General features: G+C 49.5%; 1 protein-coding gene across 1 annotated transcript; it reads right to left on the minus strand.

Annotated features, from left to right (window-relative positions):
* Positions 1–15,785: 15,785 nt before the first annotated feature.
* Positions 15,786–37,183, minus strand: SMPD1 (sphingomyelin phosphodiesterase 1). Its single transcript, XM_040339788.1, has 6 exons — positions 36,964–37,183; positions 25,930–26,693; positions 24,861–25,032; positions 19,808–19,884; positions 18,157–18,302; positions 15,786–16,560 (listed from the first exon to the last, which is right to left on the minus strand). The coding sequence occupies exons 1-6, from the start codon at positions 37,132–37,134 to the stop codon at positions 16,169–16,171; spliced, it is 1,722 nt and encodes a 573-aa protein (XP_040195722.1). The 5' UTR covers positions 37,135–37,183; the 3' UTR covers positions 15,786–16,168.
* Positions 37,184–72,089: the final 34,906 nt, after the last annotated feature.

The following is a 72,089-nucleotide window of genomic DNA, read 5'->3' on the forward strand; positions in this document are numbered from 1 at the left end:
TTTCCCGCACAGACAGCTTCTTCCCGCAGTTCCGCAAAAGGGTTAATTTTCCCGCACTGCAAGAGGAGGCAGCACGGAAGCAGGAGGAACCGGAGTGGTGTGTGGAGGACTGTGGCTGCTGAAGGGAAGAAAGCCGACAGCCGGGCTAATGACAGTCTGTGGCCCCGGCTGTTGGCACAGGTGAGAGGCACTCCCCCCCTCAACAACTGCAAAATCCCCCCCCGCTCAACAACTTCGATCCCCCCCAATTCTCGGCTCCAGGGGGCCCCTTCAACACTCAAGCCCAGGGGCCCCCACCACCCTAAGTCCTGCCCTGCACACAGAGCATGCTCTGGAAAAACAATTCTCATCCATGGAGGCCCCACCTCACAGGAGTGAAAAGATCGACCAGTGACGGCTTGGTGTCGGATACCACAGCAGACCTCCAAAGGTCTAGCGGAGTCCATGCATGGACGGGTTATGGTGGGTGGTCATCATGTTATGTCTGATGTGTGCACATGTCTCTCCCATTACAATGGAGGTCAAACATGACCGAGACAAAATAAACATGGCCGGGGGAAGTCCGTGTTCTCACATTCCCATTCCTAAAACCCTGAAAAACCTGTTATTGTGACACTTCACTCCCCTCCCCCTCTCCCCGGCAGTGTTAAAGTGTCTCCCAAATACTGTCCGGGTCACGTTCTTAAAGCGGGAGTTCACCCGAAAAACTATTTTTAACATTAGATTGAGGCTCACTTTGTCTAGGGGAATCGGGTGTTTTTTTTAAAATCAAAGCTGTACTTACCGTTTCAGAGATAGATCTTCTCCGCCGCTTCCGGGTATGGGCTGTGGGACTGGGCGTTCCTTCTTGATTGACAGTCTTCCGACGGTCGCATCTATCGCGTCACGATTTTCCGAAAGAAGCCGAACGTCGGTCCGGCTCTATACGGCGCCTGCGCACCGACGTTCGGCTACTTTCGGAAAATCGCGACGCGATGTATGCGACCGTCGGAAGCCTGTCAATCAAGTAGGAACGCCCAGTCCCGAAGATCATACCCGGAAGCGGCGGAGAAGATCTATCTCTGAAACGGTAAGTACAGCTTTGATTTAAAGAAAAACACCCGATTCTTGTAGGAGATACACCGTCGTATCTCTGAGTCTGAGGCGTCGTATCTTGGCGCCCGATTCAAAGAATCAGATACGCCAGAATTTGTATAAGATACGACCAGCGTAAATCTCCTACGCTGTTGTATCTTAACTGCATATTTACGCTGGCCGCTAGGGGCGTGTACGCTGATTTACGCCTAGAATATGTAAATTAGCTAGATATACGCAAATTCACGAACGTACGCCTGGCCGTCGCAGTACAGATACGCCGTTTACGTTCGGCTTTTTCCGGCGTAAAGTTACCCCTGCTATATGAGGCGCAGCCAATGTTAAGTATGGACGTCGGGCCAGCATTGAATTTTCTGTCGATTACGTAAGTCGTTCGCGAATAGGGCTGGGCGTCATTTACGATCACGTCTAAAGCATTGGCATTTTGCGGGTTAATTTGGAGCATGCGCACTGGGATACTTTCACGGACGGCGCATGCGCCGTTCGTAAAAAGCGTCATTTACGTGGGGTCACAATAAATTAACATAAAACACGCCCACATGTTCCACATTTGAATTAGGCGGGCTTACGCCGGCCTATTTACGCTACGCCGCCGCAACTTTGCTTTGTGAATACTGCACTTGCCTGTCAAAGTTGTGGAGGCGTAACGTAAATAGGATACGTTACGCCCGCTCACAAATACGCGCTCCCTGCCTGAATCTGGGCCTGTATGTCCTGGAAAAAAATCCTATCAGAAAATTCGTTCGTCTGTATTGAATTCCAGACGGGAAAAAAAAAACATGCATGCTCGGAAACTTTTTGACGCATGCTCTGAATCTTTGAACTTCATTTTTTTCGGCTCGCCGTAGTGTTGCACGTCACCGCGTTCTTGACGGTTGGAATTTGGTGTGACCGTGTGTATGCAAGCCAAGCTTGAGCGGAATTCCGTTGGAAAAAAACATCAAATTTTTTTCCAACGGGAATTCCGACCGTGTGTACGTGGCATTAGGGTGCACTTATGGAGAAAAGAAGAAACACCATGAAATTTAAGAAGCTGCAAATAGATGTCTTTCTAATCCAGGTCTCTAGGGGTCACCTCTAGTCCAGTGGCGGCTGGTGCTCAAATTTTTTTGGGGGGGCGCAAATACCAAAAATGAAAAAAAAAATCCATTGCAGCCACTGTGCCCATCAATTGCTGCCAGTGTGCCCATCAATTGCTGCCAGTGTGCCCATCAATTGCTGCCAGTGTGCCCATCAATTGCTGCCACTGTGCCCCATCAATTTCTGCCAATGTGCCCCACCAATTGCTGCCACTGTGCCCAACCAATTGCTGCCACTGTGCCCATCAAACGCAGCCACTGTACCCATAAATTGCTGCCACTGTGCCATAAAAAGCAGCTACTGTACCCATCAATTGCTGCCAGTGTGCCCCATCAATTGCCGCTACTGTGTCCATCAATTGCCGCTACTGTGTCCATCAATTGCCGCTACTGTGCCCATCAATTAGCGCTACTGTGCCCCATCAATTGTTGCCACTGTGCCCTTCGATTGCTGCTACCGTTCCCCATCAAATGCTGTTACCGTGCCCCAGCAACTCCCGCTATTGTGCCCCATCCAATGCTGCCCCAGTGTGCATCCCCCGCCCGGCACTTGCCTGTCTCGGGTCACGGCGCTGTCCTCCACGCTGTCCTTGATGTCTTCTCCCGTCCCCTTCCTGTCCTCTTCTATGATTGGACGCTTGATAGGATCCAATCACAGCACCTGTCGCTTCAGCCAATCAGGTGACAGGTAACCAGACCTAAGCACCCGATTGGCTGAGAGGCGGGCGAGTGTTGGGGAAGCGATTCATTCGCTTCCCTAACACAACACTGAGTAAACAGGGAACGCACAGCATTGCGCCCGCTGTTTACCAATTTGGAAGGCCTATTAGAGCCGACGGCTCTAATCAGGCGCTTCCAAAAAAACACCCCCACCGCTGTAATTCAGATGCCCACCACCCAACAAGGGGCCGGACACCTGAATAGGGGGCCGCCGTGGCGACAATAGATAGATTCATGCAATGCGTGAATCTATCTATTGGTGATAGACGGGTGCAGGAGAGAGGGGGCGGCGCTCCTGCGCCCTTTATGGACGCACCGCCACTGGCTCTAGTCTCTCCTTGACTTCCTGGGTTCGTAGTGCCCCGGCTCTCCAATGATATTTAACGGCTTTACAGTTTTTACAGCTCTTAATAGGAAGTAGTATATACCCACTTCCATACCGGGCACTTACGCACCTTCCCGCCCAAGCCAATTTTCAGCTTTCAGCACTGTCGCACTTTGAATGACAATTGCGCGGTCGTGCTACACTGTACCCAAACAAAATCGATGTCCTTTTTTCCCCAAAAATAGAGCTTTCTTTTGGTGGTATTTGATCACCTCTGCGATTTTTTATTTTTTTTGCGCAACAACTAAAAAAATAATTTTTTTTTTTTTTTTTAAATTAAAATTAAAAATTACGTTTTTATTTTTTTCTGTTAATTTTTTGGTAAATAAGTAAGTTTTCTCTTTCAATTACGGGCACTGATATGGCGGCACTGATGGGCACCGATGAAATGGCACTGATGGACATCGATGAGGTAGTACTGACGGGCACAGATGAGGTGGCACTGATTGGCGGCGCTGGTATGCGGCACTGATGGGCACTCATAGGTGGCACTGATGGGCACACATAGGCGGCACTGATGGGCACACATAGGCGGCACTGATGGGCACTCATGGGTGGCACTGGGCACTCATAGGCGGCACAGATGGGCACTCATGGGCGGCACTTATGGGTGGCACTGATGGATACTTATGGGTGGCACAGATGGGCACTGATAGGTGGGCACTGGGCATGGATGGGCACTGTGGGGTGGCACTGATGGACACTGTGGGGCAGCACTGATTTACCCATGTTGCCAATCAGTGCCCATTTGTGGGCACTGATTGGCATCTTTTTTATTTTTTAATGCTTTTTTTTCCCTAGACTTTTTTTTTTTTTTGCCCCCTTTTTTTTTGTTTGCCCTTCCCTGGTGGTCCAGTGTGGCGATCCGAGGGGGGGCTGCGCTGATAAACAATCAGCGCGAACCCCCCCCCCCCTGTCAGGAGAGCCTGCCGATCCGCTCTCCTCTACTCATGTCTGTCAGACGCGGGTGAGGAAGAGCCATCAACGGCTCTTCCTGTTTACATTGTGATCAGCCGTGATTGGACACGGCTGATCACATGGTAAAGAGTCTCCGCCGGAGGCTATTTACCGAGATCGGAGATGCAGGGTGTCAGACTGACACCCCGCATCACAGATCGCCGCGCGCGGCATGCAATCCTGCAGGACGTCTATGGACGTCCAGTCAGGATTTCAAAACCACTTCCCGGACTTCTATCGCCTATAGGCCGGGCGGGAAGTGGATACAATAGGATCTAGGGTTGCCAACCGTTAGTAAATTTATGAACAGTTTGTAAAAATCTGTGATTTTTACAACTGTCAGTAAATATTACTGGCGGATAGTTTGTCATGCTGTGTTGACTTTATTGGTGTAAACCAGGCAAATGACTTGTTATGAGCATTGTCAGTATTTCCATATTGGGCTAGATTCAGATAGATTTCGGCAGGCGTAGCATATCTCAGATACACTACGCCGCCGTAAGTTTGAGCCGCAGGTCCTGTATTCACAAAAAAGTTGCGCTGTAACTTACGGCGTCGCAGTGTAACTGGGCCGCCGTAAGCCCGCCTAATTCAAAATAGGCTGGTTGGGGGCGTGTTCTATGCAAAATACTAGTGACCCCACGTATTTGACGTTTCTAACGAACGGCGCATGCGCCGTCCGTGGACGTATCCCAGTGCGCATGCTCCAAATGACGTCGGCAAATCGTCAATGCTTTCGACGTGAACGTAAATTACGGCCAGCCCCATTCACGAACGAGTTTACGCAAACGACGTAAAATTTGAAAAATTTGACGCGGTTCCGACGTCCATACTTTACATTGGCTGCGCCATCTTTTTGGTGGTTTATCTTTACGCCGGAAAACGCCTTACGTAAACGGCGTATCTTTACTGCGACGGCCGGGCGTACGTTCGTGAATAGGCGTATCTAGCCCCTAGCGGCCACCAGCGGCCTGCGTAAATAAGCAGTTAAGATACGACTGCGTAGGAGACTTACGCCGGTCGTATCTTAGCAACATTTAAGTGTATCTCCGTTTGAGCATACGCTTAAAGTTGCGGCGCGGATTCGGACTTACGCCGGCGTATCTACTGATACGCCTGTCGTAAGTCTTTATGAATCTGGCCCATAGACTAAGTACGCCGGAGGGTCTGCTGATACTCCGGCGTACTTTCAAATTTGCCGCGTCGTATCTTTATTTGTAATTCACAAACAAAGATACGACGGCATTTGGCTAAGATCCGACAGGCGTATGCCTTCGGATCTTAGGATGCAATACTTTGGCCGCCACTGGGTGGAGTTTGCGTCGTTTTCCAGCGTCGGGTATGCAAATTAGCTTTTACGGCGATCCATGAAGGTATGCACGTTGGTTACGTCGTCGCTAGTCGTCTTTACGCATCGCAAAGTTACGGCTGCTATTGAGGTGGTGTAAAAGTATGGCCGTCGTTCCCGCGTCGAATTTAAATTATTTTTTGTTTGCGTAAGTCGTCCGGGAATACGAAAGTACGTTACGCACGTCGCCATTCAAAACATTACGTCGGGGCGACGTCATTTTGCGCAAAGCACGGCGGGAAATTTCAAAACGGAGCATGCGCAGTGCGTTCGGCGCGGGAACGCGCCTAATTTAAATGGTACACGCCCCATTTGAATTAGGCGGGCTTGCGCCGGATGGCTTTACGTTACACCACCGTAAGTTTACACGCAAGTGCTTGGTGAATCAGGCACTTGCGCTGAAAACTTGCGGCGGTGTAACGTAAAGACGATACGTTACGCCGCCGCAGATATCTGTGAATCTGGCCAATAGTGTTTATACTATAAATATTGATTGTCTTAGTTTGTCTGTCATTTTTCAGGATGTCAGTAAAAAAATGTGTTCTGTCAGTAAATTTTCCATGCTTTGCAAGTAAAAAAATCTGCGGGAGGTTGGCAACCCTGGGGTGGATTCAGGTAGGGGCGCACACTACTACGGAGGCGCAGCGTACCGTTTTTACGCTACGCCTCCGTAAAAACTTGAGCTACGCTTTATTCACGAAGCATTTGCGGGGGCGTTGCGTAAAAGTGGCCGGCATAAGCGCGCGTAATTTAAATGATCCCATAGGGGGCGTGGATCATTTAAATTAGGCGCGTTCCCACGCCAAACGTAGTGCGCATGCTCCGTCGGGAAACTTTCCCGACGTGCATTGCGGTAAATGACGTCGCAAGGACGTCATTTGCTTCGACAGGAACATAAATGGCGTCCAGCGCCATTCACGATCCACTTACGCAAACGACGCAAATTTCGAATAACGTGACGCGGGAACGACGTCCATATTTAGCATTGGCTGCGCCTCCTAATAGCAGGAGCAGCCTTACGACGGAAGCGTCGTACGCAAACGACGTAAAACTTGAACGCCAGGCGCACGTACGTTTGTGAATCAGCGTGAGTATGCAATTTGCATACTCTACCCTGACCACTATAGGAACGCCACCTAGCGGCCAGCGGCAGAATGCAGCCTACGATACGACGGCATAAGAGCCTTATGCCAGGCATATCTTAGGCTACAGTCGGCGTATCTAGCCCTATGTCTGTTAGTGAACGTAACAAATACAAATTTATCCGAAGTTACGAATTATCCGAAATAACGAATGCCCGTTTTAACAAAATTTTGCCCGAAAATTCTAAAACCCGAAAATAGAAAAATCTGAAATAACATCTAACTAATAGCAACTTAACCGGTGGCGGCTGGTGCTCAACATTTTTTTCTGGTGGGGGGGGGCGCAAACAAATGAAAAAAAAAAACATCAATTGCCGCCACTGTGCCATAAAATTGTCGCCGCTGTGCCATAAAATTGTCGCTACTGTGCCCATCAATTGTCACCACTGTGCCATGCCATTGTCACCACTGTGCCATGCCAAACGCAGCCACTGTTGACACTCCATGCGGGGGGAGGAGCCACCAGCACCGCCAGGGGACCCCAGAAGAGGAGGATCTGGCCCGCAACTGCACAGTGGAGGTAAGTATGACATGTTTGTTATTTTATTTTATTTTTTTCTTAAGGAGGGTTTACAACCCCTTTAACCACTTGAGACCCGTGCTGTAGACGAAAGACATCCATAGCGCGGCTCTCAACTGCCGGGTGGACGTCCTTTTATTTGCATTCCCTGCGTGCGCCGCTGGGGGCGCGCAGCGGGGAAAAACTGGGCCCGGCGCATCGCTGAGGTGCTGATGCGCGTGCCTGGTGGCCGCGATGTGTGCCGGGTACCCGCGATCGGCGGTGACAGCAGGGACGTGGAGCTATGTGTGTAATGATGGGGTGTAAACACAGAGCTCCACGTCCTGTCAGGGAGAGAGGAGACCGATCTGTGTCCCTTGTACATAGGGACACAGCATTGGTCACCTCCCCCAGTCAGTCCCCTTCCCCCACAGTAAGATTCACACCCAGGGAATACATTTAACCCCTTCCTCGCCCCCTAGTGTTAACCCCTTCCCTGCCAGTCACATTTACACAGTAATCAGTGCATTTTTATAGCAGGGATCGCCGTATGAATGTGAATGGTCCCAAAATAGTGTCAAAAGTGTCTGATATGTCCGCCGCAATGACGCAGGCCAGACAAAAAAAAATCGCAGATCGCCGCCATTACTAGTAAAAATTTTTTTTTAAAAAAACATAAATCTATCCCCTATTTTGTAGGCGCTATAACTTTTGCGCAAACCAATCAATAAACGCTTATTGCGATTTTTTTTTAACAAAAATATGTAAAAGAATACGTATCAGCCTAAACTAAGGATTTTTATTTATTTATTTTTTTTAAATTGGGATATTATTATAACAAAAAGTAAAAAATAATGTGTTTTTTTTTTTCATTTTTTTTTTGTCTATTTTTGTTCATAGCGCAAAAAAAAAAAAAAATCGCAGAGATGATCATATACCACCAAAAGAAAGCTCTATTTGTGGGGAAAAAATGATGAAAATATAATTTGGGTACAGAGTTGTATGATCGCGCAATTGTCATTCAAAATGCGTCAGCGCTGAAAGCTGAAAATTGGTCTGGGCACGAAGGGGGTTTAAGTGCCCAGTAATGAAGCACACCATGGATCTTCAAATAACATCCAAAGGTTTTCTTCAAAAGTGTTTGCATGACAGCGGAAAATTGCAATGTTTCGAGGCCATCCATGACCCCTTCATCAGGCATAAGTGCATACAAGTAGTTCAAGTGACCAAGTCCCTGGTGAGCGGGACGAAACATGTCAGGGGAGTGTGGCTGGAGCGGTGCTGGCTGAGGCCACATTCATCTACATATTAATGCTCTGGTTTGGTGAGTGGCACCTTTTCTAGATAAAGATAGAGGGTTACTCCGCGGTCATAAAGTTATGTTTTTTTGAATGTTGTTTATCTCTAATGGAGACTTACAACACCAACCTGTAGTCTTCTGACAATGTCCCCCAACCCAGTGGCGGTGCGTCCATAGTGGGTGCAGGAGCGCCGCCCCCTCTCTCTTCTGCACCGTCACTGAAGTCATTGCATTGCATGAATCTATGTATTGGTGCCGGCGCCCCTGCCGCACACTATTCAGATGGCTGGCCCCCTGGTGAGCGCCGGCCATCTGAATAACGGCAGTTGGTTGGTTTTTGGAAGTGTCTATCAGAGCCAGCGGCCTGTGGCCTGTAATCGGCTTCCAAATAGTTAACCAGGGGAAGCACAGGGTGTGTGTTCCCTGGTTAACACTGACACGCGTCTCAGCCAATCAGGTTCACCGGGTCTGGTTACCGGTGACCTGATTGGCTGAAGCGATATCGAGGGCGGGAGAAGACACCGAGGGATCGTGGAGGGAGGATGGCTGACCCGAGAAAGGTAAGTGCCGGGCGGGGGGCAATCTGGTGGTATTTGTGGGGGCAATCTGGCGGCATTTTACGGGACAAACTGGCGGCAATTGATGGACACAGTGGCGTCAATTAATGGCATGGCACAGTGGTGACAATTGATGGGCACAGTGGCGACAATTGATGGGCACAGTGGCGACAATTGATGGGCACAGTGGCGACAATTGATGGCACAGTGGCTGCGTTTGATGGCATGGCACAGTGGCTGTGTTTGATGGCATGGCACAGAGGCGACAATTGGTGGGCACAGTGGCGACAATTGATGGCACAGTGGCTGCGTTTGATGGCATGGCACAGTGGCGACAATTGATGGGCACAGTGGCGACAATTGATGGCACAGTGGCTGCGTTTGATGGCATGGCACAGTGGCTGCGTTTGATGGCATGGCACAGTGGCTGTGTTTGATGGCATGGCACAGTGGTGACAATTGATGGCACAGTGGCAACAATTGATGGACACAGTGGCTGCGTTTGATGGCACAGTGGCAACAATTGATGGCATGGCACAGTGGCGACAATTGATGGGCACAGTGGCTGCGTTTGATGGCACAGTGGCGGCAATTGGTGGGCACAGTGGCGACAATTGATGGCACAGTGGCTGCGTTTGATGGCATGGCACAGTGGCGACAGTTGATGGGCACAGTGGCGACAATTGATGGCACAGTGGCTGCGTTTGATGGCATGGCACAGTGGTGACAATTGATGGCACAGTGGCTGTGTTTAATGGCATGGCACAGTGGTGACAATTGATGGCACAGTGGCAACAATTGATGACATGGCACAGTGGCGACAATTGATGGGCACAGTGGCTGGCGTTTGATGGCACAGTGGCAACAATTGATGGCATGGCACAGTGGCGAGTCGACAATTGATGGGCACAGTGGCTGCGTTTGATGGCACAGTGGCGGCAATTGGTGGGCACAGTGGCGGCAATTGGTGGGCACAGTGAGGCTGCAATTGATGTGTTATTTTTTTTTCGTTTGTTTGCGCCCCCCAAAAGATTTTGAGTACCAGCCGCCAGTGCCCCAACCTGGCAAAAGTGCCACCTGAAAGAAAAGTAAATCTAAAAACACTGGTATAAAACTATCCTTGTAACCAGAGGAACTCCACACCTTACAAAGAACAGTCTTGACAGGTTTCTTGAGAACATTTTTGAATTTATTAGTGCACATCATTAGTATTCAGTCAAACAATCCAGAATCTCAGAATTCAGTGCTATATATTACGTTTTTTCATTAGACTCTCTATATAAATTATTACCAGATTCTTCTTCTGATTCTACGCCTTTAACTTCCGGAATCTCAGCAGAGAAGCACACAAATGATCACTGCAATAGGATTCATATTGCACAATTCCATTTGAATTTTGAAGGCTGATCATGGAAATCTGTGGTGGGGAGGATAGAATGTACTGCAGGGTGTTGTAGATAATTAATGGGCTGTGTATGAAGTGGCGGGGTGAGGAGGAGGAGATATTTGGGGTTTGGTGGAGGTTTAATGGGCTGTGTATGGTGTGGTGGGGTGAGGAGGAGGAGAATGGTGTGATGGAGTGAGGATTTAGTGTATGGTTTGGTAAAGTGGGGAGGAAATATTAGGGTAGGGTGTAGGATTGATGAGCGGTGTATGGTGTGATGGGTTGGGGAGAGAAGGAGATACTTTGGGCTTGATGGAGGATTGATGAGCTGTGTCTGGTGGGTTGGGGAAAAGAAGGAGATACTTTGGGCTTGATGGAGGATTGATGAGCTGTGTCTGGTGGGTTGGGGAAAAGAAGGAGATACTTTGGGCTTGATAGAGGATTGATGAGCTATGTATGGTATGGTGTAGTGGGTTGGAGAAGAGAAGGAGATACTTTGGATTTGGTGGAGGATTGATGAGCTGTGTTCAGTATGTTGTGGTGGGTTGGGGAAGGGAAGGAGATACTTTGGGCTTGGTGGAGGATTGATGAGCTGTGTTCAGTATGTTGTGGTGGGTTGGGGAAGGGAAGGAGATACTTTGGGCTTGGTGGAGGATTGATGAGCTGTGTATGGTATGGTGTAGTGGATTGGAGAAGAGATGGAGATACTTTGGGCTTGATGGAGGATTGATGAGCTGTGTATGGTGTGGTGTAGTGGGTTGGAGAAGAGATGGAGATACGTTGGGCTTGATAAAAGATTGACGAGCTGTGTATGGTGTGGTGTAGTGGGTTGGAGAAGAGATGGAGATACTTTGGGTTTGGTGGAGGATTGATGAGCTGTGTATGGTGTGGTGTAGTGGGTTGGGGAAGAGATTGAGATACCTTGGGCTTGGTGGTGGATTGATGAGCTATGTATGGTATGGTGTGGTGGGTTGGAGAAGAGATGGAGATACTTTGGGTTTGGTGGAGGATTGATGAGCTGTGTATGGTATGGTCTAGTGGGTTGGAGAAGAGATGGAGATACTTTGGGTTTGGTGTAGGATTGATGAGATATGTATGGTATGGTGTAGTGGTTTGGAGAAGAGATGGAGATACTTTGGGTTTGGTGGAGGATTGATGAGCGATGTATGGTATGGTGTAGTGGGTTGGAGAAGAGATGGAGATACTTTGGGTTTGGGGGAGGATTGATGAGCTATGTATGGTATGGTGTAGTGGGTTGGAGAAGAGATGGAGATACTTTGGGCTTGATGGAGGATTGATGAGCTATGTATGGTATGGTGTAGTGGATTGGAGAAGATTTAGAGATACTTTGGGTTTGGTGGAGGATTGATGAGCTATGTATGGTATGGTGTAGTGGGTTCCGAGAAGAGATGGAGATACTTTGGGTTTGGGGGAGGATTGATGAGCTATGTATGGTATGGTGTAGTGGATTGGAGAAGATTTAGAGATACTTTGGATTTGGTGGAGGATTGATGAGCTATGTATGGTATGGTGTAGTGGATTGGAGAAGAGATGGAGATACTTTGGGTTTGGTGGAGGATTGATGAGCTATGTATGGTATGGTGTAGTGGGTTGGAGAAGAGAAGGAGATACTTTGGATTTGGTGGAGGATTGATGAGCTGTGTTCAGTATGTTGTGGTGGGTTGGGGAAGGGAAGGAGATACTTTGGGCTTGGTGGAGGATTGATGAGCTGTGTTCAGTATGTTGTGGTGGGTTGGGGAAGGGAAGGAGATACTTTGGGCTTGGTGGAGGATTGATGAGCTGTGTATGGTATGGTGTAGTGGATTGGAGAAGAGATGGAGATACTTTGGGCTTGATGGAGGATTGATGAGCTGTGTATGGTGTGGTGTAGTGGGTTGGAGAAGAGATGGAGATACGTTGGGCTTGATAAAAGATTGATGAGCTGTGTATGGTGTGGTGTAGTGGGTTGGAGAAGAGATGGAGATACTTTGGGTTTGGTGGAGGATTGATGAGCTGTGTATGGTGTGGTGTAGTGGGTTGGGGAAGAGATTGAGATACCTTGGGCTTGGTGGTGGATTGATGAGCTATGTATGGTATGGTGTGGTGGGTTGGAGAAGAGATGGAGATACTTTGGGTTTGGTGGAGGATTGATGAGCTGTGTATGGTATGGTCTAGTGGGTTGGAGAAGAGATGGAGATACTTTGGGTTTGGTGTAGGATTGATGAGATATGTATGGTATGGTGTAGTGGTTTGGAGAAGAGATGGAGATACTTTGGGTTTGGTGGAGGATTGATGAGCGATGTATGGTATGGTGTAGTGGGTTGGAGAAGAGATGGAGATACTTTGGGTTTGGGGGAGGATTGATGAGCTATGTATGGTATGGTGTAGTGGGTTGGAGAAGAGATGGAGATACTTTGGGCTTGATGGAGGATTGATGAGCTATGTATGGTATGGTGTAGTGGATTGGAGAAGATTTAGAGATACTTTGGGTTTGGTGGAGGATTGATGAGCTATGTATGGTATGGTGTAGTGGGTTCCGAGAAGAGATGGAGATACTTTGGGTTTGGGGGAGGATTGATGAGCTATGTATGGTATGGTGTAGTGGATTGGAGAAGATTTAGAGATACTTTGGATTTGGTGGAGGATTGATGAGCTATGTATGGTATGGTGTAGTGGATTGGAGAAGAGATGGAGATACTTTGGGTTTGGTGGAGGATTGATGAGCTATGTATGGTATGGTGTAGTGGGTTCCGAGAAGAGATGGAGATACTTTGGGTTTGGGGGAGGATTGATGAGCGATGTATGGTATGGTGTAGTGGATTGGAGAAGAGATGGAGATACTTTGGGTTTGGGGGAGGATTGATGAGCTATGTATGGTATGGTGTAGTGGGTTGGAGAAGAGATGGAGATACTTTGGATTTGGTGGAGGATTGATGAGCTGTGTGTGGTATGGTGTAGTGGGTTGGAGAAGAGATGGAGATACTTTGGGTTTGGTGGAGGATTGATGAGCTGTGTATGGTATGGTGTAGTGGTTTGGAGAAGAGATGGAGATACTTTGGGTTTGGTGGAGGATTGATGAGCCATGTATGGTATGGTGTAGTGGGTTGGGGAAGAGAAGGAGATACTTTGGGCTTGATGGAGGATTGATGAGCTGTGTATGGTATGGTGTAGTGGGTTGGAGAAGAGATGGAGATACTTTGGGTTTGGGGGAGGATTGATGAGCTGTGTATGGTGGGGTGTAGTGGGTTGGAGAAGAGATGGAGATACTTTGGGCTTGGTGGAGGATTGATGAGCTATGTATGGTATGGTGTAGTGGATTGGAGAAGAGATGGAGATACTTTGGGTTCGGGGGAGTATTGATGAGCTATGTATGGTATGGTGTAGTGCGGGGATAAGCAATTAGCGGACCTCCAGCTGTTGCCAAACTACAAGTCCCATCATGCCTCTGCCTCTGGGTGTCATGCTTGATGCTGTCAGAGTCTCGCTATGCCTCATGGGACTTGTAGTTTGGCAACATCTGGAGGTCCGCTAATTGCTTATCCCTGGTGTAGTGGGTTGGGGAAGAGAAGGAGATACTTTGGGCTTGATGGAGGATTAATGAGCTGTGTACACTATGTTGTGGTGGGTTGGGGAAGAGAAGGAGATACTTTGGCCTTGATGGAGGATTGATGAGCTGTGTATGGTGTGGTGGGTTAAGGAGGAGAAGGTTTTTTGGCTTGGTGGAGGATTAAATGAGCTGTGCATGATGTGGTAGGGTGAGAAGGAAGAGATACCTTGGGTTTGATGACGGATTGGTGAGTGGTGTATGGTGTCATAGGAGGAGGAGATACTTTGGGCTTGGTGGAGGATTGATGATCTGAGTATGGAGTAGTGAGTTAGGAGGAAGACATCCTTTGAGTTTGAAAGAGGATTAATGAAATGTGTGGTATGATGAGGAGGAGAAAAAGGAGATACTTGGGCTTGGTGTAGGATGGATTAGCTGTGTATGATGTGGTGGGGTGAGGAGGTATTTTGGTTTTGGTGGAAAATTGATGAGCTGTGTATGGTGTGGTGGAGTGAGTAGGAGATACTTTGGGGTCTGTAAAGGATGGATGAGCTTTGTATGGTGTGGTGGGGTGAGGAGCGGGAGATATTTTGGGTTTGGTGGAAGATGGATGAGCTGTGTATGTTGTTGTGGGGTGAGAGGGAGAAAGAGGTGACGAGCAAAGTGCAGTTAGGTGAGGTGGAGATACTTTGGGGATATGTAAGATCGGTGAGTTGTATATGGTATGGTGGAGTGAGGGGGAGGAGATACCTTGGGTATAGTAGAAGATTGTTGAGTAATGTGGAGATACTTTGGGTGTGATGGACGTGTTGGTTTGAAGAGTTATGTATGCTATGGTAGAGTGAGAGGGAGAAGGAGGTGGAGATACTTTGGGTATAGTGGAATATTGGTGAGTAAAGTGCAGTTGGGTGAGATGGACATACTTTGGGTGAGATGGATATGGTATGGTGTAGTGGAGTGAGGAGGAGATACTTTGGGCTTGGTGAAGGATGGATGAGCTGTGTGGAATAATGATAGGGAGGATTGGGTGGAAATATGTTGGGTGGGGGGGAAGATTGGTGAATTGGGTGTGTTGGATTGGTGAGAATGGCATGGTGAAATAATGATAGGGAGGATTGGGTGGAAATATGTTGGGTGTGGTGGAAGATTGGTGAGCTGCGCATGGTATGGTGGGGAATTTAGAAAGCAACAAAACGAGAAGTTGGAGATGTGAGGGGTTATTAAGTTCAAGATTGTAACAGCATTAATAAGAGAGGGTGAAACGTTATGAGGTTCGGAAGCACGGGGTGAGATGAAAAAAGTACATGGTATGATCACAATGTTCAAAGATTAAAAATCCTAAAAAAACAAAAATCATACAATTTGTACAGTGAGCCCTTGTGTCTACACGTTTCACCGTTAGGCTACTTCAGGACACGATCAGTTGCGAAACTAGCTGCGTGCCGATTACCCTTCCGCTGTCTTTTTAAGTATTCCACATTTTGGAAACCTTTCCGGCTATTGAAATGTGTACATGAGGCTTAATCCACTCTAGGATAGTGAGATTCGCTCTCTTTCTTTGTTACCTCTTTGAACTCTGACCGTGTCCTGAAGAAGCCCAACGGTGAAACGCGTAGACACATGGGCTCACTGTACAAATCGTATCATTTTTTATGATTTTCATTCTTTGAACATTGTGATCATACCATGTACTTTTTTCAATAAATACTGTTTATTTTTGCTACTTCTACATTGTTTCCATGCCTCTAAGGTCCGGCCGAAGGTTACTCTACAAGTAACCCTTTTTTTTTTTTTTTTTTTATTGTCAGTTCAATAGAAAACCCCTGAGCTTGTAGATGGAACCACAGAAGGTGTCTGAATGCAGAAGTCACCAGGAAGGCGTTGACGTGTGAATAATCCACGCGTTTTGACCCATTGCTTTCTCAGAACTTCCCAGAGAGATAGGATGTTCTCCAACAATCTGGTCTACGTTGCCTTCATTGAAGTTCATCTCCAATGTCGACATTCCCGAGGAACCGCCACAGTTTTATAAATACTCGTTGCTTCTTAGCTTTTATATAATGCTTTTCAGGAGGTCTATAACCTTTCCTCCATGAGATGAGTTACATCTCCTCCAGGAGATGACTATAGATCAACAAGGTCCTCTGAAGTTGCAGCCTCAGCAAAGAGATTTCCGCTTCCAGTTGGGTTTCCCGTCAAGTCCCAGACCTTTGCACAGTTGGGGATCACTGGACCTTCCAGTACGAAGGATACAGATGACCGTCCTCTTACACATTGGCTCACATACCTCTTCCACGTGACCCTTGTGATGGAGGAACCAGAAGGTCTGGAAAAGCTTTTCATCCTGTAGGAATCTCTGTAGCAGGTTGTCCCAGTCCGATGGGTAGGCCGACTTCATCCCGTACGTGTTGAGGGCGCTGTACAAGAAAGTCCACCGTGGCTCCTCCTTTTGTTTGTTGGCTTCGGTCAGGTTGAGGATGTAGGTCTCGTGGTCTAATACAACGTGGGAGCTGTTGGGGTATTCACCATCAATCTGGTACACACGGTAACCTGAAAAGAGGACATTTGTGAGATCCACTACACATTTTGACCAGAAGTGTATTTAGGCTTTGTGCTGCCCTAGGCCTGACTAAACTCGGGCACCCACTAATTTAAATATGACCCACCCCTTCCTGTCAAGGCCCCACACCCCGCCATTTTTGCCAGACCGCCCTGAAATTTTTGAGTGGGGTCACTAGTTCTTAGGGCCTGGGGGGGGGGGGGGGGGCAATCAATTCCCTTAATTTGCATAGATTTCCTCTCACTTCCTGTTTGGCTTTGGGGGCAGGAAGTGAAATCTCTGCAATGGGACAGGGATGGTAAAAAATAAACCGACAGGGGCTCTAACCCTCCCTTACTCTATCCAAAAGAAAAAAAAAAAGTGTTCCTATAGTTCTACTTTAAGCACAAATTTCTTATAATTTTATGGCGAGGACTAAGAAGATATAACCATGCCCAGTGGAGGTGCGTCCATAGTGGGTGCAGGAGCTCCGCCCCCTCTCTCCTGCACCCATCAATCTCCAATAGATAGATTCATGCATTGCATGAATCTATCTATTGTCGCCGCTGCCGCCCACTATTGAGGTGTCCGGCCCCCTGTTGAGCGCCGGCCATCTGAAATAGCAGCGGTGGGCGTGTTTTGGAAGTGCCCCATTAGAGCTCTAATAGGTTTCCCGGAGTACAGCCTGTGGGCTCTAATCGGCTTCCAAATGGTTAAACAGCGGGCACACGGCTGTGTGTTCCCTGGCTAAACAGTGCTGCGTTAGGGAATCGCTTCCCTAACACTGACCCGCCTCTCAGCCAATCAGGTTCATCGGGTCTGGTTACTGGTCACCTGATTGGCTGAAGCGGCAGGCTTGGAAGGATGAGGAGGAGGAGCGGGCGGGAGAAGAGTCTTCCTCATCGAGGAAGAAATGGAGGATGCCACTCCCGCCACCCGCTGCCGTTTTGAGACAAGGTAAGGGCCGGGCAGAAGGCGGGCAACGTTTGGGGCACTGTGGCAGCACTTGAGGCACACTTGCAGCATTGGGCACACTGGCAGCATTGGGCACGTGGCACAATGGCAGCACTGGGCACACTGGCAGTATTTGGCACATGGCACACTGGCAGCATTTGGCACATGGCACACTGGCAGCATTGGGCACATGGCACACTGGCAGCATTGGGAACACTGGCAGCACATGGCACACTGGCAGCACTGGGCACAGTGGCAGCGTTTGGTGGGCACAGTGGCAGCGTTTGGTGTATTTTTTTCAAATTCTTTTCAGTTAATTTGCGCCCCCCCAAATTGTTTTTAGCACCAGCCGCCACTAACCATGCCAATGGTGCAGCAGAAAACATATACAGCAGCACAGTGAGGAAGGTTTGTGGTCCAGGATGATAGGACAGTCAAAATTAGAAGCAGCGCCCCCCCCCCCCCAAACAGGAAGCAGTACGGCCGCTTTATGGGGGCGCTAGACTAATTTGCTAGTGTGCGGTGAAATCAGAGGAAGCCGTTTTAGTCCAGGAGAGGGGCCGGGTACAATGGTGCAAGACTGAAGGTTAGGCCTGTCTGATGGCACACCCAATCGCCATGCTCAGTACAGGGTCACAGTGCCCAGTACTTACCTGGGTTCAGGTCAATGAAGGTGGTGACGCTGGGTGCGATGTAGGCCACAGAGAGTGGGCGGCTGAGGGTCTCTTCATCGTAAAATATCTCAAACTCATCCAGGTGGGTGTGTCCAAAGAACTGGGCAGCAATGGTGCTCTCGTATCTGCGGGGAGAGAGAAACAATGAGACAACGGAAAGGATTCTGGGAAGACCCGGACATGACCCCCCGTCAGATATGCCGAGTGTTTTCGGGGTTACAACAATGGATCTCTTTTCACATTAAAGGAAATCCTGAGCCCTGTACCAGTAGACCCAACTAAATTTTAAGGGCTGTGGTGTAGAAATAAGGGTGGGATGGTCATGGCTGGGGGTACAGAGATTAGGGGTGGATGGTCATTGCTGGGGGTACAAAGATTAGGGTGGGATGGTCATTGCTGGGGGGTACAGAGATTAGGGTGGGATGGTCATGGCTGGGGGTACAGAGATTAGGGTGGATGGTCATGGCTGGGGGTACAGAGATTAGGGTGGGAAGTTCATGGCTGGGGGTACAGATATTAGGGTGGATGGTCATGGCTGGGTGTACAGAGATTAGGGTGGATGGTCATGGCTGGGGGTACAGAGATTAGGGTGGATGGTCATGGCTGGGGGTACAGAGATTAGGGTGGGATGGTCATGGCTGGGGGTACAGAGATTAGGGTGGATGGTCATGGCTGGGTGTACAGAGATTAGGGTGGATGGTCATGGCTGGGGGGTACAGAGATTAGGGTGGATGGTCATGGCTGGGGGTACAGAGATTAGGGTGGATGGTCATGGCTGGGGGTACAGAGATTAGGGTGGCTGGTCATTGATGGGGGTACAGAGATTAGGGTGGATGGTTATGGCTGGGGGTACAGAGATTAGGGTGGGAAGTTCATGGCTGGGGGTACAGATATTAGGGTGGGAAGTTCATGGCTGGGGGTACAGGGATTAGGGGGGATAGTCATGGCTGGGGGTACAGAGATTAGGGTGGATGGTCATGGCTGGGGGTACAGGGATTAGGGTGGATGGTCATGGCTGGGGGGTACAGAGATTAGGGTGGATGGTCATGGCTGGGGGTACAGAGATTAGGGTGGATGGTCATGGCTGGGGGTACAGAGATTAGGGTGGCTGGTCATTGCTGGGGGTACAGAGATTAGGGTGGATGGTTATGGCTGGGGGTACAGAGATTAGGGTGGGAAGTTCATGGCTGGGGGTACAGATATTAGGGTGGGAAGTTCATGGCTGGGGGTACAGGGATTAGGGGGGATAGTCATGGCTGGGGGTACAGAGATTAGGGTGGATGGTCATGGCTGGGGGTACAGGGATTAGGGTGGATGGTCATGGCTGGGGGTACAGAGATTAGGAGGGATGGTCATGGCTGGGGGTACAGAGATTAGGAGGGATGGTCATGGGTACAGAGATTAGGGTGGATGGTCATGGCTGAGGGTACAGATATTAGGAGGTATAGTCATGGCTGGGGGTACAGAGATTATGGAGGGATGGTCATGGCTGGGGGTACAGAGATTATGGAGGGATGGTCATGGCTGGGGGTACAGAGGACACTTTAGGGGGTGGTACAAGTGACACAATACCCCTTGACGTGCCATGAAGAGGGGTATGGGAGTGTGTTGGGAAATAACATGGGCTCACCTGTTGACAATCCGGTAATAGTTCCAGCTCCAGCTCTTCAGGCACAGGCCGGGTGGGATGTGTCCAATAATATGAACCTGCGACCAAAGAAAAGAGAAGATTCACTCTCTGCCCAGGGGACGGGGGTCATATAATCTCACCCATGTATCCCGGGGTGGTCACTCTTCTCACAGTCCCACCCTCCACCTAGAACTCCTAAAAGCCCTAATAACCATAAACCACCATATGACCAACAGATCCCCACCAGATCACCACACATCCCCACAATATCCTCACCATATTCCCACCATATCACCACCATATCCCCACCATATCACCACCACATCACCACCACATCACCACCATATCCCCACCATATCCCCACCATATCCCCACCATATCACCACCATATCACCACCACATCCCCACCACATCACCACCACATCACCACCACATCACCACCACATCACCACCACATCCCCACCATATCACCACCATATCCCCACCACATCCCCACCATATCACCACCACATCCCCACCACATCACCACCACATCACCACCACATCACCACCACATCACCACCACATCACCACCACATCACCACCATATCACCACCACATCCCCACCACATCCCCACCATATCACCACCATATCCCCACCACATCCCCACCATATCACCACCACATCCCCACCATATCACCACCACATCCCCACCATATCACCACCATATCCCCACCATATCACCACCAGATCACCACCAGATCACCACCAGATCCTCACCATATCCCCACCATATCACCACCATATCCCCACCATATCACCACCACATCACCACCACATCACCACCACATCACCACCATATCACCACCATATCACCACCACATCACCACCATATCACCACCACATCCCCACCATATCCCCACCACATCCCCACCATATCACCACCACATCCCCACCATATCACCACCACATCCCCACCACATCCCCACCATATCCCCACCATATCACCACCACATCCCCACCATATCACCACCACATCCCCACCATATCACCACCACATCCCCACCATATCACCACCACATCACCACCACATCCCCACCATATCACCACCAGATCACCACCAGATCCTCACCATATCCCCACCATATCACCACCATATCACCACCATATCACCACCATATCACCACCATATCACCACCACATCCCCACCACATCACCACCACATCACCACCACATCACCATCATATCCCCACCACATCCCCACCATATCACCACCATATCACCACCATATCACCACCATATCACCACCATATCACCACCATATCACCACCACATCCCCACCATATCACCACCATATCCCCACCACATCCCCACTGTGACGGTATCGGTATGATATCCCCGTCAAACATTCCCTCCTCTCCATACAAGAACATCACAGGATTCCCCACACATGAGTCAAGACTGGATGCTGGAACCAAGACACTTTATTGACACAAAAACTCAGCTTATATGTGGTTACAGCCTGTTAGGAACGCCCCCCTCACACAGTGGGGTTTCCCATACAGATTATAGGAGACAAGTCGGAGCCGACCATGCAGACACATTTCTTTAGATAAAGACATCACTGGAGTTAATTACTACACTGAAGCAATCAGAATAATTAACATACTACTTCTCTAATCATTTAGCCTGATGATACAATACACATCTTTTAAGGGTAAACACAGATCTTCTTTACACAACACAATAGATCAATTAACGTTTAGAATAGTGAGGGGACATTAGCACGTCAATAACCTGTCAGAGGAATGAATCACACATGAAATTCCTTTCTACATCTACCCATGGCTAGCAGGGAGCAGTACACTGAGACATATAGGCAAATGTATCACAATGGCCCCCCTTTTGCTCCCTGCTCCGGCAAATCCGGTTGGACCTTTCCTGGTCCAGTAGGGTTGACGGGTTTAGAGCTTTTAGTCCGAGGTTAACTCCGTTTGGCATGACTGACCTCCCTTGGCAACTGCTTCAGACTCAGGTATGTCACCGGGTCGTCAGATCACACGCCGGTCAGTCCCCAAGTCTTTGTGTGATCTGCAAAGTCACCAGAAGTCAGTGTGAAGACAGCGAATGGGTCTGTGCGCCGCCGTCTAGGTGTCCCGCTATGGGAGGGGCAGGTTATGGCTCTGAAGTGACAATCACAGGAGATTCATAAAAAGAAAAAGTTATATTTGTTGAAATGCTGTAGCACCGGTGCTCAGAGTCCGGGGGGGGGAAGAGGGGACTCAGAGCCCCATAAAGGTCAGCCACCCCCTGCTCCCTCCGCAGCCGCCGGTTCTCCTCTTTGAGCTTCTCCAGCTCCATCTCCAGTTCATGGAGCCTGGGGGGGTCAGCCCGCTGTGACCTCAGGTGGTTGTTCTCCTCCTCCATGCGGCTTATCCACTCCTCCAGCTCTATGTACTCACGGATCAGATCCTGCTTGCTCATGTCCTGCAGGCTTTCCACGTGGTCCTTCATCATCAGGAACTGGGTGGTGGTGTAAGGGGCCACCGGTGGGCCCTTGGCGAACATCTCGGCCCGCATCTGGGGCGCCCGCTGCGATTCCATCTCCTCCAGTCGCTTCTTCTCCTCCCAGGTCCGCTGGTTATATGACTTCCAGGACCTCTTCTTCTTGGAGGGTAGCTGGCGGTGCCTCTTTCTGCCTAGCTCCCTCCAAGGCCCCTCCGGCTCATGGTTGTCGCCCATGACCAGCTGACAATGGTGTTCCCTGTTGTCCGTAATAACAGATTGTACCATGAGGGCTTCGTAAGGGGTGCCCAATGGTTCTTCCTGACCCAGCTCCTGGGGATCCCAAGCCGAGTCTACACAATGGGCTGCTGCTGGTGAGCGGTACCCAGGTTGAGACCAATTTGACCTGGTGTTGTCATTCATGGGGCAATTCTGCTTGAAGTGACCCAACTGTTTGCACCGGAAGCAGCGTTGTTCGTTGTCCTCCTGGCGTGGGTAGCGAGGGCTATATGTCATCGGTCTGTTAGGCGGTTGGTATCTAGCGGCTGGTGGGTGTGAGGGCGCCGTTGGTTGTGGGGGTTGTACCCGTGGTGTGACCTGGTTTGTCTTGCGAGTATCCGCATATTCATCCGCCAACTTCGCGGCCTCTGGTAGAGTCATGGGCCTGCGATCTCTCACCCAATCTTTGACGTCCGTCTGGATGTGATTGTAAAATTGCTCCAGGAGCATTAGTTGCAAAATGTCCTCTGCGGTGGTGGCCTGGCTGCTGTTAACCCAGTTAGAGGCCGACAGGGACAACTGGCATGCCCATTCTGCGTAAGAGTCTTTCGTGGTTTTGCGTGAGTCCCTGAACTTCTGTCGGTGGGACTCTGGAGTTACCGCATAACGAGCCAGGAGCACTTCTTTAACCCTGGCGTAGCTATGGATATCCTGATCTGGCACGGTCCGGAAAGCATCAGAAGCTTTGCCTGACAGTTTGCCTGACAATATTGCAACCCACTCTCCTCTAGCTATTCGGTGCAGGTTACATTGTCGCTCAAAATCCGCCAGGTAGTTATCAATTTCACAGTCCTTTTCATCAAAAGCTTTAAAAGCGCTAAACGGAATCTTCCTTGCGTCTGCTGTGCTGTACTCACTGTTCGGAGAAGGTGCGGCTGCTTGTTGGACTGCTGCCAGTTTTAACTGTAGTTCTGCGTCCCTTATTTGTTTATCCTTCTGTAGTTCTGCGTCTCTTATTTGTTTATCCTTCTGTAGTTCTGCGTTTACTAACAGGTCCATCACTTTCAGCACCACATCCGGCGTTGGGTTCGGGCCGAACCACGCTAGATTCTCTCTCATTAGCTTGTTGGCTGGCGATTCCTCCTCCTGAATCACTGGTGTATCCATCTCTTGTACTGCTGGCGTTGCTGCAATCCCGTCCTCCTGGTCTATCTCCATTGATTCCGCTATGATGACCCGCTTGGTTTTGTTGCTAGAAATCCTTCCAGTAGTTCTTCCAGTGTCTGCTTGGAATCCGGGTGTGAAGGAGAGTAGAAGGGAAGATCCCGCTGCTGCCAACCAATTTGTGACGGTATCGGTATGATATCCCCGTCAAACATTCCCTCCTCTCCATACAAGAACATCACAGGATTCCCCACACATGAGTCAAGACTGGATGCTGGAACCAAGACACTTTATTGACACAAAAACTCAGCTTATATGTGGTTACAGCCTGTTAGGAACGCCCCCCTCACACAGTGGGGTTTCCCATACAGATTATAGGAGACAAGTCGGAGCCGACCATGCAGACACATTTCTTTAGATAAAGACATCACTGGAGTTAATTACTACACTGAAGCAATCAGAATAATTAACATACTACTTCTCTAATCATTTAGCCTGATGATACAATACACATCTTTTAAGGGTAAACACAGATCTTCTTTACACAACACAATAGATCAATTAACGTTTAGAATAGTGAGGGGACATTAGCACGTCAATAACCTGTCAGAGGAATGAATCACACATGAAATTCCTTTCTACATCTACCCATGGCTAGCAGGGAGCAGTACACTGAGACATATAGGCAAATGTATCACACCCACCATATCCCCACCACATCCCCACCATATCACCACCACATCCCCACCATATCACCACCATATCCCCACCATATCACCACCAGATCACCACCATATCACCACCATATCCCCATCACATCCCCACCATATCACCACATAACATCTACAACTCTTAATTATATCACCATATCTTTGTCATGGATACATCCTCTTTCGGGGCCTACCATGAATCACATGGGCAGAAGTAGACCTCATAGTCTGTAGCTCCTCGGGCACCATGGGGGGAAACCATTTAGCCCATTTGTCAAATCACCTCCGCTGGACAAGGCTGGTTCCCCCCTTTGGCAAAAATCATTTGGCCAAATGCCTGTGATCACGTGGGCTGCACTGGGGGGAGCTTGGAGAAGAATTCCCTCCCGGGAAGCCATGTCATTTCTTCTAATCCCAGCAGGACGATACCAAAGCTTTAGATATACAATCCCAGAAGATCGGAAACTCTCCTCACCTTTTCATGGTTGTCCTCGGCCTCCTGTAGAATTCCCACCAGCCACTGCAGCTGCCCGGCGGGGTCAGTGAAATTGATGAGGAGCCAGAAATTCTCGCTGGCACAGTAGTTCATGTTCAGGGACACCAGTCGCAGGTTGGGACCGATCCTCACTGTGTAATAACCAACCGTACTGAAAAAAACAAGGCCAGGGGTCAGAGACAAAGAGGAAGAGGAGGCCGAGAGCAGAAGATCGGGAGAGGACAGGCTGGTCACAGGAAGAGACGGGACATGGAGAAACCTCAACCGCTAGATATGGAAGAGAGGAGCTGGACCCTCATACCTCCTGTTCCCTATTAGATGTAATGATCGGGACCCTCATACCTCCTGTTCCCGATTAGATGTAATGATCGGGACCCTCGTACCTCCTGCTCTCTATTAGATGTAATGATCGGGACCCTCATACCTCCTGTTCCCTATTATATGTAATGATCGGGACCCTCATACCTCCTGTTCCCTATTAGATGGAATGATCGGGACCCTCATACCTCCTGTTCCTCCATTAGATGTAATGATCGGGACCCTCATACCTCCTGTTCTCTATTAGATGTAATGATCGGGACCCTCATACCTCCTGTTCCTCTATTAGATGTAATGATCGGGACCCTCATACCTCCTGTTCCTCTATTAGATGTAATGATCGGGACCCTCATACCTCCTGTTCTCTATTAGATGTAATGATCGGGACCCTCATACCTCCTGTTCCTCTATTAGATGTAATGATCGGGACCCTCATACCTCCTGTTCTCTATTAGATGTAATGATCGGGACCCTCATACCTCCTGTTCTCTATTAGATGTAATGATCGGGACCCTCATACCTCCTGTTCCTCTATTAGATGTAATGATCAGGACCCTCATACCTCCTGTTCTCTATTAGATGTAATGATCGGGACCCTCATACCTCCTGTTCCCTATTATATGTAATGATCGGGACCCTCATACCTCCTGTTCCCTCGGGCTCCGGTTCCGCTTCCATACTGAGGACCTCCATGGAATACAACATATATAGAAGACAATAGTAATCTCACCTGAGGGTCTCCAGAGCTTCGGGGGAAAGCCATTCCTTCCACTCCTCGGCCATGGCCTGGTACAGCCAGCTAGAGGAGAGGTTTCCATGCACAGAGGGGGGAGGGAAGCTGTTGACAGGCGCACTCTCATGGTTGCCCACGGCAGAATAGACAGGCACTGGGCCCAGGTATTTCTTGATGAGCCCAGTAATGGTTCTGAGGGCATCCAGCTGTTCCCCCCGGGTCTGCTCCCATATGTTGTGGGCCGGAATGTCTCCTGTCAGGTAGACCCGGTCATAGGGGCCACTGCTGGAAACATGACGTAGAAGAGACTCGATGGTGTGCAGGGGAAGGTCGCACTTGCTGTATTCCCCCCAGTACCCAGCCGACCCGTGTCCTCCTGATGGGTGGTTCCTGCAGCACAGGGGTTCCTTGCAGGTAATCGGACCCCCCGGGGAGTAGCCGTGATCCCAATGGACATCCGTCAGGAAGAGAACCCGAGATACTGGAGACCCCGGAGCTGGTGGGATGGGAGGCTGTACGGGGGGTTTGGGCACAGCGGGCAGAGTAATATTCCAGTCCAAGCCTATATCCCAGTGGCCGCAGTCAGTGCCCAGGAGCAGACCGCAGACCTCAGAGGGGCGCAACACCGAGAGGACCCAGGACATGATCATTTCCTTCTTGAAGAGCTGCACTGCCTGCTTGCAGACGCTGGGCTCCGCCAGGTGCAGAGTGTCGCACACCCTCACCGCCAGCGATGCCACCAGATCCATGTTACTCTCCAGCTGCAATCAGAGAGAGAGAGAGAGTCAGGGGACTAAGATCGAAATATCCATAACACCTTATCACATGGCAGTGCTGGGGCCCGCTTGGGTGGGATTGGGTTTGTGTCAATGGCATCAGATTGAGACTCTGCTGAGATCATTCAGATTTTATTGTCAGATGCATTTTACCTGCAATTGACACCCTTCTGACCTGTAGAGGACACCCTTCTGACCTGTAGAGGACACCCTTCTGACCTGTAGAGGACACCCTTCTGACCTGTAGAGGACACCCTTCTGACCTGTAGAGGACACCCTTCTGACCTGTAGAGGACACCCTTCTGACCTGTAGAGGACACCCTTCTGGCCTGTAGAGGACACCCTTCTGGCCTGTAGAGGACACCCTTCTCACCTGTAGAGGACACCCTTCTCACCTGTAGAGGACAGCCTTCTCACCTGTAGAGGACACCCTTCTCACCTGTAGAGGACACCCTTCTCACCTGTAGAGGACACCCTTCTGATCTGTAGAGGACAGCCTTCTGACCTGTAGAGGACACCCTTCTGACCTGTAGAGGACACCCTTCTGATCTGTAGAGGACACCCTTCTGATCTGTAGAGGACACCCTTCTGGCCTGTAGAGGACACCCTTCTGACCTGTAGAGGACACCCTTCTGACCTGTAGAGGACACCCTTCTGGCCTGTAGAGGACACCCTCCTGGCCTGTAGAGGACACCCTTCTGGCCGGTAGAGGACACCCTTCTGGCCTGTAGAGGACACCCTTCTGACCTGTAGAGGACACCCTTCTGACCTGTAGAGGACACCCTTCTGGCCTGTAGAGGACACCCTTCTGATCTGTAGAGGACACCCTTCTGACCTGTAGAGAACAAAATCCGGGCGACAGGTCGCAAGTGCGACAAGAAATGTGACCTGGCGCCTGGGGAAGCTTAGGGCTGCAGAAGGCCGCAAAGCCGCGGCCTCAATTACCAGCAAGTGCGGGGCGCGATCGCGGCAGGCCCGTGCCCGCCGGTAATTGAGGTCGCGGCGTTGCGGCCTTCACAGAAAGAAGCTGAGGTGTGCAGAAGGCCGCAAAGTTGCGGCCTCAATTACCGGCCAGCACGGGCCGGCCGGTAATTGAGGCCGTGGCTTTGCGGCCTTCACAGAAGGAAGCTGAGGCCTTCAGAAGGAATCTAGGAGTGGCCATCTTGTGGTGGCCATTGGCATTACAGGTTACATTACAAGTAGCAAAAAACAGCAGTTCTAATGTGTTTTTTCACTGCTATCTCCTTCCCTCTAAATAGAACCCCCAAACATATATATATATTTTATTCTAACACTCTAGAGAATAAAATGGCGATCGTTGCAATACTTTTTGTCACACCGTCTTTGCGCAGCCGTCTTACAAGCGCACTTTTTTAGGAAAAAATACACTTTTTTTTTATTAAAAAATAAGACAACAGTAAAGTTAGCCCAATTTTTTTTTATATTGTGAAAGATAACGTTACGCCGAGTAAATTGATACCCAACATGTTACGCTTCAAAATTGCATCCGCTCGTGGAATGCCGACAAACTTTTACCCTTTAAAATCTCTATAGGCGACCTTTAAAAAATTCTACAGGTTGCATGTTTTGAGTTACAGAGGAGGTCTAGGGCTAGAATTATTGCTCTCGCTCTACCGATCGCGGCGATACCTCACATGTGCTGTTTGAATACCGTTTACATATGCGGGCGCTGCTCACGTATGTGTTCGCTTCTGTGCGCGAGCTCGGTGGGACGGGGCGCGTTTTTTGGCTCCTAACTTTTTTAGCTGGAAGGACACCCTTCTGATCTGTAGAGGACAGCCTTCTGATCTGTAGAGGACACCCCTCTGACCTGTAGAGGACACCCTTCTGATCTGTAGAGGACACCCTTCTGATCTGTAGAGGACACCCTTCTGACCTGTAGAGGACACCCTTCTGGCCTGTAGAGGACACCCTTCTGGCCTGTAGAGGACACCCTTCTGACCTGTAGAGGACACCCTTCTGGCCTGTAGAGGACACCCTTCTGACCTGTAGAGGACACCCTTCTGACCTGTAGAGGACACCCTTCTGGCCTGTAGAGGACACCCTTCTGGCCTGTAGAGGACAGCCTTCTGATCTGTAGAGGACACCCCTCTGACCTGTAGAGGACACCCTTCTGATCTGTAGAGGACACCCCTCTGACCTGTAGAGGACACCCTTCTGACCTGTAGAGGACACCCTTCTGGCCTGTAGAGGACACCCTTCTGGCCTGTAGAGGACACCCTTCTGACCTGTAGAGGACACCCTTCTGGCCTGTAGAGGACACCCTTCTGACCTGTAGAGGACACCCTTCTGACCTGTAGAGGACACCCTTCTGACCTGTAGAGGACACCCTTCTGGCCTGTAGAGGACACCCTTCTGGCCTGTAGAGGACACCCTTCTGGCCTGTAGAGGACACCCTTCTGGTCTGTAGAGGACACCCTTCTGACCTGTAGAGGACACCCTTCTGGCCTGTAGAGGACACCCTTCTGGTCTGTAGAGGACACCCTTCTGACCTGTAGAGGACACCCTTCTAGCCTGTAGAGGACACCTTTGACGCCAGATCTCTCCATAAAGAGGACCTGTCGTGCTTCTTTTTTTTTTTCTTTTTTTTCTATTACAAGGGATGTAATAAAAGTTATCCCCCCATTTTTTTTTTTTTTAAAAGGGACAGTATCAAAATGTTAAAATAAAATAAATAATAAAAAAAAAGTAAAGCGCCCCACCCCCTCATATGCAGACATGGATGTCCCGCAAAGTAAAATAAATAATAAATAAATTTAAAAAAATATATATATATTAATTAAATAATAAAAAAAATAATAAATAAATAAAAAAGTAAAATAAATAATAATAAATAAATACAAATAAAATAAATAAAACAATAAAAAATAAATACATAAATAAAAGAAAACAAATAAGAATAAATAAATAAAATAATAATAAAAAAATGTATAATAAAAAATAAAATTAAATAAATAAAATAATTAAATGAAAAGTAAAATAAATAAGAAAAAATAAAAACCGGGAAAGTGCCCTCATCCCTCCGAGCTCCGCGATTAAGCGAACGCACATATAAGTCACGCCCCCACGTAGGTGAACGATGTTCAAACCACACATGTGAGGTATCGCCGCGATCGCTAGAGCGAGAGCAATAATTCTAGTGCTAGACCTCCTCTGTAACTCTAAACTGGCAACCTGTAGACATTTTTTAAACGTCGCCTATGGAGATATTTAACCACTTAAGACCCGGACCAAAATGCAGCTAAAGGACCAGGCCCCTTTTTGCGATTCGGCACTGCTTCGCTTTAACAGACAATTTTTTACTTATTGCTATAATAAATATCCCCCAAAAAATATATAAAAAAAACGATTTTTTTCCCTCAGTTTAGGCCGATACGTATTCTTCTACCTATTTTTGGCAAAAAAAAAAAAATCGCAATAAGCGTTTATCGGTTGCTTTGCGCAAAATTTATAGCGTTTACAAAATAGGGGATAGTTTTATTGCATTTTTATTTTTTTTATTTTTTTTACTACTAATGGCGGCGATCAGCGATTTTTTTCAAGACTGCGACATTATGGCGGACACTTCGGACAATTTTGACACATTTTTGGGACCATTGTCATTTTCACAGCAAAAAATGCATTTAAAATGCATTGTTTATTGTGAAAATGACAGTTGCAGTTTGGGAGTTAACCACAGGGGGCGCTGTAGGATTTAGTGTTCACTTAGTGTGTGTTTACAACTGTAGTGGGGTGTGGCTGTAGGACTGACTTCATCGACTGTGTCCCCCTATAAAAGGGAATGACGCGATCGATGCGCCGACACAGTGAAGAACAGGGGGAACTGTGTTTACACACAGTTCTCCCCGTTCTTCAGCTCCGGGGACCCCAGCGGCGATTGGGTCCGCGGGTCCCGGTCACAGAGCTTCGGACCGGGTTGCGGGTACCAGCACAGCACGTACCTGTACGTGCATGTGCCCAGCCGTGCCATTCTGCCGACGTATATGTGCAGGAGGCGGTCCTTAAGTGGTTAAGCGCCGAAGTTTGTCGCCAAATCCACGAGCGGACGCAATTTTGAAGCGTGACATGTTGGGTATCAATTTACTCGGCGTAACATTATCTTTCACAATATAAAAAAAATAACTAACAACTTTACTGTTTTCTTATTTTTTTTATTGAATCCCCCCCCCAATAAAATTACGTTTGCGCAAATACGGCGCAACATAAAATATTGCAACGGCCACCATTTTATTCTCTAGGGCAGGGTTTGACAAATTTACTTGGAATCTAGGAGCCAGCTAAAAAAAGTTAGGAGACAGAAAACGCGCCCCGTCCCGCCGAGCTCGCGCGCAGAAGCGAACGCATACGTGAGCAGCGCCCGCATATGTAAACGGTATTCAAACCACACATGTGAGGTATCGCCGCGATCGTTAGAGCGAGAGCAATAATTCTAGCCCTAGACCTCCTCTGTAACTCAAAACATGCAACCTGTAGAGTTTTTTAAACGTCGCCTATGAAGATTTTAAAGGATAAAAGTTTGTCGCCATTCCACGAGCGGGCGCAATTTTGAAGCGTGACATGTTGGGTATCAATTTACTCGGCGTAACATTATCTTTCACAATATAAAAAAAAATTGGGATAACTTTACTGCTGTCTTATTTTTTAATAAAAAAAAAAGTGTATTTTTTTCCCAAAAAAAGTGCGCTTGTAAGACCGCTGCGCAAATACGGCGTGACAGAAAGTATTGCAGCGACCGCCATTTTATTCTCTAGGGTGTTAGAATAAAAATATATATAATGTTTGGGGGTTCTAATTAGAGGGAAGGAGATGGCAGTGAAAATAGTGATACATTATAACTGCCGTTTTACTTGTAATGCCAACGCCCACCACCAGATGGCGCCAGGTCACAGAAGGAAGCTGAGGCCTGCAGAAGGCCGCAAAGCCGCGGCCTCAATTACCGGCCGGGGCCGCCGCGATCGCGCGGCTGGGGGGGGGGGGGGGGTTTTAAAGGAGCGATGGGTCCGGCACACCTCCTAGATGTCGAACAGGTAAGAGAGCTGCCGCTCCAGGTGAGCTCACTAAGGTAATTGATGTCCACTCAGAAGCAGATGGGTGCTGGCAATGCACAGGATGTGCAAAAACAATAAGGATATGGACAGCCGCACTCCAGTAACTTGAAAAAAGACGTGCCCTTTATTGGGTACAGGAAAAAATGCACTACAGGTATCAGCACACAGTGGGATAAACAGCTGACGCGTTTCGCATTTAGTGTCAATGCTTAATCATAGCTGTACCAGGTCTTAAGTGGTTAAACAGCTATGATTAAGCATTGACACTCAATGCGAAACGCGTCAGCTGTTTATCCCACTGTGTGCTGATACCTGTAGTGCATTTTTTCCTGTACCCAATAAAGGGCACGTCTTTTTTCAAGTTACTGGAGTGCGGCTGTCCATATCCTTATTGTTTTTGCACCTCCTAGATGTCGCCTTAAGATACAATTGTGTTTGTGAGATTCATAAACATACCATCGATCGTTTTTTTCCCCCCATCCTGGCCAATCTACTGCCATCTGAATGGAGTCGTCTCAGGCTGGCCATAGACTGTGCAATCTGATTGTATGTCGATTTATACCCAGGGGGGGCCCTTGTAGTACAATCAGATTGTACGGTGTGTAGGAGATTGTACAATCAGATTGTACGGCCAATGTGTGGAACAGAGATCTCACAAAGCATAAAAAAAATAAAAACCGCTCTGGGTGTGGAGGGGGGGGAGGAGAAGTCGGGGAGCCCCGTCCAATGAAGGGCCACGGGGTCCTTCATTGGACGGGGCTGCGATAGGCCGGTGTTGCCCCCCCCCCCCCTCGGTGAGCTGGTTACATCCTCCACCTGATTGGCTGTTCTTATAGAAGACGGTCAGATGTCACCTCAACTGAACCCGGAAACCCGACCCCACCCCCCCCCTCCCATCGAGTGACACCGATCACCCCACAGATCTTACATTGTACCCCCCCAGGGCTGTCATATGATGGAGGGCTGATCACGTGACCTGACCAGGGGGGGTAAATAAGGTCCACATGCCGGTCACATGTCTCTGTGTATTAACCTCTTCCCTGCCAGAGCTACAGACCTCACCCCTCCCCCTTCACAGAGAGCCTGGGCCAATCAGAGAGTCTATGCATTAACCCCCTCACTCCCAGCACTATGCATTAACCCCATCACTCCCAGCCCTATGCATTAACCCCCTCACTCCCAGCACTATGCATTAACCCCCTCACTCCCAGCCCTATGCATTAACCCCATCACTCCCAGCACTATACATTAACCCCATCACTCCCAGTACTATGCATTAACCCCCTCACTCCCAGCACTATGCATTAACCCCCTCACTCCCAGCACTATGCATTAACCCCATCACTCCCAGCACTATGCATTAACCCCATCACTCCCAGTCCTATGCATTATTAACCCCATCACTCCCAGTCCTATACATTAACCCCATCACTCCCAGCACTATGCATTAACCCCATCACTCCCAGCACTATGCATTAACCCCATCACTCCCAGTCCTATGCATTAACCCCATCACTCCCAGCACTATGCATTATTAACCCCATCACTCCCAGTACTATGCATTAACCCCATCACACCCAGCACTATGCATTAACCCCATCACTCCCAGTCCTATGCATTATTAACCCCATCACTCCCAGTCCTATACATTAACCCCATCACTCCCAGCACTATGCATTAACCCCATCACTCCCAGCACTATGCATTAACCCCATCACTCCCAGTCCTATACATTAACCCCATCACTCCCAGCACTATGCATTAACCCCATCACTCCCAGCACTATGCATTAACCCCATCACTCCCAGCACTATGCATTAACCCCATCACTCCCAGCACTATGCATTAACCCCATCACTCCCAGCACTATGCATTAACCCCATCACTCCCAGTACTATGCATTAACCCCATCACTCCCAGTACTATGCATTAACCCCATCACTCCCAGCACTATGCATTAACCCCATCACTCCCAGCACTATGCATTATTAACCCCCTCACTCCCAGTACTATGCATTAACCCCATCACTCCCAGCACTATGCATTAACCCCATCACTCCCAGTCCTATGCATTAACCCCATCATTCCCAGCACTATGCATTAACCCCATCACTCCCAGCACTATGCATTAACCCCATCACTCCCAGTACTATGCATTAACCCCCTCACTCCCAGTCCTATGCATTAACCCCATCATTCCCAGCACTATGCATTAACCCCATCACTCCCAGCACTATGCATTATTAACCCCATCACTCCCAGTCCTATGCATTAACCCCCTCACTCCCAGCACTATGCATTAACCCCCTCACTCCCAGCACTATGCATTAACCCCATCACTCCCAGCACTATGCATTAACCCCATCACTCCCAGCACTATGCCTTAACCCCATCACTCCCAGTACTATGCATTAACCCCATCACTCCCAGCACTATGCATTATTAACCCCATCACTCCCAGCACTATGCATTATTAACCCCATCACTCCCAGTCCTATGCATTAACCCCCTCACTCCCAGCACTATGCATTAACCCCATCACTCCCAGCACTATGCATTAACCCCCTCACTCCCAGCCCTATGCATTAACCCCATCACTCCCAGTCCTATGCATTAACCCCATCACTCCCAGCACTATGCATTATTAACCCCATCACTCCCAGCACTATGCATTATTAACCCCCTCACTCCCAGTCCTATGCATTAACCCCATCACTCCCAGTACTATGCATTAACCCCCTCACTCCCAGTCCTATGCATTAACCCCATCATTCCCAGCACTATGCATTAACCCCATCACTCCCAGCACTATGCATTATTAACCCCATCACTCCCAGCACTATGCATTAACCCCATCACTCCCAGCACTATGCATTAACCCCATCATTCCCAGCCCTATGCATTAACCCCCTCACTCCCAGCACTATGCATTAACCCCATCACTCCCAGCACTATGCATTATTAACCCCATCACTCCCAGTCCTATGCATTAACCCCCTCACTCCCAGCACTATGCATTAACCCCATCACTCCCAGCACTATGCATTAACCCCATCACTCCCAGCACTATGCATTAACCCCATCACTCCCAGTACTATGCATTAACCCCATCACACCCAGCACTATGCATTATTAACCCCCTCACTCCCAGCACTATGCATTAACCCCATCACTCCCAGCACTATGCATTAACCCCCTCACTACCAGCACTATGCATTAACCCCATCACTCCCAGTCCTATGCATTAACCCCATCACTCCCAGCACTATGCATTATTAACCCCATCACTCCCAGTACTATGCATTAACCCCATCACTCCCAGCACTATGCATTATTAACCCCCTCACTCCCAGCACTATGCATTAACCCCATCACTCCCAGCACTATGCATTAACCCCCTCACTCCCAGCACTATGCATTAACCCCATCACTCCCAGCACTATGCATTAACCCCATCACTCCCAGCACTATGCATTAACCCCATCACTCCCAGCACTATGCATTAACCCCATCACTCCCAGTCCTATGTATTAACCCCATCACTCCCAGCACTATGCATTAACCCCATCACTCCCAGCACTATGCATTAACCCCATCATTCCCAGCACTATGCATTAACCCCATCACTCCCAGCACTATGCATTAACCCCATCACTCCCAGCACTATGCATTAACCCCATCATTCCCAGCACTATGCATTAACCCCATCACTCCCAGCACTATGCATTAACCCCATCATTCCCAGCCCTATGCATTAACCCCCTCACTCCCAGCACTATGCATTAACCCCATCACTCCCAGCACTATGCATTAACCCCATCATTCCCAGCACTATGCATTAACCCCATCACTCCCAGCACTATGCATTAACCCCATCACTCCCAGCACTATGCATTAACCCCATCATTCCCAGCACTATGCATTAACCCCATCACTCCCAGCACTATGCATTAACCCCATCATTCCCAGCACTATGCATTAACCCCATCACTCCCAGCACTATGCATTAACCCCATCATTCCCAGCACTATGCATTAACCCCATCACTCTCAGCACTATGCATTAACCCCATCACTCCCAGCACTATGCATTAACCCCATCACTCCCAGCACTATGCATTAACCCCCTCACTCCCAGTACTATGCATTAACCCCATCACTCCCAGCACTATGCATTAACCCCATCACTCCCAGTCCTATGCATTATTAACCCCATCACTCCCAGTACTATGCATTAGCCCCATCACTCCCAGTACTATGCATTAACCCCATCACTCCCAGCACTATGCATTAACCCCATCACTCCCAGCACTATGCATTAACCCCATCACTCCCAGCACTATGCATTAACCCCATCACTCCCAGCACTATACATTAACCCCATCACTCTCAGCACTATGCATTAACCCCATCACTCCCAGCACTATGCATTAACCCCATCACTCCCAGCACTATGCATTAACCCCATCACTCCCAGCACTATGCATTAACCCCCTCACTCCCAGCCCTATGCATTAACCCCATCACTCCCAGTACTATGCATTAGCCCCATCACTCCCAGTACTATGCATTAACCCCATCACTCCCAGCACTATGCATTAACCCCCTCACTCCCAGCCCTATGCATTAACCCCATCACTCCCAGTCCTATGCATTATTAACCCCATCACTCCCAGTACTATGTATTAACCCCATCACTCCCAGTACTATGCATTAACCCCATCACTCCCAGTACTATGCATTAACCCCCTCACTCCCAGTACTATGCATTAACCCCATCACTCCCAGCACTATGCATTAACCCCATCACCCCCACCCCAGCCCTATGCATTAAGCCCATCCTGGTCCGATCCGCCCTATACGCTCACTATGCAAGCCGAAGAAGTGATTTTCGGCCCCTCACCCCGCTTCTCAACTTGCTGGCTGCATGGGAGAAGAGTTGAGAAGTCAGCACCCCCCTCCCCCCTTCTTGCTGTCATTTCCGACAGCAGAACACCCCCTCCCCCCGCTTCTCAACTTTAATCTTTAATGTGACATGTCATTTTGCTTAGGGCCCCAGGGAGGTCAGGATCGGCACCGACCCCATCATTCCCAGCCCAGCACTGTGCATTAACCTCTTCACTGCCAGCTCTATATACCAACCCCGCCCCCCCCAGGCACTTAGTGAAATACATTAACCCCTCTCACCTGCAGGCTGATGTCCAGGGCGGTGAAGAGCGCCTTACAGGTGGTGCAGGTGACATTCTGCCAGCTGTATTCCAGTGATATGGGGGGCGTGTGAGCGGAGAGGGGGACCCCGGACCCCCCCGGGGGGGAGAACAGCAGCAGCACAGCGACCAATCCCAGCATGGGGGACATGGTGCGACTCTAGATCAGGGGGGGGGGGGGACACCAACCGTCACCCTGATCCTCCCGGATGGATGGGACTCTCTCTCTTCTTCCTCCTCTCTTCTTCTCTCTCCTTCTCTCCTCTCCTCTTCTCTCCTCTCCTCTCCTCCTTCTACTCTCTTCTCTCCTCTCTCTCCTCTCTTCTCTCTCTCCTCCTTCTCTCCTCTCTTCTTCTCTTCTCTCCTCTCTCTCTCCTCCTTCTCTCCTCCTTCTCTTCTCCTCTTCTCTCCTCCTTCTCTCTTCTCTCCTTTCTCTTCTCTTCTCTTCTCTTCTCTCTTCTTCTCTCCTCTCTCCTCTCCTCTCTTCTTCCTCCTCTCTCCTCTCTTCTCTCCTTTCTCTTCTCTTCTCTTCTCTTCTCTCTTTCCTTCTCTTTCCTTCTCTCCTCTTCTCTCTCTGTATAGGAGATATGACTCTCCTGTGACAACCAGGAAGAGACACAGTCCCCACCCTGTTCTGGGCGGGGACTGGCAGATCAGACTGCAGCAGAGGGGCGGAGTCAGAGCTGTGATTGGTGGAGTGTCAGCTCACCGGACAGGAAGTGCAGACAATGCAGACTGTTTACACTGTGACCAGAGATTGTATCCATATAATATGGTGATACATTGTTGCTGATTTACTAAATACAAAATAGACTGAGCGCTCTGCAGGTACAGTTCCTCCAGAGCTTCACTTTACAAAGAATATCCAATCACGTGCAAAGAAAGAAAAATAAAAATTTAAATAGGCGTTTGGGATCGGGGCATCGGAGGGGGCACATCGGGCAGTGTTGGGGATCAGGGCATCGGGGGCACATCGGGCAGCGTTTGGCATCAGGGCATCGGAGGGGGAACATCGGGCAGCGTTTGGGATCAGGGCATCGGAGGGGGCACATCGGGCAGCGTTTGGGATCAGGGCATCGGGGGCATCTCGGACAGCGTTTGGGATCGGGGCATCGGAGGGGGCACATCGGGCAGCGTTTGGGATCAGGGCATCGGGGGAACATCGGGCAACGTTTGGGATCAGGGCATCGGGGGCACATCGGACAGCGTTTGGGATCGGGGCATCGGGGGCACATCGGACAGCGTTTGGGATCGGGGCATCGGAGGGGGCACATCGGGCAGTGTTGGAGATCAGGGCATCGGGGGCACATTGGACAGCGTTTGGGATCAGGGCATCGGAGGGGGCACATCGGACAGCGTTTGGGATCGGGGCATCGGAGGGGGCACATCGGGCAGCGTTTGGGATCAGGGCATCGGGGGAACATCGGGCAACGTTTGGGATCAGGGCATCGGGGGCACATCGGACAGCGTTTGGGATCGGGGCATCGGGGGCACATCGGACAGCGTTTGGGATCGGGGCATCGGAGGGGGCACATCGGGCAGTGTTGGGGATCAGGGCATCGGGGGCACATTGGACAGCGTTTGGGATCAGGGCATCGGAGGGGGCACATCGGACAGCGTTTGGGATCGGGGCATCGGAGGGGGCACATCGGGCAGCGTTTGGGATCAGGGCATCGGGGCCACATCGGACAGCGTTTGGGATCGGGGCATCGGAGGGGGCACATCGGACAGCGTTTGGGATCGGGGCATCGGAGGGGGCACATCGGACAGTGTTTGGGATCGGGGCATCGGAGGGGGCACATCAGGCAGTATTGGGGATCAGGGGCATTTCGGGCAGCGTTGGGGATCGGGGCATCGGAGAGGGCACATCGGGCAGTATTGGGGATCAGGGGCATTTCGGGCAGCGTTAGGGATCATGGCATCGGAGGGGGCACATCGGGCAGCGTTTGGGATCGGGGGATCGGAGAGGGAACATCGGACAGCGTTTGGGATCAGGGCATCAGGGGCACATCGGACAGCGTTTGGGATCGGGGTATCAGAAGACACATCAGGCAGCGTTGGGGATCGGGGCATTGGAGGGCACATCTGACAGTGTTTTGGTTTGGGGCATCGGAGGGGGCACATTGGGCAGTGTTGGGGATCAGGGCATCGGGGGTACATCGGGCAGCGCTTGGGATCGGGGGTTTGGAGGGGACACATCGGGCAGCATTGGGGATCGGGGCATCAGCAGGCACATCAGGCAGCGTTGGAGCTCGGGGCATTGGTGGGCACATCAGGCATCGTTTGGGATCGGGGCATTGGCGGACACATCGGGCAGTGTTGGAGCTCAGGGCATTGGCAGGCACATCGGGCAGTGTTGGGGCTCGGGGCATTGGCGGGCACATCGGGCAGTGTTGGGGCTCGGGGCATTGGCGGGCACATCTGGCAGCGTTGGGGATAGGGGCATCAGTGGGCACATAGGGCAGCCTTTGAGATCTGGACATCGGTGGACAGCAGGCTGCTGTGTCTTATCCTCCTCACTTCTGCCACGCGTCTTCTCCCCTCCTCCTAGGCGTCCAATAGGATCGTCTGTCCTTTTAGCCAATCGGGTGATGGGCGGCGGCCATGGTTAGGGGAGGCGGCACCCAGGGCCGGACTGGGAATAAAAACCAGCCCTGGAAAAAATTTCATACCAGCCCCATAACATTATTATACCAGCGTAACAGCATAACGTCATTATTTTCTTGTTCATAAAAGGGAAAACCATACACTTTAAAACTGATTTGAAGAGCGTATTATATATAGATAAGACAGATATAAAAGCATATAGGTCTATAATATATATCTCCCATTCTTGACTCCTCTCCAGACTCCCTTAGAGACTGCAGACATGATATAAGAAAAGATGGTCAGAGGTTGCGGGCATAGTACAGGAGATGTCGGAGGCTGCGGGCATGGTACAGGAGATGTCGGAGGCTGCGGGCATGGTACAGGAGATGTCGGAGGCTGCGGGCATGGTACAGGAGATGTCGGAGGCTGCGGGCATGGTACAGGAGATCAATGCAGCCTCACCAGTGCCCATCAATGCAGACTCTCTGCCAGTCCATGCAGTCTCACTGTGCCCATCAATGCAGCCTCACTGTGCCCATCATGGCAGCCTCACTGTGCCCACCATGGCAGCCTTACTGTGCCCACCATTGCAGCCTTACTGTGCCCACCATTGCAGTCTCACTTTACCCATCAATGCAGTCTCACAGTGCCCATCATTGCAGCCTCATTTTGCCCATCATAGCAGCCCCACAGTGCCCATAATTGCAGCCTCACCATGTCCATCATTGCAGCAAAAAAAAATGGCAAAAAAAAAATATCCCATAGTTTGTAGACACTATAACTTATGCGCAAACCAATCAATTTATGCTTTTTGGAAACAGAGTCGCACGATCGCTCAATTCCATTTTCTCCATCAGTTCATTCCCCAGTAATTACCTTTTTTATCACCTGAACGCATCCGCTTGTCAGAGCACCAGAAAAGCCCCGCCCTCTCCCTCCCTGCACACAGACTCGCCCACCTATGTGTCTACACAGCCACCTTCACCTGCTTCCCATCACTGGAGTGCCCCCATAGGCAGTGGTGGTGCTGCGCATGAATTGTATAATAATTGTCCGGTCTGCCCTCATTGGTGTAAAGTGCTGCGCAAACTGTTGATGAAATTATAAATCCTGTACAGTAAATAAATTGATTGTTTATTAGGCCCCATTCACATGAGGCGGACTCCGTCAAACTCCGTCGCAACGGAGTCCGCCTGCTCCCGTCAAGTCAGCGGGAGATCAGTCCGCAGAGCCAACGGATGACAAGCTCCTCTCTACTCACTGAGCGGCGAAGGGCTTGTCGGGCATCGCTGTCCTCCTATGGAGCGATCTGATGAAAACGGACAGCATGTCCGTTTTCATCAGATCTTACCCGATCCGCATGGATGGATGGGGACGTGCCCCCCATACGTTTGTTTTAAGCGGATCGGATGTCAGCGGACATGTCTCCGCTGACATCCGACGCTCCATAGGGATGCATGGAGCGGCCGTTCAGGTCCTCCATCAAAACTGACAGGCGGACCTGAACGGTCCGTCCCTGTGAATGAGGCCTTATAGTGTGTGTGCGGACACCCGTAGTTCCTTTCATCCGTGTACTACAGACAGTTGCGTTTGTCCTTAGCTAAATAAATACATTAATAAATAAAAATAAATACATACAAAAATAAATAAATAAATACACACATAAATATATAATAATAAAATCCAAATGTCTCATGAACAAGCCACTTCTCTGAACGACTTGCTGTCACAACAGATCTTCCACCTTTGGCAAGTAAATATTGCCCCCACCCTCTGCTCCATGTGCAGCACCGCCACTGCCTATGTGGGCGCTCCGCTGCAGTGATGGGAAGCAGGTGAAGGTGGCTGTGTAGACACATAGGTGGGCGAGTTTGTGTGCAGGGAGGGAGGGGGCGGGCTTTGCTGGTGCTCTAACCTGCGGACGCCTCTCCCTCGGTTTAAAGTTGTTGCTGCCGCTCAGGGAAGTGGCCTGTTGCCGAGGGATCGGGACCTACCTCCGACCGTCTCCCGGCGACTATGCCGCTATCATAGCGGCGCTATCTTGTCCTTCCCTCAGCAGGCCACGCTGCCTGTGACAAAAGTCCCGCCCTCCTCCTAGACTAGCACTTGTGATTGACAGAATACTGTGTCTATCAAATGAGCTGGTCTAGGAGGAGGGCGGGACGTTTGTCACAGGCAGCGCGGCCGAATATTTCACAATGAACTTAGTGCTAGCGTGTGTGACAGGAGGCGGGAGAGGAGCGGGACAGCCGCGGCTCAGCTCAATCCGGCCTCAGAACAGGCAGCCTACCGGGATATCTCCCGGGATCCCGGTTGGCCAGTCCGGCCCTGGCGGCACCCGGGCGCCCACAATGGACGGGCAGCCCCTGGTACAAAGATTTACCAAAATGATATAGTATCAGGACCTGCTTAAACTATCCAATCTTATCCAATCAGGCTGGCCCTTCTACTACATAGTTGTTGGTAAAACTAAAGGAGATTGTAAAATCAGATTGTACAGTGTATGGTCAGCTCACCTTATCAAATCTTTGTACAATCAAGCTCAGCACACACACGTCACAATCTGATTGCACCATCTCCTTAACCACTTGAAGACCAGGGGCTAGATTCAGGTAGAATCGCGCATTGTTAGGGCGGCGTAGCGTATCGAATTTACGCTACGCCGCCGTAAGTAAGTGAGGCAAGTGCTGTATTCACAAAGCACTTGCCTCCTAGGTTACGGCGGCGTAGCGTAAATGGGGCCGGCGTAAGCGCGCCTAATTCAAATGAGGAACGGGGGGGGGGCGTTTTTTATGTAAATGGGTGGTGACCCGACGTGATTGACGTTTTTTACGAACAGCGCATGCGCCGTCCGTGGACATTTCCCAGTGTGCATTGCTCCAAAGTACGCCGCAAGGACGCATATTGGTTTCGACGTGAACGTAAATTACGTCCAGCCCTATTCGCGAACGACTTACGCAAACGACGTAAAAAAATTCTAAATTCGACGCGGGAACGACGTCCATACTTAACATTGCGTACGCCTCATAGAAGCAGGACACACGTTATGCCGGAAAAGCCTAACGCAAACGACGTAAAAAATTCCGCCGGGCGCACGTACGTTTGTGAATCGGCGTATCTAGGTCATTTGCATATTCTACGCCGAAAGCGACGGAAGCGCCACCTAGCGGCCAGTGTGCATTGCTCCAAAGTACGCCGCAAGGACGTCATTGGTTTCGACGTGAACGTAAATTACGTCCAGCCCTATTCGCAAACGACGTAAAAAATTCAAAATTTGACGCGGGAACGACGGCCATACTTAACATTGCGTACGCCTCATAGAAGCAGGAGCAACGTTACACCAGAAAAGCCTAACGCAAACTACGTAAAAAATTCCGCCGGGCACACATACGTTTGTGAATCGGCGTATCTAGGTCATTTGCATATTCTACGCCGAAAACGACAGAAGCGCCACCTAGCGGCCAGTGTGCATTGCTCCAAAGTACGCCGCAAGGACGTCATTGGTTTCGACGTGAACGTAAATTACGTCCAGCCCTATTCGCAAACGACGTAAAAAATTCAAAATTCGACGCGGGAACGACGTCCATACTTAACATTGCGTACGCCGAAAAAAGCCTAACGTAAACGACGTAAAAAAATAGCGCCGGGCGTACGTAAATTTGTGAATCGGCGTATCTAGGTCATTTGCATAATCTATGCCGAAAACGACGGAAGCGCCACCTAGCGGCCAGCGTAAATATGCACCCTAAGATACGAGCGCCAGTCGGATCTTAGGCTAATTTCGGCGTATCTTGTTTTCTGAATACAGAAAGATACGCCGGCGCAGCTTTGAATTTACACGGCGTATCTATAGATACGCCGGCGTAAATCCTTGCTGAATCTAGCCCCAGGCCTTTTTCTGGAACTTTTTGTTTACAAGTTTAAATCTGTATTTTTTTTTTTACTATAAAATCACTTATAACCCCCAAACATTAATATGTAATGTAAGCGCCCCGTCCCGCCCAGCTCGCGCCGGTCTCACTCTTCAGGGCCAGCACTGATAGATAGGCCTGACACTGGCTCAGCCAGGCCTAAAGCAGATGCCCTTCACAGGCAGGGACCGTGGGCCTAGGGTTACCAAGTGTCCCGGATTACATTTTGCAGGTCTGTCCCGGGCACCTTAATACCAGAACAATACAGTGTCCCAGAATAAAACTGACACAACCACCCCCCCCCCCCCCCAGAGCTGATCTGATGCCCCCCAAAAAAATTGCTACTTTACTCACTGACAGGGCTTGTCCTGACCAGGAATGTCTGGAGAGGCACAATCTCCACCCCCCCTGCCTGTGATTGGAGAAATCATAAATCCCGCCTCTTGTGTCCAATCACTGTAGAGCCAGCGGAACAAGGTAAAAGGGGCCGGCCAGGACAAGTGCTGTCAGTGAGTAAAGTGGCAGCCTTTTTTGGGGGGGGGGCCTGATCAGTGCTTCTGGGTAAAGCGCACACCCGCTGCCCCGGCTGTGCTGTGATTCGTTACGGCACAAGCTGATTTTTAGGAAGGGGGGGTGTCCCTGAATGGCAGTTTGGAAATGTGGTCACCCCTACGTGGGCCCTTATGGTTTAGCAAAAGGTAGGTAGTCCCAGTGCTAGCCATCCGTTTGGTTACTGAGCCCAGTACCACTTTGTAACGCCCCCCCGAGTATGAGAGGGGTTAAAGACATTTAGGACATTCCATTCCCGAATACCAAGGCAGCTACCGACACTCCAGTCAGGCGAACAAGAAACCCATACGAATAATTCTCCCCCAAATAAGAGACGAGGCTCTGTATGAGGTTCAAGCAGGAATCACAATCTTTATTGAAAAGACTACAGGCTTATATACAGTAAAAGAGGAGGTGCATACATATCCTGCGCATGAGCTAATTAACTAATTAACCCTTTAAGCAGCCAAGATGACTCCTATGCATGCAGGGCCGCCATCAGGGGGGTACAGGCAGTACACCTGTAAGGGTCCCGAAGGTCCCCAGGGGCCCGGATGGCAACCCCCTTTTTTTTTATTAAAAATATAATATATTATTTTTTACACTAAAGGGCCCAGAGGTCCCCAGGGCCCCGGATGACAACCCCCCCCTTTTTTTTAAAATGTTTGTATTTTTTATATATATATATATATATATATATATATATATATATTAAAGGGCCCAGAGGTCCCCAGGGCCCAGGATGGCAACCCCCCTTTTTTTTATAATTTTTTTTTAATATATTCCATTATTTCTTTTTTTTCTTTTTCTTTCTTTTTTTTTTTCTTTTATATATATATATATATATATATATATATATATATATATATATATATATATATATATATATATATATATATTTTATTATTATTATTAAAAGGCCCTCCCTTTTTTTTATATATTTTTTATAAATGTTTATTTTTTTTTATATATTTTTTTATTTTTATTTTTTTATTAAAAGGCCCAGAGGTTTAATTTTTTCTTTTTATTAAAGGGCCCAGAGGTCCCCAGGGCCCCGGATGGCAACCCCCCTTTTTTTTATAATTTTTTTTTTATATATTCTATTATTTATTTATTTTTCTTTATTTTTATTTTTTATATATATATATATATATATATATATATATATATATATATATATATATGTGTGTATTATTATTAAAGGGCCCAGAGGTCGCCAGGGCCCCATGTGGCAACCTCCCTTTTTTTTATATATTTTTTATAAATGTTTATTTTTTTTATATATATATTTATTTATTTATTTTTAATTAAAGGGCCCAGAGGTTTATTTTTTTATTTTTTTTAAAGGGCCCAGAGGCCCCCAGGGGCTCGGAGGTCCCCAGGGTCCCGGATGGTAACCCCCCTTTTTTTGTAATTTATTTTTATAAAATTAAATAAAATTTTTGTTTTATATATATATATATATATTTTTATATTAAAGGGCCCAGAGGTCCCCAGGGCCCTGGATGGCAACCCCCCTTTTTTTTATAATTTTTTTTTTTTTATATATATATATTCTATTATTTATTTATTTTTCTTTATTTTTTTTTAATATATATATATATATATATATATATATATATATATATATATATATATATATATATATATATATATATATATATATGTATTATTATTATTAAAGGGCCCAGAGGTCGCCAGGGCCCCATGTGGCAACCTCCCTTTTTTTTATATATTTTTTATAAATGTTTATTTTTTTTATATATATATTTATTTATTTATTTTTAATTAAAGGGCCCAGAGGTTTATTTTTTTTTTTTTTTTTTTAAAGGGCCCAGAGGCCCCCAGGGGCTCGGAGGTCCCCAGGGTCCCGGATGGTAACCCCCCTTTTTTTGTAATTTATTTTTATAAAATTAAATAAAATTTTTGTTTTATATATATATATATATATTTTTATATTAAAGGGCCCAGAGGTCCCCAGGGCCCCGGGTGGCAACCCCCCTATTTTTTTTATAAAAAAAAATATTTTCTTTATATATATTTTTTCTTTCTTTTTTTTCTTCTTTTTATTAAAGGGCCCAGAGGTTCCCAGGGCCCCGGATGGCTACCCCCCCCCCCCTTTTTTTATAATTTAAAAAAATATATATATATTTTTCCTTATTTCTTTTTTTTTGTAAAGGCCCCCCTCCCCGCTTCTCAATTTCAGGCGGCAGCACACCCCCCCCCCCCCCCCTGGTTCTCTGCTCCAGGGGGCCCATGCCTGAAGCTGTGTAAGGGGCCCCATAATTCCTGTATGCATGACCTAAAAAAAACCTTATCAGCATATAATAAAATTCAATATACACCCAAAAAAAATGAGATGCCAAAATATCATTCCTAAAACAAAAGCCAATTTTATTTAAAGGGAAGTCTTGATTTAAAATAAAAACTGTCTTCTATAGACGGGACAGAAGGGGTAAGTGACCTCTGACTATAAATCAACCACAAAATGTGAGAGGAGGAAAGTCCGGAGTGCGCTATCCATGGAGAAAAAGGGAAGTCACCAAGAAGTGAATTTTCATAGAGCAGCTGGACTGATCGGGATGGAATAGCAGGCCGGCGTATAAGTAGATACGCCGACCTAACTCAGAATCTGCGCCGACCTAAGTTTAAGTGTATTCTCAAACAGAGATACGCTTAAACATATCTAAGATACGATGGCTTGCGCCGTCCTATCTTAGGTTGCAATATTTAGGCTGGCCGCTAGGTGGCGCTTCCATTGCGGTCGGAGTAGAATATGTAAATCAGTAGATACGCCTATTCACGAACGTACGCCCGGCCGACGCAGTACAGATACGCCGTTTACGTAACGCATTACCAGGCCTAAAGTTATTCAAACAAATAGTTGGAATAGTAATGTTAAAGTATGGCCGCCGTTCCCGCTTTCGAAATTCGAAAATTTTACGTCGTTTGCGTAAGTCGTCCGTGAATAGGGATTTACGTAATTTATATCCACGTCTAAATCAATAGGCCCGTGCGGCGTACGTTGCCGCAATGCACACTGGGAAATGTAGGCGCACGGCGCATGCGCAGTTTAAATAAAACATCAAAAGCGTAAGGTCAAGCCCCATTAACATAAAACACGCCCCCCTCAGCTAAATTTGAATTAGGCGCCCTTACGCCCGCCCGCTTTAGGCTACGCCGCCGTAACTTAGCAGGCAAGTACATTGTGAATCATGTACTTGCCTCGCTAACTTACGGCGGCGTAGCCTAAATGCCTTAAGCTACGCCGCCGCAAGTATGCGCTTGCCATCCTGAATCTAGCTATATGTGTGAACGGGGTATTGGTCGGTGATTGCTCTGTGCAGGGCCGCTGATAGGGGGGGACCACCAGTCCTCCTGTAGGGGGCCCGGGCACACAGGGGGGCCCAAACACCAGAGGGAGGGAGGGGCAATTACAGGATGCCCTGTGCGGCTCTCGGCAGCAGCTGAAAACCCTCCAGCTGACTTTTAGCTGTTGCAGGGAGAGACACAGACACAACTGCCGGCTTCCTTGTCCTGTTAAAAAAAAAAAAATTGTAACCCTGTATTGTTTTAATCTCTTGTAAAAAAAAAAAAAATAGAAAATTGTATAAAAATAATTAATAATTTATTTATTTATAAAAATATTATAAAATGTTTTTGTTCAAAAATGTGTGTCCGCCAAGAATGATTTTAGTATATTTATTGTGAAAATTATTTTTTTAATCACTTAAGACCCGGACCAAAATGCAGCTAAAGGACCCGGCCAGGTTTTGCGATTCGGCACTGCGTCGCTTTAACTGAAAATTGCGCGGTCGTGCGACGTGGCTCCCAAACAAAATTGGCGTCCTTTTTTTCCCACAAATAGAGCTTTCTTTTGGTGGTATTTGATCACCTCTGCGGTTTTTATTTTTTTGCGCTATAAACAAAAATAGAGCGACAATTTTGAAAAAAATGCAATATTTTTTACTTTTTGCTATAATAAATATCCCCAAAAAATATATAAAGAAAACTTTTTTTTTCCTCAGTTTAGGCCGATACGTATTCTTCTACATATTTTTGGTGAAAAAAATAAGCGTTTATCGATTGGTTTGCGCAAAATTTATAGCGTTTACAAAATAGGGGATAGTTTTATTGCATTTTTATTATTTATTTATTTATTTTACTACTAATGGCGGCGATCAGCGATTTTTTTCGTGACTGCGACAGTATGGCGGACAATGCAAAAAATGCATTTAAAATGCATTGTTTATTGTAAAAATGACAATTGCAGTTTAGGAGTTAACCACAGGGGGGGCGCTGAAGGGGTTATGTGTGACCTGAAGTGTGTTTACAACTGTAGGGGGGTGTGGCTGTAGGTGTGACGTCATCGATTGTGAATCCCTATAAAAGGGATCACACGATCGATGCAGCCGCCACAGTGAAGAACGGGGAAGCCGTGTTTACACGCGGCTCTCCCCGTTCTTCAGCTCCGGGGACCGATCGCGGGACTCCAGCGGCGATCGGGTCCGCGGGTCCCGCGGTCACAGAGCTTCGGACCGGGTCGCGGACGTACCTGTACGTGCTTGTGCCCAGCCGTGCCATTCTGCCGATGTATATGTGCAGGAGGCGGTCCTTAAGTGGTTAAATATATTTGAGGGGGGTGGGGCCTGCCAGGTAGGCTCTATGGGGCCCCATGATTTCTAACAGCAGCCCTGGCTCTGTGTATCACACTGATATCAGAATTTTGTTTTTTAGAAAGAGGCAGAAAAGAGGGTGATTGTCCAAAGAGCTAGCAATCGGAAATTAAAGCGGAGCTCCGCCTAAAAAAAAATAATATTAAAAGCCAGCAGCTACAAATACTGCGGCTGCTGACTTTTATCAAATGGACACTCCCCTGTCCAGGGTGCCCGCGATGTCGGCAGCCAAAGCCGATCAATCGCTCGGCTCTCGGCTGCCCCCGCCACCATCCTCGGTGAGGGAATCAGAAAATGAAGCCTTGTGGCTCCACTTCCCAGTTTCCCTACTGCGCATGCGTGAGTCGCGCTGCGTGTCCTCTCTGGTCCCCGCTATCTTCTGGGACCTGTGTGTTTCCCAGAAGACGGCGGGGGAGGACAGTGTAGGGGCCAGAAATGACGTAGGTGACCGCGATCACTGTGGTGATCTCTGCCAGGAAGTGGGAGCAAATACCTTTATTACACAGTGTGACAGACTCACCCGGGACAGAGGCTTTTGGAGGGGACTGAATGCTTGCCTCTTGCCTTGCGATCATGGGCCCTGGCATTTGGGGGAATGGTGCTCTTTGTGAGCTGTATGCCTGGGGATCCTGTATATGCCATATTAGAGTGACTGATTCATACTGTTGGGACATACAGTGTAAGGAGATGCTAATGCCATCCCCTATAGCCATCTGTCTGTTCTCTGTGCTAATTGACCCTGCTATTGTGTGAAGATGTCCTGTGTTTACACTTATGATACTGTGTATTGTATAGCAGGTGAGTAAGGAGACGTGACGTGAAAGGTCATATCTATGAGTCGCCTAGTCTGGGTAAATAATTAGTTAATTAGCTCATGTTAATTTATGTTCTGGTTACCTCCTCTTTAACTGTATATAAGGTTGTATTCTTGGTTCTAATAAACACTCCATGTTCAGCAGACTAACAAGTCTTGTCTCGTTGTGTGAAAAGAAAATATGAATCTGCGCCACAGAATATTTAAAAATAGTCTGGAGCCCTCGGATAGACTCTCAGGTGATTAAAAAATATATATAATAAGTATGAGGGGCTGCCCCTGCAAAAGAATCCCCACAAAATGGAGAAGGGTATGAAATAATATGAAAAGCAGGTGGTGGCGCCACCCTAAAGTGTAGAGTGTAGACTAGTGTCAATAGTAATTAATAATAGTGTGTGGGTGGTACAATATAAAAACAAAACAAAACAAAAACGCTTAGTGATAATCCAAATAACAAACAAAAAAATTCAAATATGTTCCAGTGCTAAAACAAAATCCTCATTCCATTTCTGCTTCATGCACAAATTGAGTGAATCAGTAAATATAAATATATATATAGTGCTGTGTGCTTTCAACAGACAGTACTCATACTGTAAAGTGAAAAGTCTTTATGCAAAAGTTCCATGCAATAAATAAATAAAAAGTGCTGTGTGCTTCTTCCACGTGAAACAACGTTGATCTAAATCCTCTGTGCAAAAACGTGCTCACTCCCTGTGGTCCCGCACTCACCAGATACTTGAACCCCTACAGGGGTAACGGGCGTTCACAGTATGATATACTGACAAAATCCCTGGATCTTCCCAGAATCTAAAAATCTCGACCGCTCAGAAGAGGAGACAAATAGATTGCCCAATAGCGTGATACCGTTTTTGAAGTGATAAACAACTTTTATTCACATATAACAGGGTACTCACATTTAGTAGAAAGGTTAACAAACATATAACATAAAAACGTGCTGTGGCTTAGAATAGCGTCTGCTCTACCGGTTTCGTCGATCTGACGTCATCTGGAGCGCGCCTCTAAGCCCCCAGCACTTCCTTATTTATATGGGACGTTATGTCTGAAACGTCCGCCATGTTGTAGTTTTTTGAGGACAGAAGTCCAGCCGCTAGAGGCCCTATATTGTAAAAAAACGCGTCCGCCATATTGTAGATTGTGGCAGACAGAAGACCAACCTCTAGAGATCCTGTAATCTTCTCTTAGTGCTAAACTGAGCATGCTCTAAGAAACGTCCGCCATGTTGTGGCTTTTTGGAGACCGGAGTCCTGATCTAAGGTTACTCTATATATTTAAACAGCGGAGTAAACAGTAACGAATCTCCCTGTTATATTAATGGAAACGTCCGCCATGTTGTGGCTTTTTGGAGACCGGAGTCCTGATCTAAGGTTACTCTATATATTTAAACAGCGGAGTAAACAGCAACGAATCTCCCTGTTATATTAATGGATATAAATAAATATACTTTGCGGTTGTAAACAGAACCGTGTTGTGGCATAATATTTGAAACATAAAAGCATATATCATTCAGACATAAAGTGCCACAGTAAAAAATTTCATGATCCTATAGATCATTACAATTAGACCGTAAATATATAAATTAAGACATATGTAAATGATGATAATATTAGTATATTAGTAAAAAATTAAAATTCTTTAAAATATAAAAGAAAATATGATATCTATAATAATAAAATATAACTGTAATATAATGTATATGTTTGAAGTGGGGAGGCTATAAAAAGCAATAAAAATGTAATGAAGATATGAATAAAAATGGCAAGTGTTGTAATGTGTCAGTTCACATTTCCAATAATGTAAAAATTAATAGTTAAAAATTGGTTAAAAAGCAGTTCAGGTCTACATCAATATTCATACCTGCCGGCTGGAGGGTGTCTAATGTATAGATCCATCTCTGTGCTAATTGACCCTGCTATTGTGTGAAGATGTCCTGTGTTTACACTTATGATACTGTGTATTGTATAGCAGGTGAGTAAGGAGACGTGACGTGAAAGGTCATATCTATGAGTCGCCTAGTCTGGGTAAATAATTAGTTAATTAGCTCATGTTAATTTATGTTCTGGTTACCTCCTCTTTAACTGTATATAAGGTTGTATTCTTGGTTCTAATAAACACTCCATGTTCAGCAGACTAACAAGTCTTGTCTCGTTGTGTGCTGGAGAGCATCTGGAATATCTGGCGTGTGGGATGTTCCATTACACACAGGTATCTGCTCCCCCCTCCCCCTTGAAAGGTGCCAAATGTGACACGGGAGGGGGGGGGAACCAAAAAGTGTAATTTACATTTTTGGGTGGAACTCCACTTTAACGCATTCTCTGCTTGCATCCAAACACAAAAAGTCAATCCCTTGGCTTTGTCTTGATGTTTTATTAGGGGTAACAACATGGATGGGGAGAAGGGATTGATGGGATGCCCAACTTGAATCCGAGAACAACGAAAAGGGGGACAACCTCCTTCTTCTGTATGTAGCGCCTGTGTACTTTATAGTACTGGTGCTAGTTAAATTTAAGGGTAGATCAGAGTGTAGTTAAACTCTGATCCAGATTGTTAGTTGCAAAACAGGGTCTCTGTCTCAGCTGGGCTGTGCTGTGGGCCCATTCTGCTGTACTGGGGTGTTCTTCCAACCCCGGTGCTGTAGGTGGCAGCAGTGGAGTCAAGGTTTGGGTGCTCTTCCCAGCTGCCAATCAGGAGGGTTTGGGCCTCGCTGTGCATGCTGGGGAGGGGTATTTATGAGACAGACGCCATTGGTTCTGGGTCTTCTTCGTACAGTGTGACACCCACCTTTAGGGTGGCTACATCACGGCGCCCCGGCTCTATGGCCTGCCTGGCCGGGGCGTGAGTGCCAGGTAGTGTTCCTAATTCCGGAGCCGTGCTGGCCCGGAGCATCTGAACAGTGACGGGGACCCAGTGAGTGTCTGGGTTCCCACCTTTGAGGATCCCAAGGTGTACTGCTGTTCGGTGGGGAGTCAGTCTGAGGAGCGCCATTAAGAGGCTGGCGGTCCAAAAAGGCCTGGACAAACCACCGGGGGATGAGGTAGCCGGACACCGAGGGATTGATCACCAGTCGGTCGGTACCTGGGCGACAAGTTGAAGGAGATCCAGACGTAACTCAATTAAGGAGGCACATCTCCAAGAATTCAACCCAGAGGGGACCTGTGCAGAGGTATCTTCTGAGGCTCTTTGAGAGGGGTCTGTAGCAGAGACTTTCTCCCAAGTTCAAGTTCACCAAGGAGGGTCTGTGGCAGAGACTTTATCCTACAATTGTCCAAGTGATACTCCGGCTGCCAGGTCAGTGAGAGAGGCCTGTCCAGGTACACTAAACCCCCTCCGGCGGGAGTGGTGATAAGAAGTGTTACGTTTGGGAGCAGGACTGTTTCCTATCATTACGCCTGAATCTGCTGTTCTCCTTTCTTCTTCAACTTTACTTTGAATCGGGTAGTCGGCCAAGCCAATGTCCAAGAGCCAGCGATAAAGGTAGACATACAGCCAGCAGGATCTGTAGCCAGAGGGAACGTAGTCAAGCAGGTCTTCAACAGGAACGCAGGAGAGAGTCTCTTGTGATGTTAACACATGCGAAGGCAAAGAGCAAATGAACTGGAAGGCTTTAAGTAGGCAGAGCTGACAAACAGGATCATCAACAGGTGAGTCACTGTGGAGAGATGGGAGCTGGCAATTAGATGATAGCTGAGCTGCCGGCACAGAGAAGGAAGGGCTGAGCCCAGCCCTGACTGTCAACACTGTTATGAGCTTGCGAGTGCGCTTGTCGGTCACGACTCCCCCTGCTGCGCTGAACGTCCTTTCGGACAGGACACTGGATGAGGGACAAGCCAACAGTTCCATTGCAAATTGTGCAAGCTCTGGCCAGAGGTCAAGCGTGCCCACCCAGTAGTCCAGGGGTTCATCACTTCTCAGTGCGTCCACATCGGCCGTTAACCCGATGTAGTCGGACACCTGTCGGTCTAGGCGTTCCCTGATGCTGGATCCGGAGGACAGCTGTCGATGGGTCGGCTGAAAGAATGATCTCATATCATTAGTGACCAAGACATCTTCAAACCGCCCTCTTCTTGCAGGCGCTGTTGGATTGGTACCCGAAACTGTTTCTCTGTGAGTGTAAATTCCTCTGCCAGCGGACACAAAAGCAGAATGCAGCATTTCTCGAAGCAAGGCCTGGAAATGCTGCATTCTGATAGCCTTCTGTGATGGCGGTAACATTTCCGCCATGTTTTGTTTGTACCGGGGGTCTAAGTATGTTGCCACCCAGTACTGGTCCTTGCCCTTTATGCTTTTTATACGGGGGTCCCTCTTAAAACACTGGAGCATGAAGGCCCCCATTTGCACTAAACTGGAAGAGCTGTACCGGCCTGGCTCCTGCTCATCATCCAGGATAATGTCGTCCTCGTTCTCCCCCCCCCCATCCACGGACAACACCAGGGATCCCAAAAAGCTTTTAAGCATGCTCTTCTTGCTCCTCCTCCTCCCCCCGGCACCATCCTCCTCCTCCTCCTCTTCAGACTCCCGTTGTTGACTTGTCTCAGGTGGAGTAGCCCCCCCTGGGAATTCATCCAGCATTGCGACTTCCTCATCTTCCTGCTCCTCGATGGCTTAATCAATGACACGCCGCAATGCACGCTCCAGAAAGAAGGCGTAAGGTACGATGTTACTGATGGCGCCCTGGCTGGGACTGACCAGTTTGGAGATCTCATCAAATGGCCGCAGAAGTCTGCATGAGTCGCGCATGAGCAGCCACTGGCGTGGTGCAAAAAAAACAAGCTCCCAGAACCTGTCCTGCCGTAGAGTTCGCACCGGCGCCGAATAGAGCCGAGTCGACCCGAGCTTCTTTCGGGAAGTCGTGACGCGCTGTGTGCGCCGTCATTTAGCATGTCAATCAATTGGCATGACAATAGGAACGCCCACTCCCGCGGGATTCCCTACCCGGAAGCCGCGGTGAATTCCACGACTTAACGCTATCTACGGCAAAGAAAAAAAAAAGGTCAGTGTCATTTTATATGCAGGACTGGGCTGGATTTAGTGTTAGAAATTTTTTATAGGGTGAACCTCCACTTTAACTGCACGTTTCTACTGGAGCAGCCTATCAAGCATATACAATGTTGAGTTCCATAGCGTTGGGCAGTCACAAATAAGACGTCTGATGGGCAGGTTGTGTCGCCGCTGAATGTCAGCAAGGCGAGCCATGGCCATGTAAGATCTTCTGAAATGGGCCGAGATTTTCCTGGCCTGCCGCAAGACGTCCTGGACCCCAGGGTATTTGGAAAGTGTGTAATTTTGCCCTGTTTCAGCGCGCTCAGCAGATTGGCACCGTTGTCGCACACCACTTTACCAACTGTCAAATTGAGTTGTGGCTCTTGTCTTCCAGGCACAACAGATGCAGCACAGCATGGCAAAGTCTCACCTGGCATGTCGAATAAGTTCGGGGGACCTTGGGCGGCGCAGCGGAAGAGACGGTAGCATTGGAAAATGAGTCAGCCGAGGAAGAGAGGGAGGATGGAGTAGAAGGAGTAGGAGGAGAAGAAGAGGCAGGCCTGCATGTAATCCGTGTCGGTAAAACCAAATCTACATGGGTGCCACGGGTTACATGCTTGACGGCCGTCAGAAGGTTCACCCAGTGGGCAGTGAAAGTTATATACCTTCCCTGCCCGTGTTTGCTAGACCACGTGTCTGTGGTCAGATGTATCATGGCACCGACACTGTGTGCCAGAGATACATTCACTTGCCGCTGAACATGGCCATATAGCTCTGGGATGCCCTTCTGTGAAAAAAAATTCCTTCCTGGGACCTTCTATTGTGGTGTTCCAATGGCCACAAATTTTCAAAAGGCCTCCGAGTCCACCAGTTTATATGGCAGTAGTTGGTGGGCTATCAGTTCCGACAAGCCAGCGGTCAACTGTTGGGCAAGAGGGTTATCCGGCGTCATCGTTTTTTTACGATCGAACATTTGGGCCACGGAAGCGTGAGGAAGGCATGATGGAAGGTGGAGTGGAGGACAATTGTGAGCATAGAGGGTAAGGACAAGGAGAAGAGGCTGGACGGTGAGAGCCTGGAGTGTGGCTTTGTGGGTTCCGATGGCGTTGCTCCCACTGGGCTCGGTGATGGGAGGCCAGGTGCCTTCTTAAGGCAGTCGTCCCTAGGTAAGTGTTGGGCTTACCACGACTTATGCGTTGACTGCAAAGGCTGCAGATGGCAACACTATTGTCTGCAGCGGACACGTTAAAAAAAAGCTTGCACTGCGGAGCCATGGGCCAGCGTCCTGGGAGCGTACATGGTTGATGGCTCGCTCCTGATACATTAGTAGTCTGCTTTGTCCCTCCTGTGCAATGTAAGTTCGGCCTGCTTCTCCTCCCTATCTGCTGGTCCATCTCTTCCTCTGAACTCCCCTCCTCTTCCTCTCTTGTGGGCGTAGACACGTCATCATCGACGTCACCTTCCCCATCACTAAGGCCGGGTACTCACGAACAAACATGTACGGTGAAAGCGGTCCATCGGACCGTTTTCACCGTACATGCCTGCCAGAGGGCTTCTGTACGATGGTTGTACACACCATCGTACAGAAGTCCGCGCGTAAACAATACGCGGGGCGTGTCCGCGTCGTCGCCGCGACGATGACGCGGCGATGACGCGGAGACGTGGGCGGGCCTGCCATTTAAAGGCTTCCACGCATGCGTCGAAGTCATTCGACGCATGCGAGGGACGGCGGGCGCCTGGACATGTACGGTAGGTCTGTACTGACGACCGTACATGTCCGAGCGGGCAGGATTCCAGCGGACGGTTTTAAAACACGTCCAGGAATATTTGTCCGCTGGGAAAAGGCCCGGCGGGCAAATGTTTGCTGGAATTCGGCCCGCTCGCGCCCACACACGACCAAACATGTCTGCTGAAACTGGCCCGCGGACCAGTTTCAGCATACATGTTTGGTCGTGTGTACGGGGCCTAAGAGTAGAGATCTCGGAGTAGGCAGCAACAGCGGGCATCAACCTCCTTGGGCTGATCTGAGTACTGTCGTCAGACTGCTGAGTGGCGGCTGTTGCTACCTCCTCTTCCTGATCCAATGCCAAGAATGGCTGCGCACCCGAAATGTCTTCTGATGGATCGGAAAATAATTCCTGTGACTCAAGCGGAGGGTATATGGTGGTGGTGGTGTTGGTGGCGAGCCACTCAACCAAGTCTGGTGCGTCCTTTGACGTAATCGAACGCACCTTGTGCCACTTCCCACTTTGGCTCCGGCCTGGAGCTCCTGCCCTACCCCTACCACCCCTGAGGAAGGGCCTGCCTCTTCCTCTGCCTGTCATTTTTTAAATGACCCTGTGACAAAAGTCTCTAGAGAAGCGCAGTATATGTGGAAGAAGGTATATAACAAAATCTGTCGTTTTGGGGGGCCACTGGTTTATCGCACCAGTTATGAAACTTTTTTTTCAGGATTTTTTTTAATGTGTGTAGCAGAGGAAACGCAATGAAAGAGGCAAAAATCCAGCAGTAACCAAATACACCGCCAGTCACAATGCTGCACAATACAAATCCGCTATAATATGCTTTCTATATTCGAAAGTATATTATAAGTGTATATTACACCTATATACTGCAGAGAAAGTAGCACACCTATACCAGTGCTTGAAAGGACTTTTGTGGACCTGTTAGGTAGCGATTTGTGTCGCTAAACTCTGTCCCTGCTGGAAACGCCAACCTCGCCCTACACTGACAAAAAGTATATGAATGTACTGCAGAGCAGAGCAAGTAGCACACCTATACCATTACTTATCTGGTTGCCGACCAGCCGCCGTCGTTTTACGGCGGCAGGTCGGCTCCCCTGCGCGAGAGCCCGTATCTATACGTCGGCTCTCGCGCAGGCCACTAGGGGCGCGTGCGCCCCCCGCTCTCCGCTGACTCCCGTGCGTGTGCCCGGCGGGTGCGATCACCGCCGGGCACATGCGATCGCTCGTTACAGAGCGGGGACCAGGACCTGTGTGTGTAAACACACAGCTCCCGGTCCTGTCAGGGAGAGAAATGCTGATCTTCTGTTCATACAATGTATAAACAGCGATCAGTCATTTACCCATGTCACTCCACCCCCCCCCCTACAGTTAGAACACACCCAGGGAACATACTTAACCCCGTCCCCGCCCCCTAGTGTTAACCCCTTCCCTGTCAGTGGCATTTTTATAGTGATCCAATGCATTTTTATAGCACTGATCGCTATAAAAATGCCAATGGTCCCAAAAATGTGTCAAAAGTGTCCGAAGTGTCCGCCATAATGTTGCAGTACTGAAAAAAAATCGATGATCGCCGCCATTACTAGTAAAAAAAAATATTAATAAAAATGCCATAAAAATACCCCCTATTTTGTAAACCTTTGCGCAAACCAATCAATAAACGCTTATTGCGATTTTTTTTATGAAAAATAGGTAGAAGAATACGTATCGGCCTAAACCGAGGAAAAATAATGTTTTTTTATATATTTTTGGGGATGTTTATTACAGCAAAAAGTAAAAAATATTGAATTTTTTTTAAATTGTCGCACTATTTTTGTTTATAGCGCAAAAAATAAAAAACGCAGAGGTGATCAAATACCACCAAAAGAAAGCTCTATTTGTGGGGAAAAAAGGACGCCAATTTTGTTTGGGAGCCACGTCGCACGACCGCGCAATTGTCAGTTAAAGCGACGCAGTGCCGAATCGAAAAAAGTGCTCTCGTCTTTGACCAGCAATATGGTCCGGGGGTTAAGTGGTTAAAAGGACTTTTGTGGACCTTTAGATAGCTATTTGAATGAATACAGCCTGTCCCTGCTCCAAACAGCACCCTGTCCCTACACTGACAAAAAGCAGAATGTAAGATGGCCGCCAGATCAGGTCTATTTATAAGGTAGGGGGCATGTCCATGTCCTGAAATGTCTCAATTGGCTGTCCTGCACCACCTGATGGATGTGTCATAGGTCAAAGTTCTTACCCATGTAACATTGCGGACCGCCGCGAACATCGCCAGATGTCCGACGGTTTGGCGGGCTGCGAACGACCGAAGTTCGCCACGAAACGACCACCGGGCGAACCGGCAGGCCATCTCTATTCCTAGACAAACCGTGATGCTGAAATGATCTTCCTAAACCAGCCCGAGCCCAGCCTGGAGGTAGAGACATCTTCGAGACCTAAGTGACTCCTCCTAGGCCACCCACAGCCTCCTCAGCACTCTATCTTCCACCTGACTCCCCTGCTAGTATGACTCATCCATATTTAAGGGCTTGCTCAGCCATCCTGCCAGGACAGTATGCCTGGGCATTGGCCAAGTTCCCTCACGTATGCAGATTATCCCTCCTGGCCTCTACCCACTAACCTCCAAACTGCCATAATCAAGGGGAGGCACCAGGGACCTGCCTGTAGTCACCCAGCCTGACCTGCAGTAAACCCTGACCCAATTCCAGACTCACACTTACCATGAGTCGATAGTTTGCCTGCCTTGCCTTCTTGCCTTCTAATAGCACACTAGAGGGTGCTACAGATGTAAGCTGTAATGATCAGGACCCTCATACCTCCTGTTCCCTATTAGATGTAATGACCGGGACCCTTATACCTCCTGTTCCCTATTAGATGTAATGATCGGGACCCTTATACCTCCTGTTCCCTATTAGATGTAATGATCGGGACCCTCATACCTCCTGTTCTCTATTAGATGTAATGATCGGGACCCTCATACCTCCTGTTCTCTATTAGATGTAATGATCGGGACCCTCATACCTCCTGTTCTCTATTAGATGTAATGATCGGGACCCTCATACCTCCTGTTCCCTATTAGATGTAATGATCGGGACCCTCGTACCTCCTGTTCCCTATTAGATGTAATGATCGGGACCCTCATACCTTCTGTTCTCTATTAGATGTAATGATCGGGACCCTCAGTATAGTAATATTGGAGGATGAATACATTGGTAGGATCGGATGTAACGCTCGGAGGATGATGGATTGTCTTATTCAGGGGATCTATCCTGAAGCCATAGGGACTCTCCTGTGATTTGTACCGTCCGGCTGTCAGAGAGTGGGGAGGGAGGGGGGTGTCACGGTGTAGATTGTAAATAACAGAGAAGGAGGAAGTGTCTGTGCAGAAAAGGGGAAGAGAGATGGCAGTGTGAGGGGAAGAAGATAAGGAACCATCTGCAGAGCTCCAGAAAGGGGAAGACGGACGGGCACACGAGCACATAATCAGACATATGCTGACGTAAAAGTTTAATGCTTGTTTTTGTATAAAAACATAAACATCCTTACTAGTCCATGGAGTCCGGCGTTTTATTGCTTGCAGGCAAAGCTCTTCCTATGCCCCATAGTGAAGGTCACTTTATTCACATTTCAAAAGTTGAATCTTTCTAAATTTGCAGCTGTCATTATAATATAGTATGTCTGCAGTCTCTGACCATCTCCTGTACTATGTCTGCAGTCTCTGACCATCTCCTGTATTATGTCTGCAGTCTCTGACCATCTCCTGTATTATGTCTGCAGTCTCTGACCATCTCCTTTAGTATGTCTGCAGTCTCTGACCATCTCCTGTATTATGTCTGCAGTCTCTGACCGTCTGCAGTCTCTGACCATCTCCTGTATTATGTCTGCAGTCTCTGACCATCTCCTGTACTATGTCTGCAGTCTTTGACCATCTCCTGTATTATGTCTGCAGTCTCTGACCATCTCCTGTATTATGTCTGCAGTCTCTGACCATCTCCTGTATTATGTCTGCAGTCTCTAACCATCTCCTTTAGTATGTCTGCAGTCTCTGACCATCTCCTTTAGTATGTCTGCAGTCTCTGACCATCTTCTGTATTATATCTGCAGTCTCTGACCATCTTCTGTATTATGTCTGCAGTCTCTGACCATCTCCTGTACTATGTCTGCAGTCTCTGACCATCTCCTTTAGTATGTCTGCAGTCTCTTACCATCTTCTGTATTATATCTGCAGTCTCTGACCATCTTCTGTATTATGTCTGCAGTCTCTGACCATCTCTTGTATTATGTCTGCAGTCTCTGACCATCTTCTGTATTATGTCTTCAGTCTCTGATCATCTCCTGTACTATGTCTGCAGTCTCTGATCATCTCCTGTATTATGTCTGCAGTCTCTGATCATCTCCTGTACTATGTCTGCAGTCTCTTACTATCTCCTGTACTATGTCTGCAGTCTCTGACCATCTCCTGTACTATGTCTGCAGTCTCTGACCATCTCCTGTACTATGTCTGCAGTCTCTAACATCTCCTGTAGTATGTATGCAGTCTCTGACCGTCTCCTTTAGTATGTCTGCAGTTTCTGACCATCTTCTGTACTATTTCTGCAGTCTCTGACCACCTCCTGGACTATGTCTGCAGTCTCTGACCATCTCCTGTACTATGTCTGCAGTCTCTGACCATCTCCTTTATCATATCTGCAGTCTCTAACCATCTCCTGTACTTTGTCTGCAGTCTCTGACCATCTCCTGTACTATGTCTGCAGTCTCTGACCATCTCCTTTAGTATGTCTGCAGTCTCTGACCATCTCCTGTACTATGTCTGCAGTCTCTGACCATCTCCTGTACCATGTCTGCAGTCTCTGACCATCTCCTGTATTATGTCTGCAGTCTCTGACCATCTCCTCTAGTATGTCTGCAGTCTCTGACCATCTCCTTTAGTATGTCTGCAGTCTCTGACTATCTTCTGTACTATTTCTGCAGTCTCTGACCATCTCCTGGACTATGTCTGCAGTCTCTGACCATCTCCTGTACTATGTCTGCAGTCTCTGACCATCTCCTGTAGAATGTCTGCAGTCTCTGACCATTTCCTGTAGAATATCTGCAGTCTCTGACCATCTCCTCTATTATATCTGCAGTCTCTGACCATCTCCTGTAGAATGTCTGCAGTCTCTGACCATCTCTTCTATTATATCTGCATTATCTGACCATCTCCTGTATTATGTCTGCAGTCTCTGACCATCTCTTCTAGTATGTCTGCAGTCTCTGACCGTCTCCTGTATTATGTCTGCAGTCTCTAACCATCTCCTGTACTATGTCTGCAGTCTCTGACTATCTTCTGTACTATTTCTGCAGTCTCTGACCATCTCCTGGACTATGTCTGCAGTCTCTGACCATCTCCTGTACTATGTCTGCAGTCTCTGACCATCTCCTGTAGAATGTCTGCAGTCTCTGACCATTTCCTGTAGAATATCTGCAGTCTCTGACCATCTCCTCTATTATATCTGCAGTCTCTGACCATCTCCTGTAGAATGTCTGCAGTCTCTGACCATCTCCTCTATTATATCTGCATTATCTGACCATCTCCTGTATTATGTCTGCAGTCTCTGACCATCTCTTCTAGTATGTCTGCAGTCTCTGACCATCTCTTCTAGTATGTCTGCAGTCTCTGACCGTCTCCTGTATTATGTCTGCAGTCTCTGACCATCTCCTGTATTATGTTATCAGCCTATTTATCACAATACAAAGAACTGTATGGACTTATGTCTGTTTTCATCCTATGTAACCCCCGGCAGTGATTTGTGTCAATAGAACTTTGAAGCATTTCACAACATCTCGCCATCTTATCTGAGGCCGGGAGCGGGAAATGTCATGTCTGGCCGGTCAGAAAATGCATTTTTAACCACTTTACCCCCGGACCATATTGCTGGTCAAAGACCAGAGCACTTTTTTGCGATTCGTCGCTGCGTCGCTTTAACAGACAATTGCGCGGTCGTGCGACGTGGCTCCCAAACAAAATTGACGTCCTTTTTCCCCCACAAGTAGAGCTTTCTTTTGGTGGTATTTGATCACCTCTGTGGTTTTTAGTTTTTGCGCTATAAACAAAAATAGAGCGACAATTTTAAAAAAAATGCAATATTTTTTCCTTTTTGCTATAATAAATATCCCCCAAAACATATAAACATTTTTTTTCCCTCAGTTTAGGCCGATACGTATTCTACCTATTTTTGGTAATAGTTTCGCAATAGGCGTTTATCGGTTGGTTTGCGCAAAATTTATAGTGTTTACAAAATAGGGGATAGTTTTATTGCATTTTTATTAATTATTTTTTTTGTACTACTAATGGCGGCGATCAGCGATTTTTTTCGTGACTGCGACATTATGGCGGACACTTCGGACAATTTTGACATATTTTTGGGACCATTGTCATTTTCACAGCAAAAAATGCATTTAAATTGCATTGTTTATTGTGAAAATGACAGTTGCAGTTTGGGAGTTAACCACAGGAGGCGCTGTAGGATTTAGTGTACACCTAGTGTGTGTTTACAACTGTAGGGGGGTGTGGCTGTAGGACTGACGTCATCGATCAAGTCTCCCTATAAAAGGGATCACACGATCGATGCAGCCGCCATAGTGAAGCACGGGGAAGCCGTGTTTACATACGGCTCTCCCCGTTCTTCAGCTCCGGGGAGCGATCGCGACGGAGCGGCTATAAATGAATAGCCGCGCCGTCGTCCCGGAACGCTCCCCGCAGGAATCCGACCGCCGCATGTAGGGGGGGGGGGGGTCCCGATCGTCCAGCCGTATTCGCGAACGACTTACGCAAACGACGTACAAATTTCAAAACTCGGCGCGGGAACGACGGCCATACTTAACATAGGATACGCCGCACATACCCCTCATATAGCAGGGGGACCTTTACGCCGGAAAATGCCGAACGCAAACGACGTAAAAAAAAAGCGCCGGGGCGGTCGTTCGTTTCTGAATCTACGTAAATAGTAATTTGCATATTCCTCGCGTAAACAAACGGAAGCGCCACCTAGCGGCCAGCCAGAAAATGCAGCCTAAGATCCGACGGTGTAAGACACCTGTCGGATCTTAGGGATATCTATGCGTAACTGATTCTCTGAATCAGGCGCATAGATCCGACCTCCCGCACTCAAAGATACGACGGCGTATCAGGAGATAGGCCGTCGTATCTCTTTTCTGAATCTGGCCCAGAGTGTCCAACTCGTGTTCCAGGAGACCGGAGAAGCTCGCCAGCTGACGATCGTAGCAGTGGAGAGTCTGATACCGGAGACCGTGTGTTATGGAGCAGTGACTGATTGGCGCATCTTTGTGAAGGACCCAGGCAGATCGGGCCTGCTCGGTTGAGAGGGCACATGCCCAAGCTTCAAATCCCACTTCAGCTGATAACTTAGTGTTACTCCATAAACCGGAGCCATGTGTCTGATCTCTGATTGAATCAGAGAGGCCTAACAAGTTGAGAGTTATACCAGCAGAGTTGACTGACGCTGACTGGAGATCAGATCATCAGCATTGGTGTTCATCATACCCTAATTGACTGAGTTTATTCCCTCTTTTACCCTTTTGGATTACAATTTAAAAGTGCACCAACGGTTGCAACATAGGGCCAGATTCAGGTACATCGGGCGTATCTGTGCGGCGGCGTAACGTATCCGATTTACGTTACGCCGCCGCAAGTTTTTCAGGCAAGTGCTTTATTCACAAAGCACTTGCCTGTAAAGTTGCGGCGGCGTAGCGTAAATCACCCCGGCGGAATTCAAATTCGGCGGGTAGGGGGCGTGTATCATTTAAATGAAGCGCGTCCCCGCGCCGAACGAACTGCGCATGCGCCGTCCCTAAAATTTCCCAGTGTGCATTGCTCCAAATGACGTCGCAAGGACGTCATTGGTTTCGACGTGAACGTAAATGACGTCCAGCCCCATTCACGGACGACTTACGCAAACGACGTAACTTTTTAAAATTTCGACGCGGGAACGACGGCCATACTTAACATTGGCTGCGCCTCATATAGCAGGGGCAACTATACGCCGGGAAAAGCCTAACGTAAAAGTCGTAACTTTACTGCGTCGGCCGCGCGTACGTTCGGGAATTCGCTTATCTAGCTAATTTGCATACTCAACGCGGAAATCGACGGAAGCGCCACCTAGCGGGGAAAAAAAATTGCAGTTTAGATCCGACGGCGTAATGGACTTACGCCTGCCGGATCTAAAGGATATCTATGCGTAACTGATTCTAAAAATCAGTCGCATAGATACGACGGGCCAGATTAGGACTTACGACGGCGTACATGGCGCTGCGCCGTCGTAAGTCCTTTCTGAATCTGGCCCATAGACTTTGTCCTTAGGAGACATTCGTGAGCTGTTTGGCAAAAGGTTCTTTGCATTAACTGTTCTGCAGGACTGCCCGCTAGGGGGAGCTTGCGAGCATAGACTGCCTATAATAACTGATACTCAACAATATTACCCCTTTTAGTTTAGATTTGCCTTGTTTATTTGCTGACTCTTGCAAAGGGCCCTTGCAGAGTCATTTTTATGTTAATACCTGTGTATACTTATAGCCAGATTCAGGTAGACGTGCCTAACGTTAGGCAGGCGTAGCGTATCTCCTATACGCTACGCCGCCGTAAGTTAAAGAGGCAAGTGCTGTATTCACAAAGTACTTGCGTCCTAAGTTACGGCGGCGTAGCGTAAATGTGCCGGCATAAGCGCGCCTAATTCAAATTGTGAAGAGGTGGGCGTGTTTTATGTAAATAAAGCATGACCCCACGTAAATGACGTTTTGAATGAACGGCCCATGCGCCGTCCGTAGACGTATTCCAGTGTTCATGCTCCAAATTACGCCGCAAAGACTCATTGGTTTCGTGAACGTAAATTACGCCCAGCCCCATTCACGGACGACTTGCGCAAACGATGTAGAAATTTAAAAATTCGACGCGGTTCAGACATCCATACTTAACATTGGCTGCGCCATCTTTTTGGTGGTTTATCTTTACGCCTGAAAACGCTTTACGTAAACGGCGTATCTTTACTGCGACGGGCAAACATACGTTCGTGGATAAGCGTATCTCGCTGATTTATGCATTATATGCGTAAATCAGCGTACACGCCCCTAGCGGCCAGCATAAATAGACAGCTAAGATAGGACGGCGCCGGCGGTCGTATCTTAGCTACATTTAAGCGTATCTCAATTTGAGAATATGCTTAAATATACGACGGCGCAGATTCAGAGTTACGACGGCGTATCTACTGATACGCCGTCGTATCTCTACCTGAATCTGGGTATTAATCTGTTATGCAAACCCCCTTTATCCTCTTTACCATACGCAAAGTAAAGTTATTCTTTTGGTTTGAATATATTCATTGTGTGAGGCAGGCCCGGATTGGCCATAGGGCAAACCGGGCAAATGCCCGGTCGGCCGCGGCCGCTAGGGCCACCAGGCCGCAAGTCCTCGCAGGGCCCAAGAGAGCTGGGCTGCGCTTTAAGCCCGCGCCACTCAGCTCTCCTCTCCGCGGCCGCCCGGCTGTCAGCTACACTCAGCCATCGGCGCCGGGAGGACGGAACAAAAGAGGGAAGAGCTAGATGACACCTACGATACGGCCGCCCGTATTGGTCAGCCGTCGGTGCCGGGGGCGTGACTAAGAATGGGGAGGAGCTAGAGCTGCTGTGTCCAGCCGAGAAAGGTCCCACGATGCCCGCCTTGTACTGCACACACAGGATGACAGAAACAGTGAGTACAGCCCCCCTCCTGTTACCTGGATAAAAGGAGCAGTGGGGGCTGCTGCATATAGAACAATCTTCCTCCTGCAGGTCTCGGAAAGGTCCCCCCTGTGCTGTCCACACCCCCCCCCTGTGCTGTCCACATCCCCCCCCCTGTGCTGTCCACATCCCCCCCCCGTGCTGTCCACACCCCCCCCCCTGTGCTGTCCACATCCCCCCCCCTGTGCTGTCCACATCCCCCCCCCTGTGCTGTCCACATCCCCCCCCCGTGCTGTCCACACCCCCCCCCTGTGCTGTCCACATCCCCCCCCCTGTGCTGTCCACATCCCCCCCCCTGTGCTGTCCACATCCCCCCCCCGTGCTGTCCACACCCCCCCCCCCTGTGCTGTCCACATCCCCCATCCTTGTGCTGTCCACATTCCCCCTGTGCTGTCCACATTCCCCCTGTGCTGTCCACATTCCCCCCACCCCTGCGTTGTCCACATTCCCCCCACCCCTGCGCTGTCCACATTCCCCCCACCCCTGCGCTGTCCACATTCCCCCCACCCCTGCGCTGTCCACATTCCCCCCACCCCTGCGCTGTCCACATTCCCCCCACCCCTGCGCTGTCCACATTCCCCCCACCCCTGCGCTGTCCACATTCCCCCCACCCCTGCGCTGTCCACATTCCCCCCCCCTGTGCTGTCCACATTCCCCCCACCCCTGCGCTGTCCACATTCCCCCCACCCCTGCGCTGTCCACATTCCCCCCGCCCCTGCGCTGTCCACATTCTCCCCGCCCCTGCGCTGTCCACATCCCCCCCCCTGTGCTGTCCACATTCCCCCTACCTCTGCGCTGTCCACATTCCCCCCACCCCTGCGCTGTCCACATCCCCCCCCCTGTGCTGTCCACATTCCCCCCACCCCTGCGCTGTCCACATTCCCCCCACCCCTGCGCTGTCCACATTCCCCCCGCCCCTGCGCTGTCCACATTCTCCCCGCCCCTGCGCTGTCCACATCCCCCCCCCTGTGCTGTCCACATTCCCCCTACCTCTGCGCTGTCCACATTCCCCCCACCCCTGCGCTGTCCACACCCCCCCCCCTGTGCTGTCCACATTCCCCCCACCCCTGCGCTATCCACATTCCCCCCACCTCTGTGCTGTCCACACACCCCCCCCCTGTGCTGTCCACATTCCCCCCACCCCTGCGCTGTCCACATTCCCCCCACCCCTGCGCTGTCCACATTCCCCCCACCCCTGCGCTGTCCACATTCTCCCCACCCCTGCGCTGTCCACATTCCCCCTACCTCTGCGCTGTCCACATTCCCCCCACCCCTGCGCTATCCACATTCCCCCCACCCCTGTGCTGTCCACATCCCCCCCCCTGTGCTGTCCACATCCCCCCCCTGTGCTGTCCACATCCCCCCCCCTGTGCTGTCCACATCCCCCCCCCTGTGCTGTCCACATCCCCCCCCCCTGCGCTGTCCACATTCCCCCCCCCCTGTGCTGTCCACATTCCCTCCACCCCTGCGCTGTCCACATTCCCCCCACCCCTGCGCTGTCCACATTCTCCCCACCCCTGCGCTGTCCACATCCCCCCCCCCTGTGCTGTCCACATTCCCCCCACCTCTGTGCTGTCCACATCCCCCCCCCTGTGCTGTCCACATTCCCCCCCCCCCTGTGCTGTCCACATTCCCCCCCTGCGCTGTCCCCCCCCCCCCCTGCGCTGTCCACATTCCCCCCACCCCTGTGCTGTCCACATTCCCCCCACCCCTGTGCTGTCCACATTCCCCCCACCCCTGTGCTGTCCACATCCCCCCCCCGTGCTGTCCACATCCCCCCCCCCTGCGCTGTCCACATTCCCCCCACCCCTGCGCTGTCCACATCCCCCCCACCTCTGTGCTGTCCACATTCCCCCCCCCCCCTGTGCTGTCCACATCCCCCCCACCTCTGTGCTGTCCACATTCCCTCCACCTCTGTGCTGTCCACATTCCCCCCACCTCTGTGCTGTCCACATCCCCCCCACCTCTGTGCTGTCCACATTCCCCCCACCTCTGTGCTGTCCACATTCCCCCCACCTCTGTGCTGTCCACATTCCCCCCACCCCTGTGCTGTCCACATCCCCCCCCCTGTGCTGTCCACATCCCCCCCCCTGCGCTGTCCACATCCCCCCCCCCCTGTGCTGTCCACATTCCCCCCACCTCTGTGCTGTCCACATTCCCCCCCCCCCTGTGCTGTCCACATCCCCCCCCTGCGCTGTCCACACCCCCCCCCCCTGCGCTGTCCACATTCCCCCCCCCTGCGCTGTCCACATTCCCCACCCCTGCGCTGTCCACATTCCCCCCACCCCTGCGCTGTCCACATTCTCCCCACCCCTGCGCTGTCCACATTCCCCCTACCTCTGCGCTGTCCACATTCCCCCCACCCCTGCGCTATCCACATTCCCCCCACCCCTGTGCTGTCCACATCCCCCCCCTGTGCTGTCCACATCCCCCCCCCCCTGTGCTGTCCACATCCCCCCCCCTGTGCTGTCCACATCCCCCCCCCCCCTGTGCTGTCCACATCCCCCCCCCTGTGCTGTCCACATCCCCCCCCCCCCTGCGCTGTCCACATTCCCCCCACCCCTGCGCTGTCCACATTCTCCCCACCCCTGCGCTGTCCACATCCCCCCCCCTCTGTGCTGTCCACATCCCCCCCCCCCTGTGCTGTCCACATTCCCCCCACCTCTGTGCTGTCCACATCCCCCCCCCCTGTGCTGTCCACATTCCCCCCACCCCTGTGCTGTCCACACCCCCCCCCTGTGCTGTCCACATCCCCCCCCTGCGCTGTCCACACCCCCCCCTGTGCTGTCCACATTCCCCCCACCTCTGTGCTGTCCACATTCCCCCCACCCCTGTGCTGTCCACATTCCCCCCACCCCTGTGCTGTCCACATCCCCCCCCCTGTGCTGTCCACATCCCCCCCCTGCGCTGTCCACATTCCCCCCCCCTGTGCTGTCCACATCCCCCCCACCTCTGTGCTGTCCACATTCCCCCCCCCTGTGCTGTCCACATCCCCCCCACCTCTGTGCTGTCCACATTCCCTCCACCTCTGTGCTGTCCACATTCCCCCCACCTCTGTGCTGTCCACATTCCCCCCACCTCTGTGCTGTCCACATTCCCCCCACCTCTGTGCTGTCCACATTCCCCCCACCCCTGTGCTGTCCACATTCCCCCCACCCCTGTGCTGTCCACATCCCCCCCCTGTGCTGTCCACATTCCCCCCCCCCTGTGCTGTCCACATTCCCCCCACCTCTGTGCTGTCCACATTCCCCCCCCCCTGTGCTGTCCACATCCCCCCCACCTCTGTGCTGTCCACATTCCCCCCACCTCTGTGCTGTCCACATTCCCCCCACCTCTGTGCTGTCCACATTCCCCCCACCTCTGTGCTGTCCACATTCCCCCCACCTCTGTGCTGTCCACATTCCCCCCACCTCTGTGCTGTCCACATCCCCCCCCCTGCGCTGTCCACATTCCCCCCCCCTGTGCTGTCCACATCCCCCCCACCTCTGTGCTGTCCACATTCCCCCCACCTCTGTGCTGTCCACATTCCCTCCACCTCTGTGCTGTCCACATTCCCCCCACCTCTGTGCTGTCCACATTCCCTCCACCTCTGTGCTGTCCACATTCCCCCCACCCCTGTGCTGTCCACATTCCCCCTGTGCTGTCCACATTCCCCCTGTGCTGTCCACAATCCCCCCCCCCCTGTGCTGTCCACATCCCCCCCCCCCCTGTGCTGTCCACATCCCCCCCCCTGTGCTGTCCACATCCCCCCCTGTGCTCTCCACATCCCCCCTGTGCTCTCCACACTCCACATCCCCCCTGTGCTCTCCACACTCCACATCCCCCCTGTGCTCTCCACATCCCCCCCTGTGCTCTTCACACTCCACATCCCCCCCCTGTGCTCTCCACACTCCACATCCCCCCCCCTGTGCTCTCCACACTCCACATCCCCCCCCCTGTGCTCTCCACACTCCACATCCCCCCCTGTGCTCTCCACACTCCACATCCCCCCCTGTGCTCTCCACACTCCACATCCCCCCCTGTGCTCTCCACATCCCCCCCCCATGTGCTCTCCACATCCCCCATGTGCTCTCCGCCACCCCCTGTGCTTTCCACATCCCCCCAAGCTCTCCACATCCCCCCTGTGCTCTCCACATCCCCCCTGTGCTCTCCACACTCCACATCCCCCCCCTGTGCTCTCCACATCCCCCCCTGTGCTCTCCACATCCTCCCATGCTCTCCACATCCCCCCCTGTGCTCTCCACACCCCCCCCCTGTGCTCTCCACACTCCCCCTGTGCTCTCCACACTCCCCCTGTGCTCTCCACACTCCACATCCCCCTTGTGCTCTCCACACTCCACATCCCCCTTGTGCTCTCCACACTCCACATCCCCCTTGTGCTCTCCACACTCCACACCCCCCTTGTGCTCTCCACTCTCCACATCCCCCTTGTGCTCTCCACTCTCCACATCCCCCTTGTGCTCTCCACTCTTCACATCCCCCCCCCGTGCTCTTCACATCACCCCCTGTGGTTTCCTCATCCCCCCCATGCTCTCCACGCCCCCCCCATGCTCTGCCCACCCCCTGTGATCTCCACACACACCCCCCCCCCGTGCTCTCCGCCACCTCCCTGTGCTCTCCACCTCCCCCATGCTCTCCGCTGCCCCCCTGTGCTCTCCTCTTCCTCCCTGTGTTCTCTGCCTCACTTGTGCTCTCACCCCAACCCATGTTCTCAAGGTTATTCCCTGTGCTCTCCACCCCCCTATGCTCTTTCCTGGTCCCCCCTTGCCTAACCACACACCTCTTGCGGGATTCCGTCAGGGTGGAGAGTGGGGAAAGGGCCGGTTAACATGTCACGGGCTGCTCAATCCAAAATGCCCGGGCCTATTTTTTATCCCAGTCCGGGCCTGGTGTGAGGTGTGTTTACTCTTGGGAGCCGCCAACTGGAAAAAGGTAACAAAATTATTTTATTACCATTGCATGTTTAATGTATGTTATTGTGGCCCCAGCCAAGTAGGGGTCACAATATTATTGCATTTATCTGGTGTGCCAAGGGAGGGTTTGAGCCAATTCAAGGGGGTGAATCGATTAATGAGAGTAGATCCCAATCTAACCAGCGGCTCCTGAGGGGGTAGCGCTACATGTGGGGGCTCGTCCGGGATTGTACTTCTCAAAAATATAAATTCCCCTCATCTTGAACCTCAACCATTGCCGTCTTTACCATAGGGCAAACAGGGGCAGCTGCCCAGGGCCCTGTCACTGTTGGGGGCCCAAAGCAATCCCCTTTGGAAAAAAAAACATTTTTTTTTGTTTTTTAGTTTTTTTTAGGGGTCCGGAGGTCCCCAGGGCCCCAGATGGCAACCCCCCTTTTTTTATTTATTTTTAAATTAAAAAAAAATATATATTTTATTAAAGGGACAATTTTTTTTAGGGGTCCCCAGGGGCCTGGAGGCCCCCCAGGGCCCCAGGTGGCAACCCCCCCCTTTTTTTATTTATTTTTAAATGAAAAAATATATGTTTTTAATATATTTTTATTTTTTATTAAAGGGCCAATTTTTTATTTTTTTTTAGAGGTCTGGAGGCCCCCAGGGGCCCGTAGTTCCCCAGGGCCCCGGATGACAACCCCCCCTTTTTTATAAAAAAATTATTTTTTTTATATATTTCTTTTTTATATTATATATATATATATATATATATATATATATATAAAATAAATGTTATTTTTTATTATTATTATTATTATTATTAATAAAGGACCCAGAGGTCCCCAGGGCCCCAGATGGCAACCCACCTTTTTTTTATAATTTTTATATATATATATATATATATATATATATATATTTATATATTTATTAAAGGGCTCAGAGGTCCCCATGGCCCCATGTGGTAAACACCCTTTTTTTTTTTTATAAATGTTTATTTTTTTTGTTTTGTTTATATATTTTTTTTATTTTATTTTTTATTAAAGGGCCCAGAGGTCCCAGATGGCAACCCCCCTTTTTTTGTAATTAATTTTTATATATATAAAAAAAAAAAATATTAAAGGGCCCAGAGGTCCCCAGGCCCAGCTGGAGAGGGGCCCA

This window comes from Rana temporaria, chromosome 2 (genome assembly GCF_905171775.1).
Source record: "Rana temporaria chromosome 2, aRanTem1.1, whole genome shotgun sequence".
NCBI lineage: Eukaryota > Metazoa > Chordata > Amphibia > Anura > Ranidae > Rana > Rana temporaria.

What these genes read in the sequence shown, in the direction of transcription:
- SMPD1 (XM_040339788.1), bottom strand. Translation starts at nt 37,134, where the DNA reads ATGTCCCCCATGCTGGGATTGGTCGCTGTGCTGCTGCTGTTCTCCCCC. An exon ending in CCCTGGACATCAGCCTGCAG is followed by an intron (nt 26,694 to 36,963) that starts GTGAGAGGGGTT and finishes CTCTGATTGCAG; the next exon opens with CTGGAGAGTAACATGGATCT. An exon ending in TATTACCGGATTGTCAACAG is followed by an intron (nt 18,303 to 19,807) that starts GTGAGCCCATGT and finishes CTCTCCCCGCAG; the next exon opens with ATACGAGAGCACCATTGCTG.